The sequence below is a fragment of the Eumetopias jubatus genome, unplaced genomic scaffold, assembly GCF_037043125.1.
Source record: "Eumetopias jubatus isolate StellerSeaLion01/CBP00866 unplaced genomic scaffold, mEumJub1_p1.0 scaffold_3, whole genome shotgun sequence".
In the NCBI taxonomy this organism is placed as follows: Eukaryota; Metazoa; Chordata; class Mammalia; order Carnivora; family Otariidae; genus Eumetopias; species Eumetopias jubatus.
In genome coordinates this window covers 79,110,671-79,182,759 of record NW_028274809.1, presented here as the reverse complement: position 1 = coordinate 79,182,759, position 72,089 = coordinate 79,110,671, and the positions used below count along the sequence as shown (strand labels likewise).

The following is a 72,089-nucleotide window of genomic DNA, read 5'->3' as shown; positions in this document are numbered from 1 at the left end:
TTTCTTTCTTTCCTTTTTTTTTTAATCCTCTTCTTTCTTTTTTCAAACATCTTATCAATTCCTTTTTTAAAACTTTTTATAATTTTCATCTTTACAGTCATATTCCATCCCTTCATCGTATCAACCCATATTTTGTACATATATAAGTCTTTATTTCTTTAAAATTTTAGGAGGCAATTTCTTCTAAAAGACCAAAATACACCCAAAATCTAGTGTGTGGTACTGATCTATGCACCAGCCTGATCATATTTGATCATATTCTGTTTTTTTTTTGTTTTGTTCTGTTTTTGTTTGTTTTTATCTTTTTCTTTTTTTCTCTCTCTTTCTTTTTTCTTTCTTTCCCTTTCTTTTCCCCTGGTTTCAGGTCTTTTCTGATTTGATTAGAGTATATTTTCTGGGGACGTTGTTAACCTGTTAGCGTTTTGTTCTCTCATTCATCTTTTCTCCTCTGGACAAAATGACAAGATGGAAAAAATCACCTCAACAAAAAGAACAAGAGGTAGTACCGTCTGCCAGGGACCTACTCAATACGGACATTAGTGCAATGTCAGACCTAGAGTTCAGAATCATGACTTTAAAGATACTAGCTGGGCTTGAAAAAAGCATGGAAGTTATTAGAGAAACCCTTTCTGGAGAAATAAAAGAACTAAAATCTAACCAACTCGAAATCAAAGAGGCTATTAATGAGGTGCAATAAAAAATGGAGGCACTAACTGCTAGGATAAATGAGGTAGAAGGGAGAATCTGTGATAGAGAAGATCATATATAAATATGGAATATATAAATATTTCCATATATAAATATGGAAAATAAAGAAGCTGAGAAAAAGAGAGATAAACAACTACTGGATCACGAGGGCAGAATTCGAGAGATAAGCGATACGATAAGATGAAACAACATTAGAATAATTGGGATCCCAGAAGAAGAAGAGAGAGAGGGGCAGAAGGTATATTGGAGCAAATTATAGCAGAGAACTTCCCTAATGTGGGGAAGGAAACAGGCATCAAAATCCAGGAGGCACAGAGAACCCCTCTCAAAATCAATAAAAATAGGTCAACACCCTGACATCTAATAGTAAAACTTACCAGTCTCAGAGACAAGGAGAAAATCCTGAAAGCAGCTCAGGAGAAGAGATATGTAACCTATAATGGTAGAAACATTACATTGGCAACAGACCTATCCACAGAGACCTGGCAGGCCAGAAAGGACTGGCATGATATATTCAGAGCACTAAACGAGAAAAATATGCAGCCAAGAATACTATATCCAGCTAGGCTGTCATTGAAAATAAAGGAGAGATAAAATTCTTCCAGGACAAGCAAAAACTAAAGAAATTTGCAAAGACAAAACCAGCCCTCCAAGAAATATTGAAAGGGGTCCTCTAAGCAAAAAGAGAGCCTAAAAGCAGCATAGACCAGAAAGGAACACAGACAATATACAGTAACAGTCACCTTATAGGCAATACAATGGCACTAAATTCTTATCTTTCAATAGTTACCCTGAATGTAAATGGGCTAAATGCCCCAATCAAAAGACACAGGCTATCAGATTGGATTAAAAAAACAAGACCCATCAATATGCTGTCTGCAAGAGACTCATTTTAGACCCAAAGACACCCCCACATTGAAAGTGAGGGGGTGGAAAACCATTTACCATGCTAATGGACACCAAAAGAAAGCTGGGGTGGCAATCCTTATATCGGACAAATTAGATTTTAAAACAAAGACTGTAATAAGAGATGAGGAAGGACACTGTATCCTACTTAGAGGGCCTATCCAACAAGGAGATCTAACAATTGTAAATATCTATGCCCCTAACATGGGAGCACCCAATTATATAAGGCAATTAATAACAAAAGCAAAGAAACACATTGACAACAATACAATAATAGTGGGGGACTTTAACACCACCATCACTGAAATGGACAGATCATCTAAGCAAAAGATCAACAAGGAAATAAAGACTTTAAATGACACACTGGACCAAATGGACTTCACAGACATATTCAGAACATTCCTTCCCAAAGCAATGGAATACACATTCTTCTCTAGTGCCCATGGAACATTCTCCAGAATAGATCACATCCTAGGTCACAAATCAGGTCTCAACCGGTACCAAAATATTGGGATCATTCCCTGCATATTTTCAGACCACAATGTTTTGAAACTAGCACTCAATCACAAGAGGAAAGTCAGAAAGAACTCAAATACATGGAGGCTAAAGAGCATCCTACTAAAGAATGAATGGGTCAACCAGGAAATTAAAGAAGAATTTAAAAAATTCATGGGAACCAATGAAAATGAAAACACAACTGTTCAAAATCTTTGGGATGCAGCAAAGGCAGTCCTGAGGGGAAAGTATATAGCAATACAAGCCTTTCTCAAGAAACAAGAAAGGTCTGAAATACACAACCTAACCCTACACCTAAAGGAGCTAGAGAACAAACAGCAAATAAAGCCTAAACCCAGCAGGAGAAGAGAAATAATAAAGATCAGAGCAGAAATCAATGAAATAGAAACGAAAAGAACAGTAGAACAGATCAACGAAAGTAGGAGCTTGTTCTTTAAAAGCATTAACAAGATTGATAAACCCCTGACCAGACTTATCAAAAAGAAAAGAGAAATGACCCAATTAAGTAAAATCATGAAAGAAAGAGGAGAGATCACAACCAACACCAAAGAAATACAAACAATTATAAGAACATATTATGAGCAACTCTATGCCAGCAAATTAGATAACCTGGAAGAAATGGATGCATTCCTAAAGATGTATCAACTACCAAAATTGAACCAGGAAGAAATAGAAAACGTGAACAGACCTATAACCACTAAGGAAATTGAAGCAGTCATCAAAAATCTCCCAACAAACAAAAGCCCAGGGCCAGATGGCTTCCCAGGGGAATTCTACCAAACATTTAAAAAAGAATTAATACCTGTTCTCCTGAAACTGTTCCAAAAAATAGAAATGGAAGGGAAACTTCCAAACTCATTTTATGAGGCCAGCATTACCTTGATTCTCAAACCAGACAAAGACCCCATCAAAAAGGAGAATTACAGACCAATATCCTTGATGAACATGGATGCAAAAATTCTCACCAAAATACTAGCCAATAGGATCCAACAGTACATTAAAAGGATTATTCACCATGACCAAGTGGGATTTATCCCTGGGCTGCAAGGGTGGTTCAACATCCACAAATCAATCAATGTGATACAATATATTAACAAAAGAAAGAACAAGAATCATATGATCCTCTCAATAGATGCACAAAAAGCATTTGACAAAGTACAGCATCCTTTCTTGATCAAAACTCTTCAGAGTATAGGGAAAGAGGGTACCTACCTCAATATCATAAAAGCCATCTACGAAAAACATACAGCGATTATCATTCTCAATGGGGAAAAACTGAGAGCTTTTCCCCTAAGGTCAGGAACGCGGCAGGGATGTCCACTATCACCACTGCTATTCAACATAGTATTAGAAGTCCTAGCCACAGCAATCAGACAACAAAAAGAAATCAAAGGCATCCAAAATGTAAAGGAGGAAGTCAAACTCTCACTCTTTGCAGATGATATGATACTGTATGTGGAAAACCCAAAATACTCCACCCCAAAACTGCTAGAACTCATACAGGAATTCAGTAAAGTGGCAGGATATAAAATCAATGCACAGAAATCAGTGGCATTCCTATACACCAACAACAAGACAGAAGAGAGAGAAATTAAGGAGTCAATCCCATTTACAATTGCACCCAAAACCATAAGATACCTAGGAATAAATCTAACCAAAGAGGCAAAGGATCTGTACTCAGAAAACTATAAAATAGTCATGAAAGAAATTGAGGAAGACACAAAGAAATGGAAAAACGTTCCATGCTCATGGATTGGAAGAACAAACATTGTGAAGATGTCAACGCTACCTAGAGCAATCTACACATTCAATGCAATCCCCATCAAAATACCATCCACTTTTTTCAAAGAAATGGAACAAATAATCCTAAAATTTGTATGGAACCAGAAAAGACCCCAAATAGCCAGAGGAATGTTGAAAAAGAAAAGCAAAGTTGGCGGCATCACAATTACGGACTTCCGGCTTTATTACAAATCTGTCATCATCAAAACAGTATGGTGCTGGCACAAAAACAGACATATAGATCAATGAAACAGAATAGAGAGCCCAGAAATGTACCCTCAACTCTATGGTCAACTCATCTTTGACAAAGCAGGAAAGAATGTCCAATGGAAAAAAGACAGTCTCTTCAACAAATGGTGTTGGGAAAATTGGATGGCCACATGCAGAGGAATGAAACTGGACCATTTCCTTATACCACACACAAAAATAGACTGCAAATGGTTGAAAGACCTAAATGTGAGACAGGAGTCCATCAAAATCCTAAAGGAGAACACAGGCAGCAACCTCTTCGACCTCAGCTGCCCCAAATTCTTCCTAGAAACATCGCCAAAGGCAAGGGAAGCAAGGGCAAAAATGAACTGCTCGGATTTCATCAAGATAAAAAGCTTTGGCACAGCAAAAGAAACAGTCCACAAAACCAAAAGACAACCGTCAGAATGGGAGAAAATATTTGCAAATGACATATCAGATAAAGGGCTAGTATCCAAAATCTATAAAGAACTTATCAAACTCAACACCCAAAGAACAAATTATCCAATCAAGAAATGGGCAGAAGACATGAACAGACATTTTTCCAAAGAAGACATCCAAATGGCCAACAGACACATGAAAAAGTGCTCAACATCGCTGGGCATCAGGGAAATCCAAATCAAAACCTCAATGAGATACCACCTCACACCAGTCAGAATGGCTAAAATCAACAAGTCAGGAAATGACAGATGTTGGCGGGGATGCGGAGAAAGGGGAACCCTCCTACACTGTTGGTGGGAATGCAAGCTGGTGCAACCACTCTGGAAAACAGTATGGAGGTTCCTCATACAGTTGAAAATAGAGCTATCATACGATCCAGCAATTGCACTACTGGGTATTTACCACAAAGATACAAATGTAGGGATCCGAAGGGGTACGTGCACCCCACTGTTTATAGCAGCAATGTCCACAATAGCCAAACTGTGGAAAGAGCCAAGATGTCCATCGACAGATGAATGGATAAAGAAGCAGTGGTATATATACACAATGGAATATTATGCAGCCATCAAAAGGAATGAGATCTTGCCATTTGCAACGACGTGGATAGAACTGGAGGGTGTTATGCTGACTGAAATAAGTCAATCAGAGAAAGACATGTATCATATGCGCTCACTGATATGAGGAATTCTTAATCTCAGGAAACAAACTGAGGGTTGCTGGAGTGGTGGGGGGTGGGAGGGATGGGGTGGCTGGGTGATAGACATTGGGGAGGGTATGTGCTATGGTGAACTCTGTGAATTGTGCAAGACTGTTGAATCACAGATCTGTACCACTGAAACAAATAATGCAATATATGTTAAGAAAAAAAAAGAAGAAGATAGCAGGAGGGGAAGAATGAAGGGGGGGAAATCGGAGGAGGAGACGAACCATAAGAGATGATGGACTCTGAAAAACAAACTGAGGGTTTTAGAGGGGAGGGGGGTGGGAGGGATGGGTTAGCCTGGTGATGGGTATTAAAGAGGGCACGTTCTGCGTGGAGCACTGGGTATTATGCACAAACATAATCATGAATCCATGGAACACTACATCAAAACTGAATGATGTAATGTATGGCGATTAACATAACAATAAAAAAACTAAATGAGGGAACAATTATTCCTTATCATTTTGCAAGCCACTATTTAAACCTACCTGCTTCATAACTTAAGTGTATCAAATATTAGCATAATGTACATAATTACAAGGTTTGGTTTGGTTTTGATTTCAGAGAGAATGTACCAGAGGTGGGGCTGGGAGAGAGGCAGAGGGAGATGGAGAATCTTAAGCAGGCTCCACACCCAAGGGCGGAGCCTGAGATCATGACCTGAGTCAAAAGATTTTAGATGTTTGTCTAAAATCCTTCCCTCTGTAGGGCTGGCCCGCCAGGCAATCACCATAGCAGTCTCTTTTCCTTCATTATCAAAATACTGAAAATTAGTCTAAACCCGTGGCCCCTGAGGCCTTGGTTTTACTCCTTCACCCCTTACAGTCTGGTTTCTGCTCCACACAGATACCTCTTTTATTGTGATCAAATCCAGCAAAATTTTCTATCCCTCAAATCCCCTTCTTTGTCTGCAAGATTTGAGGTTATTGGCATCTTGCTTCAATTGTCCTTTCCTCTTTAATATTGTGGCATCAAATGATCTAGATTAAACTGCTAGGTCACTTCCAGTCTCTTCTCAGGACTTCTCCAAAGCTCTCTACTTTCCTCACAGAGAGAATCTCTTTCTCACATCCAGAGTCACACTGCCAACCACCCACTCTAGGCATTTGTCCTGGGATTTCCCCTCATGGTCTTGAACTTAATCTGTCTCATTCTGGTGTCAGCACCCTCTCATCTCGATTTGCTCCTTCTTTGGTGTTTACTTTCTATCAAAGTTATCACCTTCCCCTGGCTCAGTATGTTAGAATCATCTTTTGCATCCTTTAATTCTTTCATTTGCCATGTTATACCATTTGGTGAATCTTGTCCGCTCTGCTTCAGTGAGTGTCTTCACATTTGTCTCTTGCTTCTCATGCTCACAGTTGTCATCCCTGTATGAGCTGTTATTTACTGGCACAAGCTCTTAATTTGCCTCTATGTCTTCAGTTCCTCACTTTTTAGTATTAGTCTATAGGGAATGTTTTAAATTCCTGGCATGTTCAGAGCCTCACCATTTTGCAATTTGCCATTTTCAATGCCTGCAGGGGTACTTTCATTCTGTAACCCTTACCCTAGCAAATAGTCTTTATAAACAAAAAAATCAACCCTAATTCTCAGACTCATGATATTGGGAAGGTTATCAATGAAAATGATAAGCCTGACAGTTGTAATGTTCTCCTAAGCCCTCCAGTCATTGAATAATTCATGTAACCTTTACTTCCTGCTCTCTTCCAGGCTTGCTTGTGGCAGCAACTTATAAAACAGCGGTAGCATCCAGCCCCTGGATTTCCATTCTGACTTCAGCTCAGAAGAGAGCAGACTTGGCCTCCATCCTTGCTTGTTAGTATTATGATAATGCATATTATCCCATTCTTACCTGACCAATGAATAAATAGACAGAAGTCATTTTGAGTTAACTCCAAAGACGCTGGAACCATGAAGTGAAGAACTGAGTTGGAGTCTCTGCAGTTTGGGTTCTCACCAACAGACCTCCTGTCAATGATGCCCCTTTTTCTGGCTGCAATTTAGATGTCAGAGCAGCAAAGATGATGCAACAGTGATGGGAAGGAAGGGATGCTCAGGGCATCCTGCACAGTCTGCTGAGGACATAGCTGGCCCCTGATCTCCCCTTGATATAACTGGTGTCCTGTTGTAACAAGGGCTTCTTAGTTATAAAAAATAAATAATCACTATTTAATGACACGTGGTTGGGATTACTAGTTTTTGTCTTTGGCAAATTTATACAGAGGAATGTTAACCCACATGGCCCGAAAAGAAGGGAATGGGGAATATTCTGACATGGCCCTCATCTTTTGGCAGCTTAGAATGTAGTGATGATTAATTTTATGTATCAACTGACCGGCCACAGGGTACACACATTAAACATTATCTCTGGATGTGTGTGTGAGAGTGTTTCCGGATGAGAAAAGCATTTGAATTGGACTCAGTAAAGTAGTATGCCTTCCCCACTGTGGATGGGCATTATCCAATCTGTTAAGGATGTGAAGAGAACAAAAGCTGAAAAAAAGAGGAATTAGCCTGTTTTTGCTGCTTGTCTCCCTGCTCGAATTGGGACGTCTCTCATTTTCTCCAGCACTGAGGATTTAAACCATTGGTTCCCCTGGTTCTCAGGTCTTCGAACTCGGACTGAATTACCCCAGCAGTCCTCCTGGGTCTCCAGCTTGAGGATAGCAGATTGTGGGACTTCTCAGCTTCCATAATCTTAGAAGCCAATTCATCCTAACAAATTTCCTTTATATAAATAAAATATATTTACACTGCATGTAATATAAATATATTAAAATAAAATTAAAATCTTATAAATCTTCTACTGATTCTGTTTCTCTGAAGAAGCCTGTCTCATATAGATGTAGTGGGAGAAAGGACTATGTTTTTGAATAGAGATCCCCTCTAGGAGCCATATGGAGGGTCCTTGTTAACCCATCCTCTACACTGCCCCCTGCTGAGCTTTCGGCTAATGTTCCTACTGCTCCTTGGCTGGTCTTTTACCAAAGAGCCCGCCCAACTTAACATAGCCACTTCACTCTGGCATTAGAGGACCACCTTACTGTCAAAATCCTTCTGATACCCTAGAGTCTTCTAGAAGCCCTTATATTAAACTCACAGAAGATACGATCACTCAGTTGATCCACTTTAGACTTTGTGTAGACCATTTTTATGGCCCTTTTCTTACACTATAGGTGAAGGAAATAGAAACATACTGCCTATATGCATGTATGTATCACATGATGATGAAAATCACATGCTTTGGAGTCAGACTACCTGGTTTCAAATGCCACCACTTCCAATACTCATTGTGGGACCTTGGGAAAATTATCTGCAAAATGAGAGTGATACTAATAGCACCTACCTCACAAGATTGGGTGAAGATGAATCAAGTCGATATATGTAAAGCATTGACACATCACACAGTGACATGTGCCTCAAGAACCTGTCAGAGTCCCCCATCACCTGGGAGAAGTTTGCTTTCACTTCTCAGGTGTTCTCTCCCCAGTCCCCAGAATTGGGCCTTGGCCGTCATCAGGGTTCTACAAAGAAGACATATGGCAAGGTGAGCTTCCAAGCAGAAAAGTGAGTCATCAAGGGAAGCTGCAAGATGGGGAAGAAATTCGGAGCCCTAGAGGCAGGCCGAGATGAGTTCAAATCCACATCTGCCAAGTTATTCCAGCTCTCAGAACCTGTGTTCTCACATATAGAATAAGATTGTTATAAAGATTTGAGAATGAGGCCCACTCTTATGGTGTAACTTCTAGGGCCCAGGGAGAGCCCACTCCTCTTCAAAGTGCTCAATAAAGCGAGACATCCCTTTATCAGAAACTAAGATTGATTCCATGATAACTTGGTCGAAAGTTCTCTTTATACCCAGGAGATATAGAAATTGTGTTCTTCAGAAAGCAGGACACTCTGTGATATAGACTCATTCTCTGTCTCTCTGAACAAGAAAGCTGTTTCTTGTTATCTACCTGTAAAGTCCCTTTGCCTCTCATGAAACTACTGTTTTACACTGCATTTGCTTTCCACATACATTGCCAAATTCTCATGTTAAGATTTTTTTAATTTAAAAAAATTAAAAACTTAAATTAAAAAAATTCACGCCTACCTATTATCTTAGAGAAGTGTCTAGCAATTCTGTTAATTCTGAGAAATGCAGTATTACTTCTGGCATCTAAATAGCACTCTTGAAAGAGAGATTTGGGGGCATATTTTCATGATGCCTCACAACCCCTAACAGAGTGTTACTGTTGAGATGTTCTCCGGAGAACCAGTCAGTGGCTGCTTTTCTAAGACAAAATCTCTGTGACCTCAATGTGACCTTTCATGTCTATAAGGCAGATACAATCCAAAAAGCTCAAAGCAAGCAAATACACACACACATACACACACACACGGCTTTATAAACTAACACTGTCTGTAAGAAATTAGGCACAACTAGGGTGCCAGGAGTATGCTCTGACTTTTTACAAAAGTTACTTGAAATTCTGGAGCAGACACAGCATGCTTTCAAAGTTCATCACTCTGCAGAATTTAAAAGGCCTGGAGTTAGATCTTGACACCCTCTATGGTACATGCTGAGTTCAGCTCTTTATTAGAGCCATGGGTATTGATTTTGATCTTTCCATATTTTTAATGTCATCTTGATTTGGATACATGGGTTCTTGTGGGCTGAAATTGATTAGAACTGATGCTAAGAAAAATTATGAAGAAGGCAAAATTTATTTTTATTGGCCTTTCCCATCTTTTTATCAGCACCTTTTCTCCCATGCCCGCTGCTCACACACCAAGTTTCTCAATGCCTTCATGATGTTTAGGGCCCCCATTAATACTGGACCATCCTCCCTGGAAAATACCTCATACCAGCCTTGTGAAATTTATCCATTGAGCGTGGCCATCTCTTAGCCCTTGCTTAGTGACAACTAACCACTATGATTTATGCCATCCGTTCTGATGGGTTAGTGAGTACTTGTCTTAATCAGCTCAGGCTGTTACAACAAGATACCACAGACTTGGTGGCTTAAACAACAGACATTTATTTCTTAGGGTTCTGGAGGCTAGGAAGTCCAAGGTCAAGGAACCCACAGATCCTTGATACGGTGAGTTTGTAAATGGTCATCTTCTTGCTATATCTTTACATGGCAAAGAGCAGAGAGAGAGAGAGAGGAAAGCAATTATCTCTCACCTCTTCTTGTAAGGGCACTAATCCCATCACAAGGCCTCCACATTCATGACCTCATTACCTCCTAAAGGCCTCCCCTTCAAATACCATCACATTAGGGATTAACATATGAATTTCAGGGCAACACAAAAGCTCAGTCCACTGCAGTACTACTATCTTAATGAGCTTTTGCTCTCTCTTCCTAGAGTGAAACTCCTCTGCTCCTTTGAAAAATTAAACTCACCCAACTCAATTTCTCTGAATCTTTCTGAATTCCTTCTAGGAAAAGTTAAACATTATTCTGTGTTCCCATAATACTTTGTATAGGTAGTCTAAGCTATTGCTTATAAGACTTTATTTTATTATTTTATTTTTAAAATTATTTTCGGGGTTTGCATGTCCTTCTTTTCCCATTAAACACTGAAATTTTCAAAGACCAAAATGTCAGCTTTTTTGTTTTTGTTTCCACCACCTAGCATAGAGTATGGCACTTAGTAATTGCTCAATAAATACTTATTGAAAAAAATATATATATATATTATATATATATATATATATAAAACTATAATAACGTGACTTTGAAGTCCTTTCGGTTCTCCTAAGCTATCCAGTCTTTGAGAGTTTAAAGAGAAAACAATCTGGTGTTGATCCACATTAAAGGATACTTTGAGCAGATTATTTTCCTCAGAAACCAGTCTGAGGACAACGGCTTGCTCAGAGTCATAGCCTTTTGTACCACACATACTTTATCATAAAACTTGGAAATGACAGAGCTCCCAACCACAGATTCCTTTGTTCCAACTTTGTCTGATCAGAGTGATTCTGTACTGTTGCTCTCTTTTGTGCCAAAGAAAATTGAGCTATACAATGTTCCCGTCCAAGGACTTGGTTTCCCAACGTCCCTGTGAGTCAACAACAGGTTCTTAAGGCAATGAGGATATATTTTATCATAAAATCTATTCGCTTGCTGGGTCTCTTGTCCTTTTGGAAAATGACAGCAATCAGTGATTCTGAAATCCAGCCAGCTAGAGGGGAGGATGTTTGCAGGCTGCAGGCCTTTCTTCGGTGCTTCCTCCCAGGCATATCACATCAGAAGCCATCTACGCGACCACGCAGTGTAGGCTATGACCAAAAACATTCCACAGACTGAAATTACACTTCAAATGCAGATGAGAAGAATCCATGGAAAATGAGATATTCTCATCATTCATACAGATGCTATTACTTCCCAGAGTAACAAAAAACAAAAGGATAATGCACCTCAATCCCTCATCATAAAAATTGCCTTATTCCACGTTTTAACATGATGAGAAGAGCATGATGAAAGATATTTGTAGTGGCACTTTACTAGATATTGTTTCTTGTTGCTATAGAAAACTATGTTAAGGGACACCTGGGTGGCTCAGTCGGTTAAGCGTCTGCCTTCAGCTCAGGTCATGATCCCACGACCCTGGGATCGAGTCCCGCATCAGGCTCCTTGCTGAGCAAGGAGTCTGCTTCTCCCTCTCCCTTTGCCTGATGATTCCCCTGCTTGTGCACTCTTTCTCTCTCTCTCTCTCTCTCTCTCTGACATATAAATAAATAAAATCTTAAAAACAAAGAAAACCATGTTAAATAGCCATTTTTTTTATTTTTGTGGCCCAAGATATGTAATCACAAACATAAGATCTAGACTTTGGTGGGAAGCCAAACACATGTTAAGTTAGCCATGAAAAATACTGATCTTCTTTGAATCATTTGCTTTGGGAAATGTATTTATATAGCTCTTAGATATTTCCAGAAACAAATATAACATGTTGAATTGTGCAATATTAGGGATTACGGTTAAGAAAGACATAATGTAGGTAAAGCAAAGGAGAAAAAAAATCATCTGACTTTACCAACATATTCTGGTTGATCTCAACCCTACCTTTTATTTCCTCTGTTTCTCTTATTTCTCTCCTCTTCCAGATGTCTTTCTTTAACTAATCACTTTGTCTGCATGCTGATTCAGTTAGCTTTATTATCTGATTCCATATGTTTATAATCTTTTGCCTGAAATACTTCTGCTTGAGTTTCTTACATCCCGTTTACTAAATGTCTTTAATTAATTCCTCCAGCTATACTCTTAATCCTATCCTCTCCTAATTTATCCAAGACCCTGCCATCGGTTATTGGCAGATAACAGCCATCTGTTTTTCTCCCTTGGCATATTCTGCTTTCCCCCAAATAGGAAGATGGCAGCCTGAGTGGTCAGATCACCCCACAACTCATTAGCCACGTACGGAATTTTGTACAAGTGAGCTTAATCCTCTGAACTGCAGTTTTCTCCTCAATTTCATCTATTTTTTTCACTACACCCCAGATAAGCAAAAATGTAGAGGGCTTCCAGGGAAGAAACAAGCACTCAGAACTCGTGTCTGAAAAGTGTTTCACCATAGCCCTGGTATACAACAGAACTCCAGGATGGGTGTATGATGCTCAAGAGTAAACCCCAAAATGAGGCTTTACTCCAAGACAAAATGTCTGTTTGGTGCATCTATGTACTCCAGGCTATGCCTGCCCCACAGACGCCCCAACTTGAGGATGACCAGGAGGAGAGAGAAAGCTGCCAGGTCGGAAGGTCCGTGAAGAGACCTCTCAGCAAAGAGCCACCTGGGCCCACCTGAGCACACAGTGGAGGTCGTACATCCTGGGAGAAAGAGGTACAAGGATAAATCCTTAACTAATCTGACATTTTCTCTTCCATGAGAATTTGAAATAGAAATTACATTGAGTTACAAACAATATCAACATAGTCTAGGTCTCGATTCTCAGTTTCTTCAATGCTTTACTGGTGTCATATTATTCCACTCACATCAGTTTACTCAAACTGCTGCTTCAAGGGTCAGTGATGACCAACACTTCGACGGGACCAGTATCCCTCTCTCTGTCTCATTCTAGGTGGCCTCTTTACAGATGTTGCTCTCCCTTGAGCCTCCCCCCAACCTTACCTCCCTAAAACATTTCTTTTCCCACTGCTACTTCTCCACGTTCTCAGGAATCTCTTCTCTTTTCTCCTTTTTGAACAGATTTTTTAACTCTGCAGTTTCTCAGTCCAGTATCATTCTCATCCATGTCTTGCTCCATATTCCTTTCTCACTCTTCACTTTCTCCCAGATAATTCTATATACATACCATTAGGCTTTAATTGTCACCTTTACCCATGGCTCTCAAAAGTTTTAAAGAATTAAAATAACCCAAGAATATTTTTAGAAAACAGATTCCTGGACCCCATCCTCCAGAGAAACTAATCAAGTATTCTGTGATAAGGCCCAGGAATCTTCATTTTTACAAACACCCCAAGACCAGTATCTCTGATAAACAAGTTCTCAGATCACATCTTGAGAAATACTAACCTCTCCTGCTCATGGCTTCCAAGTCCAAATCACGGGTATCTTAATCTGCCTCTTGACTTCTAAACGGATCTTTCCATCTGGCTACTTAATACTTCCATGACTTAAAATGTAATGTAACAGTATGAAAGATAAATTCTAATTCATCCCCCATTTTATTTCCTTGTTTTCTTATTTCCTGTGTTAAGTCAAAATAGTATTGTCATCTTAATCTAGAAATGAGATATTTGCTCTCTTCATCATCTAAGAAGTCATCCAGTCCTTTTAATTTTATCTCCAAAATATCCCTTAAATCTATCCTTCCCCTCTGCCCAATTTAAACATCCATGGTTCCTTCCTGGGCAATTAAAATCACCTCTGTCTCCCTCATCTCCAATCTTCTCTTCCACACTGCCAGCACTTTGTTTTCTAAAAGACAGAGCCAAGCATATCAGTACAATGCTAAAGTAAAAATCAAAGACAGAGACAAAATAAGCCTTTGATGTTTTCTTGGCTTACAAAATTATTACTACCCCAGCATAGCATTCAAGAATTTACTTAGCCAGAATCTAACCTCAGTTCCAAACCCCTTTTCTTCAGCCTTCCCACCAAACACAATGGCAAACTCACTGCTCCCTTCACCCCTACCATGCTGCCATACCTCAGGCATTCTTCTCTGTCACCCAGAATGCCCTCTACCCCATCTCTATATGTTGAAATCCTTCCAAGCTTCAAACCACACTTCCCACTGAAATATGTCAAAGACAATATTTTAAACTAGCCCCATACGATTTCTCTAATTGTGAGGATGTTTTTATTTATTCATCAACCAAATATTTGTTGAACACCTAGGATATACCAGGTTCTGTGTTAGGCACTAATGATTCAACAATGAACAAGACAGACTGTGTGTGTGTGTGTGTGTGTGTGTGTGTGTGTGTGTGTGTGTTGTGTTTGTACGTGCGTGTGCGTTTGGTTGTATGCAATGAGAGGTAGGAGAGCGAGAAGAGGAGAGTAAGGATGTGTTTTGAAGGGAGGGGGAGGAGTCCTGTTTTGGAGGGCGCTGTGAATTGGCTGGCTCAACATCAAACCCAATCAACAATTCCAGGTACAGACAGAAGCTAATGAGCTAAAATCCACATGCATTATATAGGGTAAGACTGAACTATTATAATCGAAAAAACCAAACAACATTCCAGTGACTTAAAGAAGATTCAAGTTTTTCTCACTCATGTAATCATCCAAAGTGGTCAAATGGACTTTGTTCCACAAAGTCATCCAGGAACCCAGGATGTACCTCTACATCCTTTGGCACTGTCATTTGCTGGGTCAGGTTGAAGCTGGGTCAGGTTTCAGCCAACAATGAAGAGAAAAAATGTGGACAAGCTATGACCATTGCCTTAAGGTATATGTTGTTTCCACTTACCTTCTCTAGGCAAGGACACAGACACACAGCTACATACCACTACAGAGGAGACTGAAAAACATAGTCTAGCCATGTACTCAAAAAGAAGAAAACTGATGATTTTAGTCAACAACAGCATTTTTCATAAAACATTTCGTACAGCCCCTTGTAGTGAGATTTCAGTGTCATCTTAGTCTGCACACTGATTCATTTCAGGAAAAGAGCTTTCCATGTTGCTCATACAGAGTATGGCAAAGGCAGCCTGGTTCTGGAACAGGCAACTCTAGCACTGATTTCCTGATTCCACAGGTAGTTTCCTCCTTTGGCAGATTCCTAGCAAAGGCTAAGGTATCATTCTGGAACCAATAGTCATGATGACATCTTTCTGATTGTATCATGAAGTTTCTGATCATGGCAGAGGCAACACCTTGCCTGGCCCAATTCTGTCACATGGATTTGGAAATGCTTCCTGAAATCTCAGCATGGGGATTTTCTTTAGCCCGTGCAGTGGTTTTATAAGTCACATGATACCACATAATAACACCTTGTCTGCTCAGAGAGAATGGATTCTCTAAGCAAAACACTCTTTTTTTTTAATTTTAGCTTTATTGATGTATAACTGGAATATAAAATTGTAAGATGTTTAAAGTGTATATTGTGGTGATCTGATATACATATACATTGTGAAAATTCCCCCATCTAGTTAATTAACGCATCTATCACTATATATATATATATATACATATATATATGTATATATATATATATACACACACACACATACATATATGTATAATGTGTGTGTGAGAGAGAGAACATTTAAGTTCTACTCTCTTAGCAAATTTCAATTATCCAATACAGTGTTACAAGTGTTTACATTAGATCTTCAGACCTTATTCATCTTATAGCTGAAAGTTTGTACCCTTTTATCAACTTCTCCCTATTTCCCCACCACCAGACCCCGGAAACCATGTTTCTACTCTCTGTTTCTATGAGTTTGACATTTTTTGTTTAAGATTCCAAATATAATAAGTGATACCATGCAGTATTTGTCTTTCTCTGTCTGGTTAACTTCACGAGCAATACACTTTCTATGTTTCCAAAAGCCTGAAATCTCCTTGGAAATCTCTGGCTTACATTTTCATGATGCACATATAATTTACATTGAATTCCAAAGAACATTTACTAAGAGATATGACAGTCTTAGATCCCCAAAGAGTATTCATTTTTCTAATATTTCTAAGATCCTACTCTCAAACATCAATACCGAATTGCGGTTTATTTTGTAGACCCCCAGAAAGATCTGTTATGTCAGAGGCAGGAAGGAAGAATCCAAGGTGCCTAGTGAGTGGGGCCACAGCCAGAGCTCCAGGGCAACTTCCTTTAAATGTATTTAAATATAAATAAAAATGTCATTTTTTAAAAAATATTTATTCATTTATTTGACAGAGAGACAGAGAGAGAGAGCACAAGCAGCAGGGGGGTGAGGGGGACGGCAGGCAGAGGGAGAGGGAGAAGCAGGCTCCCCGCAGAGCAGGGAGCCCGATGTGGGGCTCAATCCCAGGACCCTGGGATCATGACCTGAGCTAAAGGCGGACACTTAACGACTGAGCCACCCAGGCGCCCCCAAAATGTCATTATTTTACAGGGTGAAGAATTTAGGAGAAAATGGACTGATGTGTGCACTTTACTTTGAAATCCATCAAGAAAATAAAATGGAATGAGGAATGGATAGAAGAATAGATAAATAGATATATGATAAAGCAAGTAAAGTAAATGTTAACAGGGTAGATTCCAAGAGGTGTGTATATGGATGCATAATGTCAAATTATTTCAGCTTTGTTGTATGTTTGATACTTTTCATAATAAAATGTTGGAAAAAATATTGTTCATTAAAAGTAATATTCTTCTTTAAAAGAAAGTATGTGCTTCTTGCAATATACAAAGAGTATTAATATATTTTGAAAAAAGTAATAATTTTTTCTCCGATTTATCTACTGCTAACTTAGGATGTATTCGTTCATATTTTTCCTTGTTTATCACAAATATAAAACATTGTGTATTGTGTAAAACTGACGAATCACAGACCTGTATCCCTGAAACAAATAATATATTATATGTTAATAATAAAAAAATAAAAATAATAAATAAATTTTTAAATAAAGGAAAAGAAGATTAGACCAGAGTTTGTCTATAAAGACTTTGTACACGATGGGTTACTCTCATCAAAGGTAGCGGGAAATGGCTTTTCAGGATATAGCACTGTTATTCTCTTTTTTGAAAATGTGGTTATATGGAAACTGCTGATTGTTTAATTAGAATGGAAACTGATACACAGAAAAACACATGAACTGTATCAAGTGTATTAACCTGATATTCATAACCAACATCTGATTGCTTAAAATTGACCAGATTTGAAATTCATTAAAATTTCTTATTAAAAAAATACATAAGTATAAGGATTTAATATCAAATGCGATGATACTGTATTTTATTTTGTAAACTGTTTTTTCACTTTATAAATGCACCGTGGGTATCTTTCCAAGTCAATTTGTATAGATCTATATCTATTCCTTCCAAAAGATGCATAGTATTCAGAATATGAACTAATATGATCTAATTTGTTCAATTATCCAGTTATTAACAATAATTGAGCCTGTCTCCAGTTCTTGGTTGCCAAAAGCAATTTCTTATATGTGTGTCTTTAAATACTGGTATTTTTATATCTAGTAAATAAGCAGAAGTGGAATTGCTGTTCAATGGGCATATATATTTTAAATTTTATTTAGTTCTGTCAGATAACTTTCTAAGAAGGTTGTTTATAGTCTAACCAAGAGTGAATAAAAATCTCTCTTTTCCCACAGTCTCACCAGCCCTAGAGATGATCACTTCTGGGCATTCTGATGGTGATCATGGGATGTTTTAGGACTTTTTCCAAAAGAAACAAGACTGAAGAATGAAGGTAATTCCAGAATAAATGATTTACTAGGACCACATAGTCTATTAAAGCCAGAACAGGTAAAGGAACTGTGGATTTCTATTAGCAATAATCGCGCCTCAGATAAACCTCCGTGGCTAAGATACCACCACTGCGCAAAGCTAGGAACTGTGGATTTCTAATTTGCAGCGTTACTTCCTTTGTTTGAACACAGCCTGAAGACACTAAATAAAAGGACTTATGCTGATAGTTCTCATTTTTTATCAAAACAAAAATTTTGTTATCTTTCAGCCAAATTAGTTCTTTTAGTCTCTTAGCTTCCTGATGTTTCAGCTCTATGACCCTAATGGTAGGCAGTATGGTCATATACAGATCGTAAAATATGAGGGATACTTCAGTGTTTCATCAAGTGGAAAGGGGTAAAAGTCTAACATGTCCTCTCATGCTGCTTCCAGAAATGGGGGCCAAAGTGATGATATTAAACATGGAGAATGGTCATTAAATGCACCATCTGCCTGGAATAGAGCTTCCAAGCTCATTTTACAAATGTAGGCAAATCTCTCCACTTACCTATTTGCATTTTCCTTACATGTAAAATGAACATGTAACATGTACGTGTTACATGTAACATGTAACATGTAACTTCCACATACAAGCAAGCTTATTCTAGGTTTTGAAACAAATTTTAGCCAAGCCTCTAGATAGTAAAACCTTATTTAAAAATAATCTATCCTATGGGGTGTGTGGGTGGCTCAGTTGGTTAAGCGTCTGCCTTCAACTCTCTCATGATCCGGGGATCCTGAGCTCAAGCCCTGCGTCGGCCTCAGCAGGGAGCCTGCTTCACCCTCTCCCTCTGACCCACCCCCCCAGCACTGCTCACTCTCTCTCTCAAATTAAAAAATCTATCCTACAAAGAAAATAAAATGAGAAAAATCAAATACTTTGAAACAAGTCTTGTTACATAGCATGCCTTAGTCTGATTCTGGAATATTTGAGTAATTATGTTGCATTACCCTGCATTATTTATTTTGACAGTATTTTTTTTTCCATAGGATGGAAGCAGCTAGTCAAACACTTCACAGCAAACAGTTAGGCAATTTAAGATATGTACTCTTGCCCCATAAAGTGGTACACAACCATTTCCGACTCATGGATTGAACCACTGAAAGGTGTTATTTGTATAGAACTCCTTATGCTGAAACTTAAAAGGATCTATACTACACCTCTTTTCTTCTCTATATTGGCCAGGAGGGTTTTTTTTTTTTAAATGTGACCTGGTTAGTAAATTTTCCCAATGTCAGAAAAGCAGAGAACCAATAGTAAATAATGGCAGGCCCTAAAAATTAATAATGCTACTAATCAAAAGGCAAACTAGTTGTTGAAGACTTTGAATGAATTAAAGTGGAGCAAATAACTCAAATTTTTCAGGTAACTAAGCGTGGTTAGGATTGATTGTGGCTGTTCTAAGACTTAGAAAGAAAAAAAAAGATTCACTTTTCTTTAGGCTATATCTTCAAGTTCTCAGGAACCCCAATGTCTAGGGAGTACTCAGATCTTTCCAAACATTCTGAATCAAGCACTCTGCAAAGAAAGGAGAGCAATTTAGCCACAACCAAAACCCTAGGGAATGGATCTTTTTATTTAATCACTAACAAACCTGAAAACTTACATTAATATGGTATTAACTCACTGCATTTTTGGGTCAACGCTCTTCAAGATCATGGTCATTTACTATGTCACTTGTTTCTATGAGGTAAGAATATGTAGACTGGAGCTACCTACAGCTCAGAGTCATTTCTTACCCTTCCTTCAACAAGCACACACACACACACAAACAAGTATTCTGAGAAAGCCCTGGGATAGCCAGTCTATGTCAGCTGTTTTATTTCTTATTAAGCTTTTTAATTTTGATTCCAGTATAGTTAACATATAGTGTTATATTAGTTTTAAGTGTACAATATAGTGATTCAAAAATTCTATACCTTATTTCTCAGTGCTCAGTCTTAGGAGAACATATTCACTTTTCTTTGGGTTACCTCTTCAACGTTTTAGGTGTAACATCAAGCTACTAGATTATGAGAAAGAAACCAAGCCAACTAGTTGTCCTGCTTTTCGACTATAGTTAAGGAGATGCAGTCTTCCCAGGATAGCCTTAGTTAAATCTAGCCCTTTGGTTCCTAACTGAGGGTGATTTGGCAATACCCAGAGTCATATTTGGTTATCACAACTGAAGAGAAGGTATACCACTGGCATCTAGTGGGTGGAAGCCAGGGATGCTGCTAACCATCCTATAATGCAGAGGACACCCCCTCTCAACAAAGAATTGTCCAGTCTAACGGTCAGTGTCAGAGGTTGAGAGTGCAGAGTTGAGTGCAGAGGTTGAGAAACGCTGATCTAGCCCACAAGAACTAGAATGTCACTGACAGGTTTAGGGCCCATAACATACTTAACGTCCTCCTTCCCTCCCTCCCTCCCTCCTTTGCTCCAAATATGGGAAACAGACTACTCAGTTACCACTCAGAATGATTCAAAAACTGCAATCACAGCTAACTCCTCTTTAGAAATATAACTAGTTGGCCATTTTTAAATGTCTTAGTATTTGCATTTCTTATGAGTTGAATGATTAAAGAAAAGTGAATAATGCCAGCTTAAAAAGTCACTTTGGGCCATAACTATTTGAACTGGCCATGTTAATATATTATTATGCAACTCAATATGTTCAACTTAAGTGTTCCTCAGTTTAAAGTTATTTCAGAAAAAAAAACTCAAGGAAAATGTTCAAACCAACCATGAGAATGGATTTTAGTTTCTTTGTACGCATGTAAAAAATAGAGTTACTTATATTTTTTGAATATGAAGAATCATATAGGAAAATTTTTTATTTGGTTTGATTCTGTGGATTGATTCAACAGGCCAAATGGCAAGAGTAAAAGTCCATGTAAATTTGTGCCAAAGGCAAACACAAGGTATTCTCTGGTCCAGGGAACTTTCCACTTATACTAAAAAATAAAATAGGGACGCCTGGTGGCTCAGCCGTTAAGTGTCTGTCTTCGGCTCGGGTCATGACCCCCGGGTCCTGGATCAAGTTCCGCATCGGGCTCCCTGCTCAGCGGGAAGTCTGCTTCTCCTTCTCCCACTCCCCCTGCTTGTGTTCCTTCTCTAGCTGTCTCTCTCTCTCTGTGTCAAATAAATAAAATCTTTTAAAAATATAAAATAGTTGTAAACATTGACAATTAACATTTGGGACATGGCTCAAATGTGAAAAGGGCATTTCCTCTATATTTATGGAGAGACCGTGTCACCTGAATCCTGCAGATGTGGTCTTTGATATGCTAAACTAAAGTAGAAAAATAATTTACTATCTCAAAAAGCCTGGCTTTTGAGCCAGTTGCCTTACTGTAAAATTCTACCTTGGATGTCAAAAGTTGAAAAGTAATTCTTTCTCTCTCTTTACAGTCTTAAATTATATTCCTGCTATTACAGTCTTGAACCACTCCCACAACCATTCAGTACCAGCTACATAATTTTTGGTACCAAGTACAAAATGAAAATATGGGGTTCCTTGTTTAAAACCTTTATTAAGAATTTCAAGATGATGACAAAAGAGCATCAAACCAAGTATGGGGACCTTCTAAGTCAGGAACTTCTGCAACTGCATGTTACCTGGTTATGAAGCCAGCTCGGCTTCCACCCCACCCCAATAGAGTTTGGTGAGGTCAAGTACATAGAAATGCCATTTCCAGCTATTACCTGGCGGGGCCTCCACATTCAGTTAAACAGATTCTACACTGCACAACAAAAGGGCATTCACGTCAGAGGCTGGGGGAACTGCATTCTCTGGAATTGTGTGGCATACCATCTGCATATTCTCATGTACCAGCCCTAAACACCAGTTACACAAACTATACTCTTCTCTATTTTAGCAAAGAAAGTCATAATACATAACTACTACCTTTTTCATCCCCCCAAAATGAGGAAGGATTCAGTTGATCTTTAAATTCAGTGACTCTTCAGTCTTTCCCCTTGTCACTACAGAGGGTGTTTTCCATTTATTAAACTTGTTCAAAGACCATAAGAAAATTCCTTGTATTTTTCTCATAAACAGGAGTATAGTTCATGTTTTTCCCAAAGGTTTGAAACATTAATTTTATAGGATTTCCATGACACTATCACCCATTTATAGACTAGTTCTGTCATGATTTACATATTACTTGAGGAAGCACAAGGGTCAATGGAAGATTTCCCAATGTAGGTCAGAGAGAGTGCCCCATGAACACTGAGCCAGCACAGATTTAGAGAAATAGTAGACCTGAAAGTGATCTAGGAAATTATCTTTTCTCATCTTCTCCTTAGATAGATAAGGAACTGAAAACTGGGCTTGCCACAGGTCTCATAGGTAGATATTGGAAGACTAAAGACTAGATCCCAGATCCCAGGGATCTTGATTTCCAGTATAATCAGACTATAATGTATATGCTTAAATCAGACCCAGCCTGAGAGAAACATGATAAATGCTTCTGTCAACAAGAGAAAAATCAATGTCTTATGAATAATGTTAACTGTGACTCAGATTTGACAGATGACAAGTTAGCAGTTACCCTAGTCAGATCCCGTGAACTCATACTATCACTACAGCACCACTGCTAGGAATGGATGCTGTTTGTCACTGCAGTATATTAGCACCTTTGTTAAGATTCCTTATGTGTTGTCACTGTAAATCCTCTCTCTTCAGGTGTTTATAACAAGCTCATAAGCATTCTGTTCATATTCAGACATCTGAAACATTAAAAACTCTCAGCAATAAAAAGAATTCAGAAATATTTGCTAATAGTTCAAAACCATCTCTGGCATTTACAACATTTTATCAAACAAGAAAGGGAATGTTTACCGGTCTTAAATTATTTTGCAATATATTTAAATTTGAAAATCATCACTAAATCCTGAAAGAAACATTTTATTCTTTCTGCCTATACAACAACCTGTCAGAATTATTGCCCTCTGAAGTGATTTCACTTTGTCATTGTCTTTCTTTGTCACTTGGAGTGAATATTCCTCTCTCCCATGGTAACAGAGGGGGACACTTCTTATCACCAGAACCAGGCTGTGTGAGTTCTAAATATAAGGAGACAAAGCTTCCTTAGAAGCTCATGCTGCCCACTGTCCTAATAATACAGAGCTGATGGTTGTCCTGCCAATTCACTACTTCCTGATATTCTTTGCCTCAAATGAACTATAAGATTCTTTCTTTTGTAAGTATTAAAATTGAATCTCTCACAAAATTTGCCCATCAAATCAATATCAGATACCAAGTAATCTGATACCTCCTAGTTCTAAAAAAGACATTCATGATTTCTATAAAGGCTAGTCCTTCTCTTAAGGTGACATAATTGTAACTTGGTGAGCCAACACTATTTTCAAAAAACACTGCTAAAATAAATAAAATCTTTTTTTAAAAAAATCAAAAAGCACTGCTATAAGATAATATGTACAACAGGAACAGTTTCTAAAGCAGTATATCAGATATTTCCTCATGTTAGTATAGGCTGTATTATTGTTCCAATTCTTCATCCCTCCTATATCCATACTCTGTCATGTAATTTTGCAATTCTGTCCCTTGACCTTGGACTTAACCATGTGACTTATTTTGGCCAAAGTGATATGAGTAGAGACAGTTTTCCAGTTGCTCTTTCCCACTTTTTTCATTGTCACGAGAAGGGCTTGCTCTGGCTAGTCCATGCGAGGAAGATGAGTGACAGGTGGGAAGAACAGAACCTCCCCAGGTGACCCACAAAGGAATATTGAGAAGCAGTGTGGCCCTAGGCTCTGCTTCTGCAATCTGAAGCTGAGCTGCCCAGCCAAGCCCAGCCTAGATCAGCTGAACTCCCAAAGTCCTAGAGACACATGGGTGATAATGATTCTTGTTTAAAGCCACTGAATTTTGAAGTACGTTCTTATTCAACAATACTTAGCTGATTCATTGGCCTTTCATTGTGAAAACCAGGAACAAGACTAGCTAAAAATATATGTGTTGGACTTCTCCTGGAGTCTAAAACAAGGCCAAAAACAAAAACCCTGTCTTAATTTACTATGTTTAGCATCCTCAAATGTAGAGGAAAAAGCTTCTATTGGAAATGACAGTAGATGAAAATGGTCCATATTTGTTGAGTTTGCTGAGAAAAACATGGTTTCCCATCTCTGCTGAAGTAGTAATTTCCAAAATTTAGATACTCTGGAAATGTCTCTCTAGAGACCAGAGGTTCCTTCCCATTCTGAAAATAGCTCACTTTAGCTAATCTGCATCTGTCACTTAGAATCACAATGCTATTTCCCAAAAATAAGATATTTGATTCTTATTTAACAAGATGGACAAGGTAGTCAATGGATAACTACTATACTTTCAATTTACTAAATAATGCATATTTTTTATTTTGTTTTGTTTTAATGCATAGAACAGAGGCTAGCAAATTCAAGTTGGGGAAACAGAGACCTTGGATGATGAATAGTTCTCATGAATACTGTAAACTTTTGACCCAAATATCAAAGTAATTTCAATTGTACTAATATTTAAATGAATGAAAGAAAAATAAATGGGTTGGGACAATACATTCTTACATCATGTTTGTTGGTTTCCTAAAGCATTTTCTGACTAAAATATAGAAGCTTCCCCGCAAGCATAATCTCCCTAATGATTTACAACAGAATCTTGGTCTGAGACTTGCTTTGAGAATGAACTAAGGATGTTTACTCAAAAAAGCAATGGTGCAGAGTAAATAGCTAATGAAGATAGAAATATTATAAATAATTTTAAATATTAAATTAAGTACCTAAAATGGATTGTGCTCTTGGAAACAAATAACTATTTTTCATTTACTTCCCATACAGTAAGCAAAATGGCTGTAGAGGTTTAAAAAAAAAAATCAATGTTTCATTACCTTAAGACCTTGCTGAGGATTGAGAATATTTTTCTGCTGTTGACATCTCATTAAGATTATTTAACAACTAAGCAATCCATTTGCCTCCTTGGTGCTAAAATTGATATATTTTTCAAAATACAGTCCAGAGTTTTCAGAGAAAAACCCATAGATTTTTGACCCAGTGTCAATATCTATCACTGAAAGGTGTGAATAAAATGAAACAATGTGTTGAGTCAAGAAAATACAAAATGTATTAAGCAATAAATAAAGTTTTTCCTTAATGATGCTATTAAAAGTGGCAAAGACATAACGTGAATATTCTTTTATAATGAGATTATTTTTTAAAACCCCACTTTGCATTAATTGGATATTGATAATATATGTATTTTATTTTATAAGCATGAATAGAAAGCATGAGTATTTTCTTTATTGTTATCTTATTTTCACATACAGAGAACAGAGGTATTTCCCAGATTCTTTGAAACAGAAAACAAGATTTCTTTGTTCATTTTTTATATAAATTCAGGCTCACAGAAAAATTGTTAAGAATAGTACCCAGGGGCGCCTGGGTGGCTCAGTCATTAAGCATCTGCCTTTGGCTCAGGTCATGATCCCAGAGTCCTGGGATCGAGCCCCGCATCGGGCTCCCTGCTCTGCAGGAAGCCTGCTTCTCCCACTCCCCCTGCTTGTGTTCCCTCTCTCGCTGTGTCTCTCTCTGTCAAATAAATAAATAAAATCTTAAAAAAAAAGAAGAAGAAGAATACCCAGAATTAGAATTCCTATGTACCCTTCATCCAGATAGTATAAATGTTAACATTTTACCATATCTGCTTTATCACCCCAACTCTTAATCTATGTATTAGAACTGCTTCAGGGCAGACAAGATACTGTATATACCCTGAAATATTTCAACGTGTATGTCCCTAAAACAAGACTGTTGTCTTACATTGTCACAGTACAATTATCAATGTCAGGACATTAACATCAATAAAACATTATCAGATAATCTATAGAACTCATTCAATTTCACCAATTATCTCAACAATGTTGCTTATAACAAAAGAAAATCTCAGTTTATGTGTTATATTTAGTTGTAATGTTTATTTCATTTCATGGATATTTTCAAAAAGTACAGTCTCGTGATTTTGTTGAATGCCCCTCAAATTGGGTTTGTCTAATGGTTCTCCATGATTAGATTCAAAACATGCATTTTGGGGCCAGAATATCATAGAAGTGATGTTTTGTTCTTTTAAGTACAACATATAAAGATGCACATGATGTCAACTTGTCTCACTGCTGGTGATGTTAATTTTGCTCATTTGCTTCAGGTAGTATCTGTTGAGTTCCTCACTGTAAAGTTACTATTTTTGGCCTTTTAATTAATAAGTATCTTGAGTGGGGGTGTTGCCTGGGTGGCTCAGTTGGTGAAGTGTCCGACTCTTGATTTCCGCTCAGGTCATGATCTCAGGGTCCTGAGATTGAGCCCCGCTGAGCGTGGAGCCTGCTTGAGATACTTTTTCTCTCTCTCCCTCTACCCCTTCCCTTTTGCTCACACACATGCATGCGAGGTCTTTAAAAAAAATAAATAAATAAGTATCTTGTGGAAACATAGGTTGAGGCTCTGTAAATATCCTAGTACTTTTCACACTTTCAACCACTAGTTAGTAACAATTGCTTTTTTTAAAGATTTTATTTATTTATTTTGAGAGGGAGAACCCTTGCAAGCAGGGGGAGGGGCAGACGCAGAGGAAGAGACAGAATCTCAAGCAGACTGCGCTGAGTGCAGAGCCCCATGTGGGGCTCAATCTCACGACCCTGAGATTATGACCTGAGCTGAAACCAAGAGTTAGCTGCTCAATGACAGAACCACCCACGCACCCCAGTATCAACTGATTTTTGACTGAATCAGATGTTATTATGAAGATTGACAAACAGTGACTTTTGAAATTCCATCCCACTCATTGGCTGGCTTTCTACTGTTAGAAGATCTTTTCCTTTTTCTCCATGTATGTATATGTGTGTGTGTGTGTGTGTGTGTGTGTGTGTGTGTATGTGTTTCTTTGTGGGAGTCATGAATTCTTATTTTATTCAGTGGGTTATAATGCTTACCTATCATTATTTAGATGACCAGATGGTCCCAGATTTGGCCTTAGTGAGCCACTTCATGTTGGTTCCCCTATCCTTATTTCTCAGAGAACTTTATTTTATGGCACTCACAAAAAAATGTCCCTTCCCTAGAACTAGCCATTTCTCTAAGGAGCCCTGGTTCCTATTAGTGTAGTATTTAGAAAGCAAGATTTGGCCTGTAGGTGGGTCATTACTTCTAGGCACTCTCAGCAGAGAGAGCTAAGAAAAAACTTAAAACACCCATGCATGCCCACATCCACATCTATTTCTCTATCTACCTTTTTATCTCAGCATTTCTCATCCTCAAGATATTGACATTTTGGATCCGATAACTCTTTGCTGGGAGAAGTGGGGGGAGCAGTGCTGTCCTCTGCATTGTAGGATGTTTAATAGCACCCCTAGCTCTTCACTAGATGCCAGTGACGTATCTCGCCTCCCAGATGTGAAAACCAAAATGGCTGGAGGTTGGTAGAGGGAATTGATTTCAAACGACACAAGAGAACTTTTTAAGATTATATCTTGATTGTGGTGGTAGCTCTAAAGTTCTCAAAAGCTGACAAACTATACTTTTGGAGGGTAGAATTTTCCATCTGAAAATTACATAACCATAAACATGAGTTAAAATGAATCTCTGTAAGATAAAAAGAGTTACTGCTTTAATATCTAGATAAGTAAATTGAGGCTAAACAAGTCTAAATGGTCTGTTAGAAACCACCCCGGGGCGGGGGGGGGGAATGGCAGTGGCAAGGCTTCAGTCGAGATCACTGAACCCTCATCTGAAGCTTGTTCATGATGTTACATGTTTTTCCTCTGATACAAGCACATTTATGACCTTTCTTCACAAACAATGTAATACGAAGAGGATTTAGCCTTGAATTGTGTCCTTCCACTGGAGTCATATTAGGTTCAGTAGACCAATAGGTAGAAGTTGTAGCAAATCAGACTTTTAGCTCAACATAAAAAACTACTTAAACAATGAAGCCTTCCTGAAACAAGCTGCTTATTGATAGTGACCAAGTAAAGGCCAACAAGCTAGAGAAAGTAGAACAGGGGAAGCGACGGAGGAGCTAGATTAGGCGCACAGTGGCAGCAGCTTGTCTCTAAGGGTCCAGCCATCACTCCTACTTTATAAAGAGGTAGAAGACATGTATTGCCCCTGATAATGTGAAAAGTACAGCCATAAGGCCTGTGAATGTTGCAAAGATGAAAAAGACATAACCACCACCTTGAAGTTGATTATGATAAAATGTTAGAGTCTATACCTGCAGAAAGTGGTTGTACATGTGATGTTCTAAAAGCAAATACACAGCATAATAGAGTTAAATACACTTCTTTATATAGCCCAGATAAGGAAAAATAAAGATTACTACCATCTCAATCAACAATATAAAACACTTGGTGCAAACTGTGATAGACACTAAGAAAAATCTACAAATAATGTGTACTGATTAAAATTAAGCTAATTTAATTAATCAGAGATGGAATATAAAGCTTTTTCTATTTATGGATTTCAATTTAAATCATTATGTTGGGGTGGTGGGAGTAGGTGGTTTGAGCCTTTTTGGTATGGCAAGAAAGTATTTTAATTTTAAAGCCTGTAGGATAAAGAAATGCAGCTAATTGCTGTATATACAAGAGGTAGGCTAAACATCCACTGGGCTGGGACTCAATTAAAGCCCCTGAACTCAAGGACAGAATTTAGTCCAGATCATTTGAAAATAACAGCATCCTCCCTCATAATTATAAGATCAATGACTGACAAGATAATTAGTATATCTGGTAATTAAGGTAACAGCTTTTACAGACCTAATTAGAGTATATTCTGTTGCTTGGAATACATGCCAAAGGTGTTAAACTAATCTTCTGTACTTAAAGATGATAGCTGAGTCTTAGGAAACTAATATGTATAAGCTGTATTCCTCACTTCATAAACAGTGGTAGGCAATGAATAAATCAATACTAATTATGATTATAGTTTTAGAGCATGGTAAGAGCGAAGCAACTATCCTTTCAGGAAAAGCATCAGTTTGAATACCTAAAAACCCCATCAACTATCTGACTCTGTGTCACTAATATCCTTTCAATCTAACTTTTAGATGTGTATTAGAGATAAGCTCAGGATACTTACAAATCACAAAGCTAGTCTGGTCACCATCCAAAACATCTGTCTATGGCAGCTTGGTCTCAGAATTGTACAGGCCTAGTTTGAAGTCTGTGCTATGAGATGTAGACCTTTGACAACTTTTACAGTAAGTATCTTGCTTTGCTTGCACACCTTGTCTTTGGGTCATAGTGCCTTCATTTTCTTTGGAGAGTCCTCCAACCCTGATAGCATACAGTCTGGGTGGGACTGTAGAATTTATATTCCAACCTTGCCTGTCATAGACTGAGTTCAAGGCCAAGATGGTCAATACCTATACGCCACATGTCTAAGAATGAGAATGTGAGCCAGGCAAGGACAAGAAGAGTACTCTCCATGGTTGATATAATTGCTAAGTCAGTGGTGGTCATTTTTGTTACTGAGCCAGCCTACACATGAGAGTTAAGCCACCAAAAGAAAGCAGAGCTGAGGCTCTACATGTAGAGAGACACAGAAAGAACTCTAATAACATTGCTTAAATTTCAAAACTGTGTGTGCCAAAAAGCCAGATTCATCCATCAAAACTCCTAGTAAAAAGATCAAAATACTCATTTGCTTAAGCAAGCAACAAGAGAATCTTGACTGATACAACCTGCCTAGTATTTTTATGCTTTGGTTTCCTAGTATATAAAATTGAAAATGAAAGTTACTGTTTCACAGAATTATTGAAATTAAAACAATTGTTGTTTTACTGCTTTTAATATTTGTGGTGACCCTATGAAATAAGTGTTAATTTTATCTCCATTTTACAGATGTGGAAAGTTAAGCTTGGAGAAGTTAAGGAATTTGCCCAAGGTCATTTATTAGTCAGGATAATCAGCATTAATTAATGTAAAAATATCTCTAAACGTCCTATAATGAAGGTGCCTTTCTTTCCTATACTAGAAGAAATAGATAATCTAAACAGGCCTACATTTGTTAAAGAGATTTAATTAATAATAACTTTCCAACACATTAGAAATCATCAGACCCAAATGGTTTCAAAGGTGAATGCTACCAAACATTTAAGGAAGAAATTATATCTATTCTCTACAATCTGTTTGAAAGGATGGAAACAGAAAGAATATTTCTTAATTCATTCTATGAGGGCAGATTACCTTAATACCAAACCAGAAAAAGAAATTGCAAGAAAACTCAGACCAAAATCTCTCATGAAAACAGGTGCAAAAGTCCTCAACAAAATATTAGAAAACTGAATACAAGAAGGTATAAAAAGAATTATACACCATGACCAACTGGGATTTATCCCAAGGATGCAAGCAGGTACAATGTTCAAAAATCAATTAACATAATCCATTATTTCAACAGGCTAAATAAGAAAAATCACATTATTATATCAACAGATGCAAAAACAGCATCTGACAAAATATAACACCTATTCATGACAAAAACACTTGGCACACTAGAATAGAAACTTGCTCAATTTGATAAAGAACATCTACAAAAAATCTACAGCTAACATTATACTTAATGGTGAGAACCTAGAAGTTTTCCTTCTATGACAGGAAGAAGAAAGGAAGGATGTTCTCTCTTACCACTCTTTTTCAACATTGCGTTGGATGTCCTAGCTAATGAAATAAGACAAGAAAAGGAAATAAAAGGTATATAGACTGGGAAAGAAGAAATAAAACTCTCTTTGTTCACTAATGACATGATTGCCTAACTAGAAAATCCAAAAGAATCGATAAAAAAGCCTCTTGGAACTAATAAGAAATTAGTTGCAAGGTTGCAGGATACAAAGTTAATATATAAAAATCAACTGCTTTCCTATGTACCAACAAATGACATTTAAAATTTAAAACAATTCCGTTTGCATTAGCACCCCCAAAAGAAAATACTTAGGTATTTCTAACAAAATACAAGATCTATATGAGGAAAACTACAAAACTCTGATAAATGAGAGAGGGGAGGAGAAAGATGGCGGAAGAGTAGGGGACCTCGTTGCATCTGGTCCCTTGAATTTAGCAAGATAACTATCAAATCATTCTGAACACCCATGAATTCAACCTGAGATGTAAGAAAAGAATATCTGGAATTTTACAAGTAGAAAAGCAAACACTTTCTGCAAGACAAGAAGTGCAGAGAAATGAATCTGAGGGGATAAGGGGGAGGGAGCCTGAGTAAGCCAGTTACTGGAAAGTAATATAGCCCTAGAGGGCAAAATCAGAACTCAGAAATCTGCTCTAATGAGAGACATCCCTGCCTGAAAGGTGCTCAGGTGGTGAAAAGGGGCAGAATTCTAGGTGGGACATTGTGATCCCCAGAGTCACAGAAATAATGGGGGTGACTGAGCCAGTAAAGTTCCCAAGCATTGAAGTGGGGAAACTGGTTACAGTCAGCAAGCCCAGAAGGGGGCTCTCAGCTCGGTTTGCCATAAACCTTGATCGGGTGACTGCTCTCCGTGTGGGAACCGTGCAAAGGACAGGAACGTGGGGCCTCTCCACCTTCCCCTGGGAGGAAGGGAGTGGGTGCCCACAGGACCAGGAAACAGCTCTCAGGGCAGGGGCCCTGTAAAGGACAGTAATGGTTGATCCTCTGCCTTCCCCCAGGGGGCGCGGATTGGGTGCACACACAGTTCTACCACTGCTCTCCCCACCAGGGCCCCACAAAGTGCAGTAACTCAGGACTTCCCGCCCTCTGCCAGGAAAATCAGTGAGGGTGCACACTGCGGGTGTTTGCAGAGTCTGGCACACACAAAAGTGAAGACTGTCTATCCTTGAGGGTTTACTGAAGAGAAAGGACCGCAAACTTTTGGCTCTGGAGCTAGAGATCAAGGAGTGGCCATTTTAATTTTGATCCTCTAAAAAGGGATAGAAAGCCTTCAGGGACAAAAGCCACACAGAGGACAACCTAACACTGAGCCCGGCCCTCTGGAAAGGGGCAATGCAACTTTGCCCAGGCAAAGACACCTGAGAGGCAGGGCAGCAGTCCCCTCCCCAAGAAGACCAACTGGAAGAACAGGTGCACAGCAAGTTTATGGACCATATAAGACTGTAAAACTCCAGCGCTAGGGGAAAATAGTATATAGAATTCATAGAACTGAAGTTTTTTCTCATGATTTGTTTATCTTTCAGTTTAAAATTGTCCATTTCTCTTTTTTTCCCTTTTCAACTAGTTTCTTCTTTTATCAATCCCTTGTTTTTAAGTCTTTTTTTAACTTTCATTTTTTACATTTACATTTTATAGATATATTCTTCATTTTTGGCTTCCTTTCACTCTATTCAATTTTATTTTTGTATAAATATATATATATATATATATATATATATATATATAAAGTTTTCCTTTCTTTACAATTTTAGGATTTAGTGTCTTCTAATACAGAGACAAAAATACACTCAGGAACAAGTGGATCACCCTCTTTTGTCCACCCTGTGAGATTATATTCTCTCTTTTTCCATATTTTTTTATTTTGCTTTTCTTTTTTGGTTTCTGACCTCTTTGGATTTATCTAGTATGTATTTTGCTTGGGTTGTGGTTGAAATTTTTGATCTGTTCACTCATTCATCCATTCTTCTCTGGGCCAAATGACCAGAAGGAAGAATTCAGAACAAAAGAGAGAACCAGAGGTAATACTCTCTGCCACAGATCTAATCGATATGGATATAAGTAAAATGTCGGAGATGGAATTCAGGATAACAATTAAAGTTATTAGTTCGGCTTGAAAAAAGCATAAAAGACATGAGAACATCTTAGTACAGAAATGAGATCTAATCAGGCTGAAATTAAAAATGTTCTGAGATGCAGTCTAAATTGGATGCTTTAACAATGAGGACAAATGAGGCAGAAGAGAGAGTAAGTGACATAAAAGACAAGATGATGGAAAGGAAGGAAGCTGAGAAAAAGAGAGAGAAAAAACTAATAGACCATGAGGGGAGGCTTCAAGAAGTCAGCAATGCCATAAAATGAAACAATATCAGAATTATTGGGGTTCCCAAGGGATACGAAAAAGAGAGAGGGCCAGAAGGTATATTTGAGCAACCATAGCTAAGAACTTCCCTAATCTGGGGAAGGAAACAGGCATTCATGTCCAAGAGGTAGAGAAGACCCCTCCTAAAATCAGTAAAAATAGATCAACACCCCAACATATAATAATGAAGCTTGCAAATTTCAGAGATAAAGAGGAAATCCTGAAAGCAGCTCAAGACAAGAGGTTCCTTACCTACAGGGCAAGAACACTGAATTGGCAGCAGACCTATCCACAGAGACCTGGGAAGCCAGAAAAGGATAGCAGGATATATTCAGGGTACTAAATGAGAAAAATATGCAGCCAAGAATACTTTATCCGTCAAAGCTGTCATTCAAAATGGAAGGAGAGATGAAGAGCTTCCAGGACAGACAGAAATTGAAAGAATATGTGACAACCAAGCCAGCCCTGCAAGAAATATTAAGGGGGATCCTGTAAGTGAAGAGAGAACCCAAGAGTAACATAGACCAGAAAGAACAGAGACAATCTACAGAAACAGGGACTTCCCAGGTAATACAATGGCACTAAATTCGTATCTTTCAATAGTTACTCTGAATGTAAATGGGCTAAATGCTCCAATCAAAAGACACTGGGTATCAGATTGGATAAAAAAGCAAAACCCATCCATATGTTGTCTACAAGAGACTCATCTTAGATCTAAAGTCACGTCCGGACTGAAAGTGAGGGGGTGAAGAATGATTCACCATGCTAATGGAACTCAAAAGAAAGCTGGGGTAGCAATCTTCATATCGGATAAATTAGATTTTAAACCAAAGACTGTAATAAGAGATGAAGAGGGACACTATGTCATACTTAAAAGGTCTACCCAACAAGAAAATCTAACAATTATAAATATTTATGCTCCTAATTTGGGAGCAGCCAATTATATCAACCAATTAATAACCGTAATAAAGAAACACATTGATAATAATACATTAATAGTAGGGGACTTCAACAACCCACTCACAGCAATGGACAGATCATCTAAGCAGAAGACCAACAAGGAAACAAGGGCTTTGAATGACACACTGGACCAGATGGACTTCACAAATATATACAGAGAGCATTCCATCCTAAAGCAACAGAATGCAAATTCTGCTGGAGTGCACATGAAACTTTCTCCAGAATAGATTGTATACTGGGTCACAAATCAGGTCCCAACTGATACCAAAAGATTGGGATTATTCCTTGCATATTTTCAGACCACAGTGCTTTGAAACTTCAACTCAATCACAAGAGGAAATTTGGAAGGAACTCGAACACTTGGAGGTTAAAGTGCATCCTACTAAAGAATGAGTGGATCAATCAGAAATTAAAGAAGAATTAAAAAAATTCATGGAAACTAATGAAACTGAAAACACAACTATTCAAAACCTTTGGAATACAGCAAAGGTGGTCCTAAGACGGAAGTACATTGCAATATAAGCCTCTCTCAAAAAATTAGAAAAATCTCAAATATACAAGCTAACCTTACACCTAAAGGAGCTGGAGAAAGAACAGCAAATAAAGCCTAAACCAAGCAGGAGAAGAGAAATAATAAAGGTTAGAGCAGAAATCAATGAAAAAGAAACCAGAAGAACAGTAGAACAGGTCAACGAAACTAGAAGCTGGTTCTTTGAAAGAATTAGTAAGATCAATAACCCTCTGGAGAGACTTATCCAAAAGAAAAGAGAAAGACCCAAATTAATAAAATCATGAATGAAAGGGGAGAGATCATGACCAACATCCAAGAAATACAGACACTTTTAAGAACATATTATGAGCAACTATATGCCAACAAATTAGGCAATCTGGAAGAAATGAATGCATTCCTGGAAAATTATAGACTACCAAGACTGAAACAGGAAGAGGTAGAAAATATGAGCAGACCAATAACCAGCAAGGAAATTGAAGCAGTAATCAAAACCTCCCAAAAAAACAAGAGTTCAGGGCCAGATGGCTTCCCAGATGAATGCTACCAAACACTTAAAGAAGAAGAAATAATACCTATTCTACTGAAGATGTTTCAAAAGTAGAAATGGAAGAAAAATTTTCAAACTCGTTCTATGAGGTCAGCATTACCTTGATCCCTAAACCAAAGACCCCATCAAAAAGGACAATTATAGACCAATATCCGTGATGAGCATGGATGTCAAAATACAAGATACTAGCCAATAGGGACTCAACAGTACATTAAAAGGATTATTCACCACGACCAAGTGGAATTTATTCCTGGGCTGCAAGGGTGGTTCAACATTCACAATCAATCAATGTGATAGATCCATTAATAAAAGAAAAGACAAGAATCATATGATCCTCTCAATTGATGCAGAAAAAGCATTTGACAAAGGACAGCATTCTTTCTTGATTAAAACCCTCCCCAGTGTAGGGATAGGGGGAACATACCTCGATATCATAAAACCCATCTACCAAAAGCCCACAGTGAATAACATTCTCAATGGGGAAAAACTGAGAGATTTTCCCCTAAGGTCATGAATATGACAGGGATGCCTGTTCTCACCACTGTTGTTCAACATAGTACTAGAAGTCCTAGCATCAGCAATCAGATAACAAAAAGAAATAAAAGGCATCCAAATTGGCAACAAAGTTGGAGAACTAACACTACCTGACTTTAAGACTTAGTATAAAGTTATAATAATCAGTAAAAAACAGTATTAGTGAAAGAAAAAAATTGATGAATGGAACAAAACAGATGATTCACATAAAGATAGTAAACTGATGGGTTGCCTCTTGATGAGGCTGAGTAATATTCCGTTGTATATATGGACCACATCTTCTTTATCCATTCGTCTGTTGAAGGGCATCTCGGTTCTTTCCACAGTTTGGCTATTGTGTACATTGCTGCTGTGAACATTGGGGTGCATATGGCCCTTCTTTTCACTACATCTGTGTCTTTGGGGTAAATACCCAGTAGTGCAATTGCTGGGTCATATGGCTCAGTCGTTAAGCGCCTGCCTTCGGCTCAGGTCATGATCCCAAGGCCCTGGGATCAAGTCCCACTTCGGGCTCCCTGCCGGGCGGGAAGCCTGCTTCTCCCTCTCCCGCTCCCCCTGCTTGGGTTCCTGCTCTCATTGTCTCTGTCTCTGTCAAATAAATAAATAAAAAGTCTTAAAAAATAAAAATAAAAATTTAGAAAATTTTTTATTTTTTTTGAAATATTCTTTACAGGACTTTTTTTCTGGGATTCCAATTTTTTGTGAGTCTGCTCTTCACTACTTTTTCTTTTATTATGGGTCATATTTTCCTGCTTTCCTGAATGTTTCATATGTTTTACTTGAGTTCTAGGCATTGTATTTAAAAGAATAGAGGCTGAAATATGATTATTTTTTGCTTTTATTTTCTAGATAATTTAAGCCTTTTTCTCTGTTTGGCAATTGGAAGAAGTGGATAAGGATTTAGATTTTTTTCAAAGTCTGGGTGAGCTGAGGCTGAGCCATAGAGCATCAGCTAGACTGAGTTCACCTTTGGTTAACCCTTTCTGCACTCTCCTATTCCACTGTCGTTAAGGCCTGACCATGATTTTCCTGACAGCATTTGAGCTAGATGGGGTGGACCAAGCAGCTTTGGCTTATGTTTAGATTCAATATCCCATTGGTTTTATTTCTCTAGAGAACTGTAATACAATGGCAAAAGGGATTTTTGCAGATGTAATTAAGTTTATAATCAGTTGACTTTGGCTAATCAAAAGGGAAATCCATCTAGGTGAGCCTGACCTAATTACATGAGCACTTTAAAAGCAGAGTTTTCTCTAGTGAGCAGTGGAGGAGGAAGTCAGATTTCTGGCATAAGAAGGAGTTGAAACAAGGTTCTTGGCTTGAAGATAGAAGGGGCCTCGTGGAAAGGACCTGAGAGAAGCCTCTAGATGCTGTGAATAGTTCCCAGCTGACAATCGGCAAGGACATAGGGACCTCAGTCCAATAGCTGCAGGAAATGTAATCCTGCCAACAAGAATAAGCTTGAAAGCAGATTCTCCCCCCGTAGCCTCAGAACAAGAACTCAGCTCTGCCAACATTTTGATTTTGATCTTACAAGATCCTGGGCAGAGAATTCAGCCTTTCTGCCCTGGGCTACTCACATAGAAGACTGTGAGCTAATGAATGGATGTTGTTTTAAGCCACTAAGTGTGTGACAATTTGTTATACAGCAATAGAAAACTAATATAGCCAAGACATAAAAATGAACTACACTACCAAGGATAAAGGTGGTTTGGGTAATGGCCACCTGCTTGGTCTGAATACATATAGTACTACAAATTCCACATTTCAAAAAATAATAATCTCTCTTGTTTACTATTCAAAAGTCAGTTGATGGGATGATCTAAAAAAGTATCCTGACCACATGCTGTCTAAAAAAAGCTTCTCACAAATCTCTACATGCCTTTTTTTATTCTCACACATATACATTTAAATTTATAATCAGCAGCATAAAATGTCAAGAATCTAGAGTGACACTGGCTATCTAAGGGGTATTGAAACCAGAGTAGTGGGAATTGCCCCTCAGGAGCTGAAGATGCAAAAGGTAAACTTGTTGGTACATGATGGTAACTTATTTGAAGTTCACTCACAGAAACTGTGAATCTTTTTTATAAAGATTAAAAGAATCTGGTTCTTCGGGACAAAATTGACATCTGCTAGTACATATGTATTCTGCACAGGTGTCAGAGTATTGTAAATTCGACATCTGCCTTCACTGTATTGAACAACCTGGTTTTAGCTAAATTGTTTTACAAGAAGATCCTTATTGAAAACCCAGGAGCAGAGAGTCATTTTTTTTTTAACATTTTAAAAGCATGTTTCCTTCTTAACATCAGGCTGCAGCTGTAAACAGTGGTCTGAAAAAAACAAATGCCCTCCTCAGAGCCCTTGTTCGCATAACTCTGTTTACCTAACTGTTCTCAACCTGCCACCAAGACAGCTGGCTGATTATGGATGGGGACAAGAACAAAGATTTTGGAGTCCACAATATATAAGTATACATGCCAACTTTACCACTTATCAGTTGAATAAATAACACCTCTGCACCTCAGTTTTCTCATTTAAGAAGTTCCTTTTAGAGCCAAGATGAGGCTCTTGGATTAAAATCAGTCCAGAGTTTCACTGTTCTAATCTAATTCATAGTACCTATTTTTGTTAGTATTTTTTTCTGAAATCGAATTGTTTTGATCTCTCCAGCTCATTCCAAGTTTCACCAAAAAATTCTTCAATTGCACTTACAAAATTTTTTCTCTTGCTGTTATTTATTCAGAACCTGTTGCTTTTGTCAATCGTTCTTTTGCCTCATTATCAAGGAATGAACACTAAAGTCACCCGTATGAGTTAAGGACACTTTCTATAAGGAAGACCTAGTAGCTTAAAGTAAATTTGAAAAGGTATTTTAAATTTAATCCTCTAGTTGTAATGGGGATATTTAGCATTTTCAGTAAAGGTTTTATTGGTCCAGACCAGAGGGACCATATTGTAACTTTTCTGTATTTCAGTTGCTGTAACCACTTTATGCCAAATTCTGTTCAATGGTAATCACTATTATAGTGATATGGTAGTATTCATTTCCCAGGTTTTACTATGTCCAGCAAATATCCTTTTTACGCATGAAAACCATACTCACCAAGCTCTACTTAATGAGTCTAAACTAGGCCATTCAGTATTTTATAAATTCAAGGCAAGACTCTATTATTTATTCCAAATGTGACAGCATAGCTTTAGAGGTGGGCAGCCTCCACACAAGTAATCTGCTGATTAGTAAGAGTATGCATATCAGAAGCCAGCAAACTCCAATTTGCATTGAATGCCAGCCACATAACAACTTATCAGAGAAGGCCAGATAGAAGGGTAAAGAAATATCCCTTCCGTAATTATGAGCATGTGTATGCCAGTGTGAACCTGCATCAATATGACCGCGCATTCTGGGATAATAAGTTAATGCTATTAAGATTCATTACATATTCCTAATATGCATACCAATGCTTCTTAGCAGTAATATGTTAGATCCCAAGCTCCAAGTCTGTGCTGACGAACTCTGGTGAGAATGGAAAGAGGTCCAGCCAGGAATGCCAGTAGATGTCCTAATAATGTTTTGCAACATTTTGGGAAAGATACTTTTGGTGATTGTACATACTACTAATTCAGTATTAACATCAGGTAATCTTAATTTTCATTAAAAAAATAACTTTCCTGTTTTGGATGTAGACATCTAAGTTATTTGTAAGAATATAAGGACAACTGATGTTAAGTGAAGATCTAATTGGTGAGGGCCTACTTTGGCTTCAGACCTATTTTATTGGGCTAAAATTTAAATTTGAATGACATTAGGTGGCACTTGCACTGCCTGAGGCCTATTGATTTTTTTTTAAATTTTATTTATTTATTTGAGAGAGCGAAACAGAAAGTGACAGAAATAGTGAGAGAGAGCACAAGTAGGGAGGAGAGGGAGAAGCGGGCTTCCCGCCGAGCCGGGAGCCCGATGCGGGGCTCGATCCCAGGGTCCTTGCATCATGACCAAAGCCGAAGGCAGACGCTCAATTGACTGAGCCACCCAGGTGCCCCTGGCCTATTGCTTTTATACTGGATTTATTCATTTACATTTTCTGACTGGTCGCTGAAGGCAGTTGAGCTTGATGCACCAGTTCTAAATGAAGATCTATTTGAGAAGCCAAACGTTTTCTTAAGAGACAGACCGGGCAAGTGAATGGGACTCTGGATCTTTTGCTTACTTGTTTATGTCAGACTCTGAAAAAACACAAACATGGGATCCTTTTGACATGGGAGACTACAACAAAATGGGAAATGTCTTGATTTGGGAGATAGGAAGTAGTGTTTCATTCATCTAATCATTTAATCATTCAGTAATTCAGATGACCAACATGTATGACCCCGCCCCTGTTTTTTGCAAACAACTCCCAAGCTTTATTATAAACAGACTGTGGCTCCCCAGCAAAGGAACGCCACAGACTGGCGAGAGTGGTGGCTGGGCCGAAGCTTCACGCCCGCAGAGGCTCCGGGCGGCAGGGCACAGGCTTCTGTTGAGGCAGGTCTGGCATCGTGGGTGGACGGGCAGACACGTCTGCTGGCCGAGACCCACCAACAGTCCGTTGATCTCCCTCCACAGCTCTCTGTGAAGGTGAGAGGTCAGGGGAGATAGCAGAAGCCCCGCCAGCCCCCACCCTGTCGCACCAGGGCAGCCACTCTTCCTGGGCAGCCGGAGTCTTCTCCGGGGACTTGGTTGCTGTCTTGGTCGACCCAAGTCTGTTGGCAATTCTGTGCACGTGCGTGTCCACAGCAATGTCGCACACGGCGCCCTAGGCCACCGCCATGGCCAAGGGTGCCATCTTGGGCCCAGTGCCCCTCCCTGCCATAGCGCTGCTGCAACATAGCACTGGTCTGCTTGATGTACTTTACCTTGTTCCTCCAGAAGCCTACGGGGTAGATGAACGTGCCCAGCATGCTGTCATCTGCCTGCAGGATGCTGTCCACTGTCAGGCCCCGAGCTGGTCTTCGGTTTGACTGGAGAGTATCAGTGACAGCAGCACCTGGTACCTCCACCCCTTTGGGGGGTACACTGGGATCATAGTGGTGCTCAGTCCCCAGCTGGTCCACAGGTGCGTCCTTCCCACTCCTCATGGTGCGAGTGTTCACCCACTGCTGCCACCAGTCCAGGGTACCCGGACTGCCCACAGGGTACCATTATTGGCATACACCAATGAACAGGATAATAATACTGATCTCTTAAGACTGTTACAAGGATTCAATTTGATAACGCGTCTGTACTGGGTACAAATCTTCTTTTCAGATGCCCTCGACTGCCTCCATTTGTCTCTCTCTTGGTCAGCACCTCACTGAGCCGCATAGCCTCTTTATGGTTGGGTGAAATCCATACCCTAGGGATCTAGCTTGCTGAATGGACACCAGGCTGCTGGATAAGCCCACCTGGAAGTGTGAGAACCTGAGCTTCCTGTAGAGTAAATTTCACCACGGAGAAATGATATGTGAAATGAGACGAGGCAGATAAATTCCTCCTCTTTCTCTCTTCATGGACTGCTTCTGGCCCCCAAAGCCTATTTTGTATCTCCACATTAAAAGGAATTGCAATAGGTAATTTCTAAATGAGCCAAACATCTCTAAAATTCTATAATTTTATGATTCCCTTTGGACAATCTCGTGTCTGAATAGGCTTCTTCAGAGGGGAGAAAGGAATACTTTTATGCCAAAAGTATAGTGCTAGGCCCTGAGCAATTTACTTTATATACATTATTTAGTTTTTATAAATGCCCTGGAAGGCAGGAATTATTTTCTCTAATACTGAAGAAACTAAGGCACAAGAGAGTAATAAATTGTCAAGTACGCACAGCTACTAAGAGGCAAGCAAAGGTGAAAAGCCATCTGCCAGGTCCAAAGCCCAAGATCTCTCACTGAGCATGTTGTTTCACTTTTTAAATTTTAATCTCCTTCCCCTACTCTTCTTTCCTCCATAAAAAAATTCTATTATTCAGAAATCATTCATTGACCCACAGCTACACAAATTTAATACCCTTTTAATTATTTACTTTTTGCCCCCATGGTAAAACATCTGGTAATTTAGAGCTATAATATCTTGTTTAAATAGTACATGTAGCTGTGTCAAGGGTAACTGACAAGTTTAAAAATTCTTTGACTTAGTACCTCACAATATGTACTACAATTCACTTCCTGGATACATTTCAACTAGTTCAATATTTCATTCATTGTAGTAATAGCATCCAGCAGTGTTTATTAACCAGCATATCTGTGCTTTGCCAGTACGACTATAAAAGAGTTCACAAGGTAATTCTCACATTTAAGAAAGACAAAGGGTCTTTTTCCATTTTCAAAAAAGGCTTTGATTATATTCAATTTTACTCTAAGCATAAGTTGATTTTATTATATTTAAATAATTTAAAACCAGTAATGCATACATGGACTAAGGTAAATCTATCTAAGCAAAATATGAAATTATACCAATATATCACTCACTAACTTTAGGAAGCATGCCATGAAATAGAAAATTAAATCTATTTTTTTCTGACACAAATTGAGCTCAGTTTTTTTAATCACTAAATTATCAATATAATCAGACATTAATAACTTCTCCGTGATACAGCTAAACACATCAGTGAGAAAAAATGTTTACATTAAGTATTAAACATAATGAAATGCTATCCTCAGAGCATAGCTTAAATAAATGTCTCAAAAGTAAAATAATCTTATATATCTGTGCCTGGTTCCTACACACTGATTAATAATTATGATTCTGACTTAAAACTTGATCTAAGTGTTGACTGGTTAGAATACTCTAAATATCCTAGTTAAAACATTTGCTTATTAGAAACCTTTATAGTATTGAATTTTTTACGTATTACAATCGTCTAAAAAATCTGAGTCAAAAACTGTAAGATGGCATGGAAGGACAGAATGTAGATAAGACAGAAACATGGGTAACACATCTACGGTGCTTCACTTTTAATATAAAGCAAGGAGCCTCATTACCAAACCAAATAAAAGCTTCCAAATGACCCCATGTGGTCCCCAGAAGCTCAGCCAAGAGTTCTAGCTCCATCACCTATGGATGATACAGAGTTTCTAGGGAAATGACTCCCAAATGGCTGGATAGCGAGACACCAATACTCCAGATCAAGACAGAACCCAAATTTAGTCTTTCAGGTGGTGGGGGAAATAACACAATTATTTTTAAAGTGTTTTGTTTTACCCAAAGCCTTCTCGCTACTGTTCTAGGAATGGTGTAATAAATGTCGATCGACATTTCCAGATTCTTAGCAGCCAAAGTCAAAAACAAGAAGGAAAGTCCAAAGCAGATGAAGTTGTCATCAGGCTCACACCTCCCTCCTGCATATTCTCCCCAACATCCCGCATTCCAGAGTCCTTTGGCTTCCTGCCAGCTTTTAAGAATGTCTTATTTCAGCCTTCAGCCTAAGTAGTCATTCCCAGATCAAGCTGTTGTATGACACATTATTAAAGGTGCTGGTAGGTTATTTATTCATACACAAATAGATATAATGATTCATTTATTCATTCAGTTATTCAACAAACATGTGCTGGGTGTCTCTTTAGCATCAGGTACCATGCTAGTCACTAGAAAAATACTACCATCACCAAGTTGGTGAACACAGTAGTAAGAAAGATCGATCCTTACTCAGTTATTCACAATCCCACTCTGCTGCATTTTTCAAGAAGTACTTTGTAGATTGTTAACCCAAAGACGTAGACACTGGCTAAAGAATTTTAAGCAGAAATATACATATTTTAAATAAAAATGTCTGTCCTAGAATTCTCAAATCCCAGGGTATACAACCATTCTCTCTGTTCAGAAAATCAGCCTTGAACTTAACATACAAATTGTTCAACAACATGTTAAATGGAACTTGTCCTGTTACCTTGGAATTTGAGATTAAGTCCTAAACAGGACAAAAACCAATAAATTGCCTTATATTATAAAACGCTGTCAAATAGGGGCGCCTAGGTGGCTCAGTCACTTAAGTGATTTGACTCTTGATTTCGGTTCAGGTCACGATCTCAAGGTTGTGGGATCAAGCCCCGTGTCGGCTCTGTGTTCAGTGTGGAGTCTCCTCGAGATTTTCTCACTCCCTCTCCCTCTGCCCCTCCCCCACTTGTGTGCACTCTCTAAATAAATAAATAAATAAATAAATAATAAATAAATAAATAAAATCTTACCCAAAAAAGCTGCCAAATACATCCATGTGAATTATTAAGAGTTGACAAAAATCAGTCCTCACCTCCAAACACCCCAAAGAGCCTATATAATTAACTGACTAGCAATTCCCAGGGGAACCATAGAGATTAAGTAGTTACCAGGTCTTGGACACATTTTGACTTTTCTTTTCTCAATAGGGTGAAGTAGAGAGGACTCTTCCCTTTTAAAGAAAGTAGGGAAGGTTCTGCAGACTACTCATGATAATTAGACGGGCAAGGAAAAGAGATGCCCATTTCCCTTCACTGTGAGTAGTCATAAGCTGCAGTTCAAATCCACTGTGAAAATATTCTTGGGAGAGTTTGACATGCTTCCCTTGGGTTTGGGAGGCAACGGGGCACCTTGAAACTGGTGCCTGCCTCTGCCTTCAGGATTCTGAATATGGAGATCAACCACAGCCATTGTACTGGGGTGAGGAGGGGGAGCAGCTGTGGGAGCAGTCTGTGCTCTGATCATTTGGCAAGGCCAGCTCAAAAGGATGTCATGCAAAACCCAAGCCATCTGGAAAGTACCTGTACTTGTTTCCCATTACTACTGCAAGGGATTCCACCAATTTCATGGTGTAAAACAACACAAATTTATTCTCTTAGAGTTCTGCAGGTCAGAAGGCTAAAATGGGTCTGCAGGGCCACTTTCATTCTAGAGCTCTAGGGGAGAATCTGTGTACTTGTCTTTTCCAGCTCCTAGAGACTGCTTACATTCCTTGGCTCATGTTCCCTTCCTACATCTTCAAAGCCAGCAGTGTAGCATCTTCTGTCCTCTCTGACCTCTCCTTCTGTCTTTACATGTTCTTGATATGACTCCAACCCTCCACCCCCCTCTCATAAGGACCCTTGTAATTACACTGGATCCACCTGGATAATCCAGGCTAATCTCTCCATCTCAAGATCCTTAATTTATTCACATCTACAAAATCCCATTTACCATTAACATTCAGATTCCAGGGATTAGGAAGTGGATATATCTTGCCCAAGAAGGCAGCTTGTTGGGTCATAGGGACTCCGGCATTAAGAAACTTGGAGGTATAATACTGGGGTGTGTGCATCTCAAATGACTGAGGACAAATGGCCCAAGTCAGAGCTCTCAGAGGACTTCCAAGGTACCACATAAATATGTCCCATGAAGGATCCAACATCTGAACCTCTGCCCCACAGAGACAACAATGTTGAATCCCAACAAGTCAAGGCTTCCTTCGGTCAGCCTTCTCCTTCCCCTTGGAAGACCCAGGGGTGATATTTGGGGTTGAAGTGAAGAACGAAGAGAAGTGAGAGAACACAACAAGCCCGGCCCTCTGATCAGGCCTAAGACAACAGGAAGTGAGAGGCTGTGAACTAAACGTGAGATTGATTTAGACAACACTGAAACTTTTACTACCCCAACATGAGCCTCTATTAATAAGTTGTGACTCTGCTAATATTGGAAAAGCATGAATTCTGCCAGCAAGGCAACCAAGGGATAGGGAAACAGAAATCCAACAGAGCACATTGGAAGAGTAGGGTTGGAAAATAATTAAGCCCTTTCCTATTTGTAGAAAACAGATTTCAGCCTATTCAACAGAGTGGTTCCAATGGGTTTTTTGCATATGTAACCAAGTCTGTGGCTTCTGATTTTTTTTTTTTTTTATATTTTTCTGCCTCTGATTTCCTATATGCACCTGCCTAGAAGTGCTCTTTATGTTAGCTGCTGTGCGGTCTGCCACTCCCATACTTCGCAGCAACCTGCCCATTCCAGATCCGCCTATGCTCATAATTATTCAGAGCCTGCCTAATTCTCTAAATGTATTAACTGGCACTGGATTGACACCTTGTATGTTGTTCAGCAGTTGTTACACTGGCTTCGAAATTATTTCAGCTTGGCATTACAGAGATAATCTGTCACTAATGCAAACTTGTGTATTTACAATATTAGAATCGCTATCTTGTTATTTTTTCATTACTACTGTATTTTCTGAGTCTCCCTCATTACCATGTGTATTGTTTCATTATTTACATTTTGAATGCTATTATCTCTAAGGCTGTCAGCAGAAGCATTGAGATAATGATGCTGTGGGAAGAGAATTATCTAAATATGGATCTTCCTGCTTATGCTCAAATAAATTATTATCTAACTCTTAAGATGCTTCTTCTGGGTCCTCATTAAGACACTCGTGGCCTCGGGGAATTATGGAGCATCAGCTGCCTTTGTCTGAGGGTCTGAAGGTACAGACACAAAACTAGAGATAGAGAAACCGATCAAGACTTGAAGTGAAGGACGTTCCTGATAGTAAGTAACAGGGGATGTGAAAACATCCAATGACATATGTATTTAACAGCAATGGCCTTGAAAGAGAATGGTACTTGAAAGTCTGAAGGTAAAACAATGACTGAAATGAAATGTTGCAGGTGTTTTGTTTCATTTTGATTTAGATATTGCCTGTTAAAAAAAAAAGCAGACAATCTCCATGGGACTTTACCAAGTGTCATGGTTTTAAAAACCAACTACACATCCATTCCTCCCAAATTTCTATTTTTATCTCTGATCTCCCCACTGAGCTTCAAATTCAAATCTCTAATTGCAAATCTGACATTTACATTTGCCTGTCCACTGTCATCTCAAATGTAATATGGCTAATTCAAAACCTTTTCCTCCCCAGAAGTCTTTCTCTTCTTGTCCCCAGTCCTTCAGTCTCAGTTCATGGCGTCACCATGTACTGTACAAAATCCAAGAGATTTCCTTCGACTCCCTTCCTCTCTTCCTGCCCGCATGGAGTTGGTCAAGTCCTGTAGGTCCATCTGCAGGGTGCACCCTGAGCCCACTGAGGGCTCTCTGCCTCCACGGAGACCACCCTTGCCCAAGACATCCTCATCTCTTAATGTGCACCACTCTCACCAGAGGGGCCAGCATGCCCTCTTGCATCTCCACCCACGGCAGCTAAAGTAAACTGTACAAGATGTGCATCATGTCATGTCTCTCTTCTGCTCCAAGCTCTGTGGCTTCTCATCACACTTAGAATAAAATCTCCACCCTGCGCCATGGCCTACAGAGCTCCGAGTGACCTGCTCCTGCCCATCTATTAGATCACATCTCCTCTCATTCTCTCCATCAACGGTGGTGTTCTTCTAGGTCACTCCTGCTTCATGCTCTCTGCACAAACTGACCCTTCCGTCTAGAATATTCTGCTTCCAGATCTACACATGCATGGGTGTCTGCTTCTCCTCATTTAAGCCTCTCCCAAACTCCTCAAGGAGAACTTTCAACTCCGCAGACACTCTCCCTCCTATCTGGTACTCCTTGCTGGTACCTATCACTCTCTACAGCATCCAGTCCATTAGTTTGTTCTCTTATTACCTGTTTTATCCCACCAGAAGATAAGTTCCCTGAGGGCAGCAACCTTGTCTCTTTTGTTCTCTCCACTGTATATCTAGGGTCAAGTTTGGTACCCAGCTCGTAGCAGTCCCTCAGTAAATATTCATGAATAAATAAATGACTGGAATCCAAATTACTTGTGACTCAGTGTCAGAGGCCCACACTGCCAGTCTTCTTAGTTATACTAAATAGGCTCATCTCTGGCTATCTTTCTACATGTATGAAAGGATCCAAGTTGGAGACTCAATTTCCAGGTATAGGGGTGGATGCTCACTGCCTTTTGCAAAATCAGCACCTCAGGCTCTGCCCAATCACTTCACCATTTACCTATTATCATCATAGTGAGACATCTGTGTCCCAGCTCCTGTTCTAGTGTGGGGAAGTCCTCTCCATTCTCTCGACTACTAAAGCCCAGAACCTTCTTTTCTGGAATGCGTCTCTTTGGTAACATTATCTCTCCTGACCTCTTTCTTTACAGATTTCCCAGTCATAGACAAATTAGATTTACTCTCCTCAGGTCCCAATAAGAATGCCAGGTTTACTGGAAAGACAGAAATTTCTGTTTTAATACTATTGTTTCAATCCTTTTTGACATCCTGCCGTGGTGATTCAGCATAGAATTTAGTTATAGGTTTTTGTTTATTTTTGAGAGGGGTAATATAAAGGAAGGAGAGTGAGTGGCAGAATTTGTCTCAAAGAATGTTTCTTGAAGCCCTATATTCTTTACCATTTTAATGCCAAAAACAAACCAAAAAAGTGTGTCCTTAGTTCCTAAGACAGGTATCACCCACATACAACCCATCCGTTTCTCCACAGATAAAACAAAATGTAAAAAGTAAACAATCAATGCCACCTTTTTTTCATCTGTGTAAATACTTTATTCTGTTTCTACATAGGATATTGAAATTTACACGATTTTTAAGACAACTAATATACAGCTAACTGAAATAAAATATACAAGAAGCGTACGAGTTATGAGATACAGATGAGAAAACCTGAGAAGTTTTTAATTTAATTTGCCCTACTGGGAACATCAGGACTCCTGGACTTGATATTGGCCTTGTGTATCAATACTTTTTTCTGTAAGTACTAGCTGACACCCTTCCAAAGAGCACATTGTACTACTGTGTCTAAAAAAATCAGTGAGTAACTAGGTCTTCCATCTTATCAAAGTAAAAGCATTACTTCAATTCTAGGCCCTCTGACAGAATATATCTATTTTTACTAAGTTCTTTAATGAAATTTTATTAAGAAATTATTGATTCAGAAAGTAAATACAAGGCATCTTTATATTACAAAGAAAATCAAGAAGACAAAAATCTAGTATTTTAAACAAATTCCAAATTCTGACATTTGGAGCAGTATGATTCCCCGATTATCTTTTTCTAAAAGAGATTTCTTCCAGTTTGTTTCCAGACTTCTTTTACTCCTTTAATGCTTTCTCTTTTCACACATTTCCAGTATTCCTGTACACTTTGTTGTTGTGGTACCCATAAACCTCGATGCATCCTGTTTTTTAAAACCCCGAGAAACAGTCCATGAGTAAGACATTCATCAACAACCACATCAAAGATCTTGAAGACAGTGTCCAAAATATAGTTTGAGAGCTCTTGTCCTGTTGCTACTTTCATGGCCCTCTTAAACTCAGCCAATCTGACAGGACGATGAGCTAAACTGAACATTTGCATAGCAATAGCAAAGTCTTCCAAGTGGGTCCTAAATGACAAAATGACTTGAACTCATCCAAACTAATGCTCTCTCCTGCTGACAACTTCTCTCTTACATTTTTCCAATAGAGGTCTTCATTTTCAGTGTTAGTGAAGAAAAGTAGCCACTCTGCAGTCTTCTTTTCTCATGAAACTCAAACCTTTAGGAAACTGAAGGAATTCCATTTCTTGGACCTCCGTTTGTAAATTCTCCATTAATCTTCGAAATTCCCTATAATGAAGTTTTCTTTCTCCTCTTTTTCTAAAGAAATGTATCTGAAGGGTTGTGGTAATTTCAGGTTCTTTCACTGTTGATTCCTGGCATTCTGTTTCATTAGCTATTGTTGTCTTGAAGTCATCTTGTTTACTTACGATCTTCTGTAGCTTAAAAAATTCCTTTTTCTCAACCATCTGCATCCAGCATTTTAAAAGCAACATGAAACCCAGTATGAGGTTTAGTGAGCATTGTAAGCAAGAAAAGATACTCAGTATACTAAATTAGTCCTTTATCGCCAAGGTCTCTAAAAAAGGTTGAGCCACAATGAGCTGGTCAGATTCCTGCTAGTATATCCTGGATATCCTTTTTTTGTCAGCTTCTTCACTGAAGTTTTACGTTCCATTTTGTCAAACATTACTGAAAAGAGGAAGTCTCGTGGTGTCATATAATATTCTCCTTCATTTCCAGTGGAGGAAAAACTGCATGAATTGCTGTTTACGAAGGGACGATTTTTCTCCCATCTCTCCAGAGTCAACATTTTCCTGGGCTAAGACGGTGAGGTGGCCCTCAGGTGCAACGACATTCATGCGGCCATGGTACCATGCCACTCCTGTGCCTGCCAGGGCCACACCAGCCACTGCCGCGGTCCAGGGGCCGGGGCCGGGTAAACCTCGCCGGCAGGCAGCAATCCCACACCGCAGTCTCCCTTTCGCCCCAGCGCCAGCCAAGCGCCTCTTGCCGCGGCGGCCGCCATCTTTGTGGAAGCGCCCCGTCACCTCAATGCCACCTTCTACAACTCACCAAGATCCCCAGAGAGAGGAGATAATGAAGAGCTGTTGAACTGTTTTCTTGAAAAAATGTAATGCAGATCATATTTCTGAAGGTCAAAAAGAAGGTCAGTAAATGGTTCAATGTTTTATGGTTAATGTTTGCAGAACAGTTCATATTAGAATAGTAATAATACAGAATAATATAGAATCTGACTATTCAAAAGATACAAATGAAATTAGTTTCACAACTTAGACATCTGTAAACTATCAAGACAATTATTTTATCTAAACGTGTCAATTTAATAGAAAAGTACGATAATTCTGTGCTTTTAAGGCAGATATAAATTGTTTGCAATAGAATTACTGCTGTTAAAGAGTTCTATTTAGTTTAGCGCTTACTATGGGTCAGACAGTATTGCATGTGCTTTCTGGATGTTCATGCCTGTACTCCTCACAAGCCCCTCTGAGATGGCCAACAATGCATGTCCAGTTAGAGCAAAGAAACAGAAGCATAGAAGGATAAGCCACTGCCCACTGGTAGAGGGCTCTTAGTAATAAGCTGGGTTTCAAACCCAGCTATACTTGATTTAATCACCAAACTAAGCTACCTGTACCCTACTATCGGGGTGGTAATTGGTGACATTTACTGAGCCCTCCCACTTTGCCATGCACTATGGAGAGCATGTTGCCGGTTTTCTATCACCCGATCTTTCCAACAATCCTGAGTGGAGGAACTATTATTATAACCATGATTTAAAACGGATGATGGTACGATTTTGCAGCAAGTTTCTCCCATATTGCTCACTGCTAGAAACAACTTAGGTTTTATTCAATTTTGCAAAGCATGAGCAGTCGCTGGCTGCTCAGATCACCCTGTTTTCTTCAGTAGCCCCACACAAGGCCCGAGAATTGCCAGGTGTGTGTCATTTCTACTTCTTTAATGTAACCTCTGTTTTTTGCATCTAGAAAAAAACCTTAATCATTTTTTAATAAAGATTTTATTTATTTAGTTACTTGTCAGAGAGAGAAAGAGAGAGAGCACAAGCAGGGGGCACGGCAGGTAGAGGGAGAGGGAGAAGGAGACTCCCCACTGAGCAGGGTCTCCATCCCAGGACCCTGGGATCATGACCTGAGTCGAAGGCAGACACTTAAATGACTGAGCCACCCAGACATCCCAAATCTTAACCCTTTTATTCTTAACTGAGGCAGGCATATTTTTAAGGTGATGCTTCTAAGTTTTCTAGCTGCACAGGCCTGTTTCATTCCAACCCAGCACTAGGGCTGAACACTCCAAGAGAAAGCTTATCCCCACCGAGGAGGCTCAATAATACCCCAATCTAAGAGGGCTGCAAATCATAAAATATGAGTCCCTTCTTCAGCTTAATTAATTGGACCATATAACAGAAACACTAACAAAGGACTTTTATAGACTCCAGCCAGTGAATCTTTTTCAAAGTGAAGCCTATAATATTATTTTATTAGTCCACAAGTAACAAACGTAATGCAGACGTCAATCTCATTGGAATAGTAAAGAAATCTCTGGAGCCAACAGAAGAGAACTGGGAGCTCCATCAAACAGCGATAACAGGGTGATTTAGCAACAATCACCATTAATGGCAAAACATGCATGCCTAATAAGGGAGGTAAACTAATACTAAAATTGGGACTTATTACTTACAATCAAGAGTTAACAGGGATGCCTGGGTGGCTCAGTTGTTAAGCGTCTGCCTTCGGCTCAGGTCATGGTCCCAGGGTCCTGGGATCCAGCCCCGCATCAGGCTCCCTGCTCAGCCGGAAGCCTGCTTCTCCCTCTCCCACTCCCCCTGCTTGTGTTTCCTCTGTCCCTGTGTCTCTCTCTCTGTCAAATAAATAAATAAAAATCTTAAAAAAAAAAAAGAGTTAACACCTGTTCCTTATGATCTGACATGCACTGTTCTGAACACTTCAAATGAATGATTTCAAAATAACACACATGGGGAGTTACAATTATCATCTCATATTACAGATTGGAAAACTGAGGCTTAGACAACTCAAGTAAATTGTGCAGGGTTATACAGCCTGGAAGCAGCAGAGCCAAATCGTGATCCTACATTCTGGACCTTACATATTTTTAGTTTGTTGTGTTTTGTCAGCCTTTAGTGACTTAGAGTTGTTAACAGCGCAGGCTGGCCACACTGAACTGCATGCAGTTCCCACAGCACGGCAAGTACCTGTGCCCCTGTGGGCATCCCTGCCCAGACCACCTACCTCAGCCAACTCGCTTTCTTTTTTTAAGATTTATTTATTTTAGAGAGAGAGCACGAGCGAGTGAGGGAGAAGGACAGAGGGAGAGGAAGAGAATCTCAAGCTGACTCCACGCTGAGCGTGAGACCGAGGTGGGGCTCCATCACCATGAACCGGAGATAATGACCTGAGCCAAAACCAAGAGTTGGATGCTTAACAGACTGTGCCACCCAGGTGCCTCTCTGCCAACTCACTTTTTCCTAAGATTCAGCTTAAGTGTCACTTTAGAAAGATTTCTATTATGCCAACCACTCCTGTTCCAGTCTTCTGCCAGTGGCATGCTAAGACATCCTTTCTCTGGCTTAACATACATGATCCATTGTGTGCAAAAAAAGAAAAAAATGGAATCAAATAGCCAACCCGGAGTGAGAAAGAAAACACTGATAGCCAGAACTACCATGGTCTTATACAGAAAAAAAGAAAGCTACATTCACCTAACTGTGGCTAAATACCTTTGATTTTTTCAGTCACTGATTATCAGGTAATGTTTACACTATTTGTCTATTTTACAAATGCTTAGGGGTGAAGCTATAATGAAATATGCATCCATTATTTATTTGAGCCTTTTGACAGTACATGGTTCTTTCTTATTTCAGTCCAATTTAATTTCAGCAAGCAAAAAAAAATCATATTCTAAAGATAAGCTAAACGATTTTTTCCTTTCCTGGTGTAGGAGGAAATCAACTATATGGAGATCTCTGGATGATAAATAACTTCTCCACCTCTTGCTTTTCTTGGCAGGCTTGTGAAATATTTATTACATTTCTTTCTAACAGCTTAAAAGTATCTTTCTCCTCCAGAGAATATTATCCTATGACCCAACGCATGTCCCACTGTTGCCTGCTTTGGCCGTGCTTGCATCTCCTGCCCCCTCGCCTGACCCCTGTCTTTCAATGCTGCCTTTAGGTTAATGTCTTCTGACAATTTCTGTTGCCTTTCATTTAAGCTGTTACACTCCATATGGCTTCTCTTTCTTTGATGTGGCCCAAAACATATTATAAACCACTGAACACAAGCTCAACGATGTACTAGTTCACCTAAGAATCTCTGCAGTATTCTAACAAGGGCAGAGCTTAGCACAACTCTAAAGAAATGGAGAACACCTAGACAAAGAGGGAGAAATCCCCATCCGTGTATCAACTCAATGTGTAAAGGAAACTATTCTTCAGAACCATATGGCTACTTTTTACCTGTGGGCAAATGTAAGAGCAAACCAACCACTGGGGATATACCCAGCGATGAAAACCAGACAAGCTGACCACTGATAATCAGTTAGTGAGCCCGATTGGAGATTCAGACTTGAGATTCAATGGCAAATTGATCCAAAGCAGATTTTTTTTAAAAAATCCCAGAACTAAAAGCAAACAGATTCAGATAATGTTTTTAAAAATTATTCATCCAAAAAAAAATTATTCACCCATTCCCCCCGCCAACAAATGTACAAGAGGAGTTAAGCAGCTTCAAGAGAAACTGTTTATTGAGTCAAGCTAATAGGACAATAGAGAAGAGAATAAAAAATTGTCTGTCTTTATGACAAATATTGGTGAATGTTGAAAATGAAATGAATTCCTCAACTGAAGATTAAAGATTCTTCCAGCATTTATAGACTTAGTTTTGTGTATAGTTAAGTGAGATAGAAAGAGAGAGAGAAGGGGGAAACAGGGAGGGAGGACTAAGCTATAGGGTATCAAGAGACTGTGTTCAATTCAGATTGTACAGCTGAGCTGCAGAATATCCTCGAGCAAGAGTCCCAACCCCTGTGACCAAACAGACTCATCAGCTGGGCAAGGCTAATTAGGACCATCCACCTTCCCCACCTAAAAAGCAGAGTTCATGGTAATTAACTTGGACATTTTGAACAACCTGAGCTCCAGACACAAAAGGTGAAAAGGGTATTTCATGGTTGTTAGCAATTACCTGTGAAATTATTTAAGTTGTCAGAAAGACAGAGATGGATCTGCCCCTGGGAGAGATCTCCCATGCTACTGCACTGACCACACAGTATATGTTTTTAAAGAAAGGTACCCCTCCCACTCCACTCTCATTTCTTCTTCTGTCCCTCTTTCTCTTGTCTCGTTCTCTTAAGTATTCTTATTCTCTAAGACTGTCATTATCTTTTATAATTTTATATTGTCTTCTAAAAACTAAGAAGCCACTTACAGTAAAATTTGATGTACCTTCCTCCACATTTTCCCCATCCATCCAAAACCCCAACAGATACCTTATTTCTTCTTCCTCTATTATACCAAACCATATTTTCTAGTCATGTTATATTAGTAAACAAAATTCTTTGCTCTTCTTTACTAATCCCATGAAACAGATTAATATGGATGCACTTTTACATAGCATTGGCATCCAATTCTGGACAAGTGAAAAGAAGAAAACTTGAGGACTGACTTTAATGTCTTGTTTTGTGTTTTAATGACTACACACACACACACACACACACACACACACACACAGAGGATGCTAAAGAGTTAGCTTTATGCTAAAGTAAATACATCATGAAACTATCTCACTGGATGTAAGTCCTTGTGTTGCCTCCAGACACTTGCTTTCTTTCCCCTGAAGTGCTTGTGAAGAGCAGTTCCACTGTGATTTGCAAACACACTTCACCTTCTCTGACTTTTGGAGAGTTCCTAGAGTCTTGTGTTTTAAAAGGTTAGGTTATATATATCAAAAGTATACTGCAAAGTTATTAGCTTGATCTTTGAACCAGAACGGGTTATCTGGTGTCCAATTCATATTTTGTCACTAATATATAAAACAAGTAGAATGGAAAAGGGAAAACAAGGAAGAAAAAAGAAAACCTTTTAAAAAGTACTATTTAAATAACTATTTTTATATAAAACCTTTAAATATCACTAACTAACTGAAGATGTTTTAGGATAGACCAAACTAGAAATCATAACTGCATGTAGCCTTAGAAATTAAGTCCGAGGAACTCTGAAAATTATCTTACAGGAATTCCTTTAAAATGTCACCATTATCCATTCACCAGGTTTATTCTGTTATAGAAATAATAAATTTACCTGTTAGTTAAACTTTAATTATGGATTTGGCTACTTTGTTCCGGGTACTATAGTAGCTTCTGGGAATAAATCGATGAAAATGTGGCCTTTTATCACAACTCCTTATAGTTTAGCCAGGGGGAAAGACAAGTATGTGAACAATTTCAATAATGTAGAAGGAGTACACAGGAAGCATGCTTATCTTTGTTGATCTATCCAAACCACAATTAGAAAGGGTACAGGGGTAAGAAAGGGAAAGACAGGAGGAAAAAAGTCTGCAATGCCACACATCAGTGAAACAATGAGTGTTTTAGTACACTTAGAGCATGAGTGTGACAGCTCCCAAGCACAGAGCTGCAGAAGAAAGCACAGAACAGAGCACAGGGAGCCCTGAATGACATGAGAAGTAATTTTTACTGCAGATAATGGCAGGCTATGGCAATATCTAAGCAGTGAAATGATAAAATCTTGTTAGAGTTGCACTTTAGAAAGAGCACTCTGAAGACAGTATGAAAGATCTATGTGAGAGATTGTCCCTTGAACACGAAAGATCCAAACATACGGGTTTTTATTGACTCCTCTCTAAAACTGACAAAAAAGAAAAATGTAATTAAAATGGTGTGAAGCCAGGAGGACAAACAAAAAAAGGGAAGGAAATAGATTTTTGCATGATGGCAAGTCAATGGAAGAGTATTTATGCAGTGCAGAGAAAACTGAAGTCTAAATGCCTACAGGGAGAGACGGGAATGAGCATCAGAATTATTCACAGGAGAAGGCTAGACTTAGCAAATAGAGACTCAAGGTGTCTGAGATGGAGGGGGGTGGAGAATGACGTGGCTTAAAATAGGATTGATTTCAAGCTTTTATGAGGAATAACTAGATCTCAAGTCTCCACTCCAGCTCACACAACTAGGTGACTCTGTTCCCAACCTGGAGGAAGAGCAGCTATGTATTCTGTAGAGAAATGGAAGTGGAAAGGCTGTAAAATCAGCACTACAAGATTCAGTAAAGGGTAGGCATGAGATCCATTTAGAAAACAAGAAAAAAAAAATCAGTGAAATTCCACATCCTAAAGAGATGAGAATTCTCTTTGATTCACAGAATACTGACTTCTTTTGGGAGAAATTAGCTAGCCTAGAGAAAAGAAATGCAGACATCGATAGTTAGGACTTTCCAATAAATTGGTCAAATTTCCTTTAATCATCCTACCATAAAGCCAACTCAATGACAGTCATCTCTCTCCATAAGACACACATACACACCACATAAACACACTCATGACACAGAGTTTCCATATGACTTTTACTGCTTCAATCTTATGTATGAACAGAGAGGCAAGAAAATTACACATCCAGACATATGACAGAACCCTCCTGCAAAAAAGGCAGAAAGGCAGAGGAAAAAAAAAAGAAAGAAAAAGAAAAAGGAACAAAAGAAAACAGAATTAATGGAGGAAATATAAGAAAATACTTCAAAATGGGATTCTATAATTCACATTCTAAGTTAAATAAGATGTTACATCCATGAAATAAGAACAAGAAGTTATAAAAATGGAACCGTATGAGAACATCAGATTAAAAAATTTGAGAATTAAATAGAATAAAAGTGTTTAAAGATAAAGCTAGAGAACTGTCACAAATAAGAAAACAAGAATATAGATGGAAAAAAAGAGCAAAGAAGAGGATAAATCCAGTAGGTCCCACATTTGAATTATATGAGTACTGTGGAATACAGAGAGATTTATATTAGAGATACAATAGCATTTCCCAGAACTGAAGAACATGCATTTCTCAACTAAAAGTACTGTATGCATGCTCAGGAAAATGTCTGAAAAAGACCCACACCAAGTTACACTATTGTAAAATCTCAAAATGCAAGGGATATAGAAAAAATATTGACAACTTTCAGAGAAGGAAAAATAAATCACAGAGAATGAAGAAGAACAATGCTGTGATCGCACTTATATGTAGAATCTAAAAAAGTTGAACACATAGAAACAGAGAGTAGAATGGTGGCTGCCAGGGCCTGGGTGTGAAGAAAATGGGGAGATGTTGTACAAAGGGTACAAAGTTGCAGTTATGCAGGATAAATAGGTTATGGGGATCTAATGTACAGCCTGGTGACTATAGTTAATAATACTGTATTGTGTACTTGAAATTTGCTAAAAGACTAGATCTTTAAGTGTTCTCACGAGAAAAATGAGAGGTGATAGATATGTTAATTAGCTTGCTCATTTTACAATATATACATATATTAAAATGTCACTACATTGTACATCATAAAAGTATACCATTTTATTTGACATTATACCTCAATAAAGCTGGAGTTGGGGGGTAAAAAGAGCAATATTGAAAGCAGACGAAAGGAAACCAAGATTGGAGCCAAAATCAGTAAAGTTGAAAACAGAAAAATAATAGAGAATATCAATCAACTCAAAAAGAGATTCTTTGAAAGGATTAAACAACTGATAAACCCCTATCTATTTTGGGCAAGGAAAACAGAGGAGACATAAAGTACCAATATCAGGAATGACATCACTACAGATAATACAGCTATTGAAAGAATAAGGGAATATTATGAAAATTTTACCCTAATAAATTCAACGACATAGTTGACATGGACAAATTCCTTGGAAGATACAAATTATCAAAGCTCGCTCAAGAAAAAATAGATAACCTGAAGAAACCCACATCTACTAAAAAAATTAGTAAATATCTTCTTACAAACAAACTTCTTACAAAAACTCCAGGCCCAGATGTCTATACTTGGGAATTCTACCAAACATTTAAAAAAGAAATAATATCAGTTCTGCAGAAACTCTACCAGACAACTGAAGAGGAAACAACTTTTAAACTCATTCTATGAAGCCAGTAGTATTCTGATATCAAAACCACATAAAGACATTTCAAGGAAAGAAAACTATCTACCAGTATCTCTCATGAACATAAATATGAAAAATTTTAACAAAAAATTTAGTAAACTGAATATTATATTAGTAATAATATATAAAAGGTATAACACATCACGACTGAGTGAGGTTTATCCCTGGGATGCAAAGCTGATTTAACATTCAAAAAAATCAATGAAATTTACTATATTAATAAGCAAAAAAGAAAAAAAAACATGATCATGTCAATAGATGCAACAAAAGCAATGGACAAAATCCAGCACCTTTCTGATATAAATTCTCAGCAAATTAGAAATAAAAGAGAACTTCCTTGATCTGATAAAGAGTATCTATGAAAAATCTACAGCTAATATCATAAGTAGTACTAAAAGGCTAAAACCTTCCTCACTAAGATTATAAAAAAGGCAAGGAAGTCTGCTCTCCCTATTTCTATCCAACTTTGTTCTAGAGGTTGTAGCCAGTGCAGCAAGATAAGTAACAAAAATAAAAGGCATCCAGATTAGAAAAGAGTAATAAAAGCTGTTTTTATTTAGAAATGGCATGGTCATATGTTGACCTACATAAAAGCTACTAGAATGAATAAATTAGTTTAATAGGCTTTCAAGACATGAAATCGAAATTTCAAAAAATCAACTGTATTACTATACACTAAAAAACTCAGAAATTGAAACTTTTAAAAAATACTATTTATAAAATATCAAAAATATGAAATAATACAGATAAGTATATTTAAATATGTGCAAGACCTTTACACTGAAAAGCATAAAACAATGCTGAGAGATATTAAGGAAAACTTAAAAAATGGAGAGGTAAATTGTGTTCATGAATCAGATGACTCAGTATTGTTAAGTTGGCAATCTCTGAAAATTGATCTATAGATCCAATGAAATTCCATCAAAATCCCAAAGTGTATTTTTTTGTAGAATTGAAAAGCTGATTCAAAAATTTATATGGAAATGCAAATGACTTAGTATAATCAAAGCAACTCTAAAAGGATGAACAAATTCTTAGGACCTATACTACCTAAACTCAGGACTTATTGTAAAGCTATAGTAATAATAACAGTTTGGGCTTGGCATAAAGATAGAACAGATAGAGTTCAGAAATACAACCACAGATATGGAAAACTGATGTGAAAAAAAGGTTCAGAGGAAATTCAGTGGAGAAAGAATAGTCTTTTCAACAAATGATTCTGGAGAAAACTGATTTTTGACAATGCTCAAAGGATAAAGGCGAAATAGAGAAAGGACAGTGTTTTCAATAAATAGTATTGGAAAATTAGATATTCATATCAAATAAAAAATTAACTTAATCCATAGTTTGCACCATACTTAAAAATAAAGTCAAAGTGGACCACTGATTTCCATACAACACTAAAATTATAAGCCTTCTAGAAGACAAAGAAAAGTTTTGCAACTTTATGTTAGGCAAAGTGTTCTTATATACTATACAAAACATGATTCATTAAAATGTACAAACACACATATATTCCTCATCAAAACAGACTTCTGCTCTTCCAGAGAAACTGTTAGTAAAATGGTAACACGATGCACTGAATTAAAAAAAATATTTGAAAATTAAATATCTGCTGAAGCATTTGTATCCAGAATATATAAATAACTTTCAACACTCAATAAGAAAACAAACAAAAAAACTAAGAGAAAGGGGGCAAAAAATCTAGAGACACTTCACCAAAGAATGTACCACTGACAAGCACATGAAAAAGCATTCAACAGCAATAGCCATTAAGGAAAATACAATCTAAAACCACAGAGTGATAACACTAATATCTAAAATTAAAAGAACTTCCCATGCCAAGTGTTGGTGAGAATATGAATTGACTGCTAAGAAATAATTTGGCAGTTTCATACCAAATTAAATATATATTTACCTTATGACCCAGTAATCTCTTCCTAGGTATTTACCCAAGAGAGATGAAAGCAAATACCCCAAGACTTGTATGTGAATGTTCATAGCAGTTCTTTTTGGTAATAGTATAAAACTAGAAACAACCAAAATGTTCATCAATAGGTGAATAGCTAAACTGTACGATATCCTTACAATGGAATATTATTCAGTAACAAAAAAGAACGAGTTACTGACAAAACAACATAGATGAATCTCAAAATAACTAGGAGTGAAAAAGAACCCAGAGCATATATAGTGTATGATTTCATGTATATAAAATTCTAGAAAATGCAAACTAATCTATAGTAACCTAGGCAGATCAGTGGTTGCCTGGGTACTGGTGAGGTAGATGGGGCAGAAGGGAGGGATTAGAAGGAACTCAAGAAAACTTTTGTGGATAATGGATATATTTACTTTCCTTAATTGTAGTGATGGTTTCACAGGTGTATAAACATGTCAAAATTTATCAATCTGTATATTCCAAAACTCTGCATTTTATTGTATGTCAATTTATCTTTAAAAAGTTTTAAAAGACCTTAAAAGTAGAAAAAGAAAATTGAGTGAAAAAAATTTATTTTTACTTTTTTAATTTAATTTAATTTTATTATGTTATGTTAGTCACCATACATCATTAGTTTTGTTTTTTTTTAATTTTATGTTATGTTAATCACCATACATTACATCATTAGTTTCTGATGTAGTCTTCCATAATTCATTGTTTGTGTATAACACCCAGTGCTCCATTCAATACATGGCTTCTTTAATAACCATCACCAGACTAACCCATCCCCCTACCCCCCTCCCCTCTAGAACCCTCAATTTGTTTCTCAGAGTCCATAATCTCTCATGGATCGTCTCCCTCTCCGATTTCCTCCCCTTCATTTTTCCCTTCTTACAATCTCCTTTTTTCCTTTTTTTTAAACATATATTGTATTATTTGTTTCAAAGGTATAGGTCTGTGATTCATCAATCTTACACAATTCACGGCGCTCATCATAGCACATACCCTCCCCAATGTCTATCACCCAGCCACCCCATCCCTCCCACCCCCCCCAACCACTCCAACATCGTCAGTTTGCTTCCTGAGATTAAGAATTCCTCATAACAGTGAGGTCATATGATATATGTCTTTCTCTGATTGACTTATTTCACTTAGCATAATACCCTCTAATTCCATCCACATCATAGCAAATGGCAAGATACCAGTTTTTGTTGATGGCGGCATAATATTCCATTGTATCTGTGTACCACATTTTCTTTATCCATTCATCTGTTGATGGGCATCTTGGCTCTTTCCAGAGTTTGGCTATTATGGAAATTGCTGCTATAAACATTGGGGAGCATGTACCCCTTCGGATCACTACATTTGTATCTTTGGGGTAAATACCCAAGTGCAATTGCTGGGTTGTACGGTAGCTCTATTTTAAACTTTTTAAGGAACCTCCATACTGTTTCCCAGAGTGGCTACACTAGATTGTATTCCTACCAACAATGTAGGAGGGTTCCCCTTTCTCCGCATCCTCACCAACATCTGTCGTTTCCTGACTTGTTAATTTTAGCCATTCTGACTGGTGTGAGGTGGTATCTCATTGAGGTTTTGATTTGGATTTCCCTGATGCCGAGCGATGTGGAGCACTTTTTCAGGTGTCTGTTGGCCATTTGGATGTCTTCTTTGGAAAAATGTCTGTTCATCTATTCTGCCCATTTCTTGATTGGATCATTTGTTCTTTGGGTGTTGAGTTTGATAAGTTCTTTATAGATTTTGGATACTAGCCCTTTATCTGATATGTCATTTGCAAATATCTTCTCCCATTCTGTCGGTTGTCTTTTGGTTTTGTTGACTGTTTCTTTTGCTGTGCAAAAGCTTTTTATCTTGAGGTCCCAATAGTTCATTGTTGCCCTTGCTGCCCTTGCTTTTAGCTATGTTTCTAGGAAGAAGTTGCTGAGGCTGAGGTCGAAGAGGTTGCTGCCTGTGTTCTCCTTTAAGATTTTGATGGACTCCTGTCTCACATTTAGGTCTTTCAACCATGTGGAGTCTATTTTTGTGTGTGGTGTAAGGAAATGGTCCAGTTTCATTCTTCTGCATGTGGTTGTCCAATTTTCCCAACAACATTTGTTGAAGAGACTGTCTTTTTTCCATTGGACATTCTTTCCTGCTTTGTCAAAGATTAGTTGACTATAGAGTTGAGGGTCCATTTCTGGGCTCTATTCTGTTCCATTGATCTATGTGTCTGTTTTTGTGCCAGTACCATACTGTCTTGATGGTGACAGCTTTGAAATAGAGCTGGAAGTCTGGAATTGTGATGCCACCAGCTTTGCTTTTCTTTTTCAACATTCCTCTGCCTATTCGGGGTTTTTTCTGGTTGCATACACATTTTAGGATTACTTGTTCCATTTCTTTGAAAAAGTGGATGGTATTTTGATAGGGATTGCATTAAATGTGTAGATTGCTCTAGGTAGCATTGACATCTTCACAATATTTGTTCTTCCAACCCGTGAGCATGGAAAGTTTTTCCATTTTTTTGTGTCTTCCTCAATTTCTTTCATGACTATTTTATACTTTTCTGAGTACAAATTCTTTGCCTCTTTGGTTAGATTTATTCCTAGGTATCTTATCCTTTTGGGTGTAATTGTAAATGTGATCAACTCCTTAATTTCTCTTTCTTCTGTCTTGGTGGTGGTGTATGTAAATGCAACTGATTTCTGTGCATTGATTTTATATCCTGCCACTTTACTGAATTCCTGTATGAGTTCTAGCAGTTTTGGGGTGGAGTATTTTGGGTTTTCCACATAAAGTATCATATCATCTGCAAAGAATAAAAGATTGACTTCTTCTTTGCCGATCCGGATGCCTTTTATTTCTTTTTCTTGTCTGATTGCAGTGGCTAGGACTTCTAGTACTATGTTGAATAACAGAGGTGAGAGTGGGCATCCCTGCATGTTCCTGACCTTAGGGGGAAAGCTCTCAGTTTTTCCCCATTGAGAATTATATTTCCTGTGGGTTTTTCATAGATGGCTTTTATGATATAGAGGTATGTACCCTCTATCGATACACTGTGAAGAGTTTTAATCAAGAAAGGATGTTGTACTTTGTCAAATGTTTTTTCTACATATGGTTCATATGGTTCTTTTCCTTTCTTTTATAAATGTAGTGTATCACATTGATTGATTTGAGGATGTTGAACCAACCTTGCAGCCCAGGAATAAATCCCACTTGGTCGTGGTGAATAACCCATTTAATGTACTGTTGGATCCTATTGGCTGGTATTTTGGTTTGAATGTTTGCATCCATGTTCATCAGGGATATTGTTCTGTAATTCTCCTTTTTGATGGGGTCTTTATCTGATTTTGGGATCAAGGTAATGCTGGCCTCATAAAATGAGTTTGGAAGTTTCCCTTCCATTTCTTTTTTTTGGAACAGTTTCAGAAGAATAGGTATTAATTCTTCTTTAAATGTTTGGTAGAATTCCCCCAGGAAGCCATCTGGCCCTGGGCTCTTGTTCGTTGGGAGATTTTTGATTACTGCTTCAATTCCTCAGTGGTTATGGGTCTGTTCATGTTTTCTATTTCTTCCTGGTTCAGTTTGGTAGTTGATACATCTCTAAGAATGCATCCATTTCTTCCAGATTATCTAATTTCCTGGCATAGAGTTGCTCATAATATGTTCTTATAATTGTATTTCTTTGGTGTTGGTTGTGATATCTCCTCTTTCATTCATGATTTTATTTATTTGGGTCATTTCTCTTTTCTTTTTGATAAGTCTGGCCAGGGGTTTATCAATCTTATTAATTCTTTCAAATAACCAGCTCCTAGTTTCGTTATCTGTTCTACTGCTCTTTTGGTTTCTGTTTCGTTGATTTCTGCTCTGATCTTTATTATTTCTCTTCTTCTGCTGGGTTTAGGCTTTATTTGCTGTTCTTTCTCCAGCTCCTTTAGGTGTAGGGTTAGGTTGTGTATTTGAGACCTTTCTCGTTTCTTGAGAAAGGCTTGTATTGCTATATACTTTCCTCTTAGGACTGCCTTTGCTGCATCCCAAAGATTTTGAACAGTTGTGTTTTCATTTTCATTGGTTCCCATGAATTTTTTTAATTCTTCTTTAATTTCCTGGTTGACCCATTCATTCTTTAGTAGGATGCTCTTTAGCCTCCATGTATTTGAGTTCTTTCCGACGTTCCTCTTGTGATTGAGTTCTAGTTTCAAAGCATTGTGGTCTGAAAATATGCAGGGAATGATCCCAATCTTTTGGTACTCGTTGAGACCTGATTTGTGACCTAGGATGTGATCTATTCTGGAGAATGTTCCATGGGCACTAGAGAAGAATGTATATTCTGTTGCTTTGGGATGGAATGTTCTGAATATATCTGTGAAGTCTATTTGGTCCAGTGTGTCATTTAAAGTCTTTATTTCTTAGTTGATCTTTTGCTTAGATGATCTGTCCATTTCAGTGATGGTGGTGTTAAAGTCCCCTACTACTACTGTATTGTTGATGTGTTTCTTTGATTTTGTTATTAATTGGCTTATATAATTGGCTGCTCCCATGTTAGGGACATAGATATTTACAATCGTTAGATCTTCTTGTTGGATCGACCCTTTAAGTAGGATAGAGTGTCCTTCCTCATCTCTTATTATAGTCTTTGGTTTAAAATCTAATTTGTCTGATATAAGGATTGCCACCCCAGCTTTCTTTTGATGTACATTAGCATGATAAATTGTTTTCCACCCCCTCACTTTCAATCTGGAGGTGTCTTTGGGTCTAAAATGAGTCTCTTGCAAACAGCGTATCAATGGGTCTTGTTTTTTTATACAATCTGATACCCTGTATCTTTTGACTGGGGCATTTAGCCCATTTACATTCAGGGTAGTTATGAATTTAGTGCCATTGTATTGCCTGTAAGGTGACTGTTACTGTATATTGTCTGTGTTCCTTTCTGGTCTATGTTACTTTTAGGCTCTCTCTTTGCTTAGAGGACCCCTTTCAATATTTCTTGTAGGGCTGGTTTTGTGTTTGCAAATTCTTTTAGTTTTTGTTTGTCGTGGAAGCTTTTCATCTCTCCTTCTATTTTCAATGACAACCTAGCTGGATATAGTATTCATGGCTACATATTTTTCTCGTTTAGTGCTCTGAATATATCATGTCAGTCCTTTCTGGCCTGCCAGGTCTCTGTGTATAGGTCTGCTGCCAATCTAATGTTTCTACCATTGTAGGTTACAGACCTCTTGTCCCACGCTGCTTTCAGGATTTTCTCTTTATCTCTGAGACTTGTACGTTTTACTATTATATGTTGGGCTATTGACCTATTTTCATTGATTTTGAGGGGGAGTTCTCTGTGCCTCCTGGATTTTGATGTCTATTTCCTTCCCCAAATTAGGGACGTTCTCTGCTATAATTTGCTCTATTATACCTCTGCCCCTCTCTCTCTTCTTCTTCTGGGATCCTAATTATTCTAATATTGTTTCATCTTATGGTATCATTTATCCCTTGAATTCTGCCCTCGTGATCCAGTAGTTGTTTATCTCTCTTCTTTGCAGCTTCTTTATTCTCCATCATTTTATCTTCTATATCACTAATTCTCTCTTCTGACTCATTGATCCTAGCAGTTAGAGCCTCCATTTCTGATTGCACCTCATTAATAGCCTTCTTGATTTCAACTTGGTTATATTTGAGTTCTTTTATTTCTCCAAAAAGGGTTTCTCTAGTATCTTCCATGCTTTTTTCAAGCCCACCTAGTATCTTTATAATCGTCATTCTGAACTCTAGTTCCGATATCTTACTAATGTCCGTATTAAGTCCCTGGCAGTCGGTACTGCCTCTTGTTTTTTTTCTGAGGTGAGTTTTTCCATCTTGTCATTTTGTCCAGAGGAGAAGAGATGAATGAGAGAACAAAATGCTAACAGGGTAACAACGACCCCAGAAAAATATATACTAAACAAATCAGAAGAGACCTTCCAGAAAGTGGTCGCTTTTCTGTTCAGAGGGTTGCTGCTATTCTTTTCCTTGATCTCCTGTTGAGTTCGTAGGTGTTCAGAAGGTTTGATACCTATCTAGCTGAATTCCTGGAACCAGACGAAATTTAGGACTCCTACTCCTCCCCCATCTTGCTCCTCCCCCCACCTACATCATTAGTTTTTGATGTAGTGATCCACGATTCATTAGAAAAATAGAAGTCTCAAAATGAAGAGAACAGGAAGCTGGGACAATATTCAAATTAAAGGTAATGTCCTGTACTAAGGATTTAGCGAATGGAATGGAGAGCAGTAGACAAATTTTCAAATATTTATTGAATTTTAGTAATCAGAACTTGGTATTTGCTTGGTAGGGTGGCAGTGTGAAAAGATCAGTAAAGAATGATTTCAGATTTGGGACGTGGATTCTAATTGGCTGGAACACCAGTGTAGGGGTAAGACTTGGCATGAAAACATTAGTAGTTTAATTTTCAATATATTGAATTTGAAATACACATAGAATAGAAATGCCCAAAAGGTAGTTGTGTAATGGATCTGAAACTCCAAAGGGTGAGGTAGGATTTTAAGTCCTCACCAGACAGTTGATAAGTGAAGCAAAGTATTAATTGGTGAGATCACCTAAGAAAAGTTGAGATATGATTTAAATGCTGAGGCTAAAACCCTGAGAAATACTAATATTTTATGGTTGGGCAGAGCAGAGGATCTCACTATGGCAACAGAAATTTATTTTGGCAATTCAACTTTTAAAACAGGTACCTAGGCATTAAAATTCATCAAAGTTAGAATTTTCAAATCCAAAAATATCAGTCTACAGTGGCTCGCTATGAACTGGTAGACATTATCAACAGAATAGGCATTCTGCTATTAGTTGGGAGAAGCAATAGTTCTTAGTTATTAGTTGGGAAAACTCTATGATGGACATTTGGTCATGCATACAATTCGACAACCCCCCCAACACACACAAAATAACATCTGCACTTAGAATAATTCTCACAAAATGGCTCTCATTTAGACTTTTCACTAATTATGGCAGTTACAATCATGTGATTAAGAAGAAAAATTAGCAGAATTCCACATGGCATTTTTAGCCTCATAAATTTGAAATGAGAGAATTTTTCAACCACATTGCTGCTAATATTTAACCTGCCCACACCTGGTATAATATTCCACATTAAGTAACATACTTGGAGTTATCAATACCAGCTTTGACTGGACCAATATAATGACTTAAGATTGTTCATATTTGCTGAAATAGAAAAAAAAATTAACCAGTGACAGACATATAAGTGTGCTATTATGTTCCCATGAAAGATATTTCCATGGATATTATAAATATTTAATAGAGAGCTATTCCTTTGGGCTTATGTCTAATGCTAAATATGAAATCCTAAGTAAAAATGCAAATAAATGATTAGTAATCCATTATATATTAACTACCAAGAAATACATCCATTAAACCTCATACATTTCATTCCTAGGAAAGTCCTAATCAGATTTAATTCACTCCTACTTTAGAAATTTCTAACAAGCTTGGTTAACTGGTTTACTGCCTAAAAGCAAATTAGAAGTAATAAGCTGGCTGCAGACAGGACCTCATTTGAGACATGCACATTAACGGCAGCAAGCTGTGATGACAGATAAAAAAGAATACGAAAGAAAAAAGGCTTTAGAAAGCAGAAATAAGAGCTCCAAAAGTAGACCAGTCTGTGGCCATTTAGTGTGGAGTAAGCAACCTTCTATAGTTCACTAGCTTCTGATGGTAGCACTAGCCTCTGATGATTATAATAGTCACCAAAAGGCTAAATATGTAATATTATATGAAATTCATTTAAAAGATATATTAATAGTTAAAATCGGTTAATAGTTACGATCCATTGTTTACAAATCTTGCTTATGCAGTTTGTTTTCTAATAATGAATGTTCTCCCTTAACAATAAAACCCATTCATAAGTAATAATGTATCCTTTAAAGACTATTCATGATTTCAAATACATAGTACTTGTTAATTGACCCTCAGATGATCTCTTTGTGTTATTCAGAACTCCTTAACTTCTACCTAGCAACACAGTTATTTGTGAAGAATTGTTTTAGCTTGTTAGATTATTAGCTACTTGAAGATAGAGAAGAAAAATCAGACTGTCTAGGGGCGCCTGGGTGACAGTCAGTTAAGCAACCGACTCTTGAATTCAGCTCTGGTCATGATCTCAGGGTGGTGGGGTCCAGCCCCACATCCGGCTCCGTGCTCATTGCGAGTCTATTTGAGATTCTCTCTTTCTCTCTCTCTCAAATAAATAAATAAATCTTAAAAAAATCAGACCTTCTAATTCATTTTGTATCATGTGTCCCCCAACACATTCTGCAGCACCTAAGATGCAGAAAGTGCTCAACAAAAAAAGAGACACACTTACATCCCTTAATTTTTTAGTGACAATAAATAGTGTCAAAACCCACATTTGGATAACACTGTAAAAAGTAAATTCCCATAAATAAATTAATATATGTAATCTCAAATTCAAGTTAACTGGAAGAAAAGTCAGTTCAAATGGGTGAATGAAGAACAATATAAATTATTGAATATCCTTAAGGAATTAGAGTGTAGACAGCACTGTTGTTGCTTATTAATAAATTTTCAGAATGTATAGATTGAAATATTTTGTTAGTATCATACATCATAGTAATTTTACGGTCTCATGTAAATTGCAATTTGCATTTCATGTTGAGAAAAAGCTTTAAAACAAAGTTTTATGGTAATACGCTCTCTTACTAAATATTTTTAAATTTCTAATCAATGGGGTCCAAAATAAATGATTTTGCCCTATATATATCAAAAAGTCATGAGTCTTGGCTCTCTAAGGCAATTTCTATTTAATTTATTTTATATTCAAGAAATTGTTAAACAGAATATTTAAACCTTTGAGAGACATTTATATAAATGTGTTCATAACTCTTGTCTTATAACATTTTTATTTTGAAGAATATTTTCATTATCTCTGTATTATATTCATGCTCATGTTTAAGGCTCAATCACAATATATTTGGTATAACAGGATTTATTCAGAAATAAATTAACAGTTGAACATCCTAAATTTCATAAAGATAACATTTCTGATAAATTATCAAGCATTTTTTGATGCTTATAGTAAAATGCTATAAAGAGGGAGAGACTAGATTTTAGTTAATAAGAGAATGCCATTTGACTGTAGTGTGCAACTTTGCTATCTAGGTGTAGTTTTTGGGTTACAGAAAACGAGATGATTTCTGAACAACAGACAAATCCTCAGGATTCAATCACACTAGAAGATTAGAGGTTTCCTGTGTATAACAGAAAGTTTTCTCATATCTGAAGCAGGGACAATTGGTAAACATAATAAACATTCTAGTGTAACTCATGGAGGAAAGTAGATAGCAAGATGTACAAATGTCAGAGCTGAATCAGCTTGATAAGCAAATAGCCAATCACTTGTTATTACTCTTTTTGCTTGTTAAATCCATTAAGCTCTTTTACTAATATAACAATGTAGGTGATCCTGTTTTGAAAAGATAATTACTTGAACAGGGCATTCACTCACTCATTCAATACTCAGTGCCTAAAATGTGCCAGTCAACTGTGCCAGAAGCAGAAGATATAAATACGAATATGACATTTTTCCCTTACAAACTGAATTGTCATCCATGAAAAAAATAGTTGAAAAGCTGGACTTTATTAAAATTCGAAGTTTCTGCTCTGCAAAAGATAATGTCAAGAGAAGGAGAAAACAAGCCACAGACTGGGAGAAAATATTTGCAAAAGACACATCTGATAAAGGATTATTATCTAAAATATACAAAGAATTCTTAAAACTCAACAATAAAAAAATGAACAACCTGATTAAAAAATGAGCAGAAGACTGAACAGATACCTCACCAAAGAAATATGCAGATGGCAAATAAACATATGAAAAGATGCTCAACATAGTATGTCATTAGGAAAATGCAAATTTAAACAACACTGAACTACCACCACATACCTATTAAAATGGCTGCAATCCAAAACACTGACAACACCAAATGCTAGCGAGGATGTGGAGCAATAGCGTTACCCAAACCCAAGTCAGCTGCCTGTCACTCGAAAGGCCAATCCTCAAAAGACGAGTTTTGACTGGAAAGGAAAAGGAGCTTTATTCAGGAGGCCGGCCACCTGCGGAGGAGACAGATTCTTGTCCAAAGGCCAACTCCAGGGTTTCTGCCTAGTACAGAGATTTTTAAAGAGGTTTAATCAGTTAAGGAGTGCAGTGGTCTGTGACATTTCTTGATTACGTGCAGACTTGATGATGCCAGCTCCAGATTTATGTCAGTGCTCGGAGGTTGTGCAAGAAGTTCTAGGTCCTTGGTACCCAAGGGCTGTGCAAGAGTACTCTGCTCTTTCTGCAAAGGAGGGAAAGGTCTACAGATGCACAAAGGGAGGTCAGTAAAGTCACTTGTGTGACCTTAAAAAAAGAAAAACATTTTGCTAAAAGATTGCTGGGCTAATCAGAAAGCTAAAGGGCCTTCTAACAGACGTGCTGGCCTCTGTGGCCTGGAAATCTTCTAGTCCTTTATTCTCCAAGGCCAGATGTCTACAAATCTCAAAGAAAGTTCTGTTACAGATCAAGGGTCTTAAGTCAGCAAGCAAGGAGTGTGTTAACCTCAAGCAAGGAGTGTGTTAACCTGAAGCAAGTTAACCCTTAAGACCAATTGGAGTGCTCTTACAAAAAGAATTCTCATTCATTGCACGTAGAAATGCAAAATGGTACAGACTGTTTGGCAATTTCTTGCAAAAGTAAGCATATTCTTACCATGTGATCCAGCAATTATACTCCTTGGTCTTTATGCAGATGAACTGAAAACTCACGTCCACACAAAAACCTGCACACATATTTAGAGAGTTTTATTCATAATTGCCAACACTTGAAAGCAACTGAGCTATCCTTCAGTAGGTAAATGGATAAATTGTGATACATGAAGACAATGGAATATTATTCAATACTAAAAATAAAGGAGCTATCAAGGCATGAAAAGACATAGAGGAACCTTAAATGCATATTACTAAGTGAAAGATTCAAACTAGAAAAGCTACATACTGCATGATTCCAACTCTGTGACACTCTGGAAAAGGCAAAACCATGGAGACCGTGAAAAGATCAGTGGTTGCCAAGGACTGAGTGGGAGAGAAGGATGAACAGGCAGAGCAGACCTTTAGGGCGGTAAACCTATCCTGTATATTACAGTGCTGGATATTTGACACTATAGACCTGTCAAGACACGTAGAATGTACAACACCAAGAGTGAACTCTAAGATAAACTATGGACATTGGTGATAATAATCTGTTAGTCTAGATTTATGGATTATAAGAAATGTGCCCCTCTGGTGGGGGGGGGTGTTGATAGCGATGGAGTTCAAGGTTTTAAAAATATCATGCTTACACTAAACAAAAGAAAAATGGAGCGACAATATTAGAATTAGACAAGACAGGATTTCAGAGCAAAGGAGTTTAGCAGGGCTAAAGAAAAAATCATTTCATAATGATAAAGGGGCCAATTAATCAAAAGGAGATAAGAATGTTAAACATTTGTACACCTAAAAGCAGAGCCTCACAATATATGAGGCAAAAACTGATAGAACCACAAAAAGAAACAAATCCAACATTTTAGTTAGGCATCTTACAACCTCTCTTCAATCACTAACAGAACAAGTAAACCAAAAAGCAGTAAGGATGTAGAAGATTTGAACAATACTGTTAAACTTGATCTAATTGACATTTATAAAGCACTCCATTCAACATCAACAGAATATATGCTCTTTTCAAGTGTACACAGAACATATGCCAAGAGAAAATACATTCAAGTTTGAGGAGCATTGCATTTTTCTGCATGTGAAAGTGAGATGGTTATTTGTGCTGTTGGGACAGAAGGTGAGGTAA

At 38.0% G+C, this 72,089-nt stretch overlaps 1 non-coding gene and 2 pseudogenes across 1 annotated transcript; all 3 read right to left on the bottom strand.

Moving 5' to 3' along the window:
- Positions 1 to 18,180: 18,180 nt before the first annotated feature.
- Positions 18,181 to 18,316, bottom strand: LOC114216543 (U4 spliceosomal RNA). The gene has a single exon (XR_003610797.1). It is a non-coding gene; the product is annotated as a U4 spliceosomal RNA (small nuclear RNA).
- A 21,831-nt stretch (positions 18,317 to 40,147) lies between these two features.
- LOC114216474 (endonuclease III-like protein 1) lies at positions 40,148 to 40,917 on the bottom strand (annotated as a pseudogene).
- Positions 40,918 to 48,768: 7,851 nt separating this feature from the next.
- LOC114216525 (calcium uptake protein 2, mitochondrial pseudogene) lies at positions 48,769 to 50,060 on the bottom strand (annotated as a pseudogene).
- Between the last annotated feature and the right edge of the window lie 22,029 nt (positions 50,061 to 72,089).